The sequence below is a fragment of the Thermobia domestica genome, chromosome 6, assembly GCF_964235325.1.
Source record: "Thermobia domestica chromosome 6, izTheDome1.hap1.1, whole genome shotgun sequence".
NCBI classification, from domain to species: Eukaryota; Metazoa; Arthropoda; class Insecta; order Zygentoma; family Lepismatidae; genus Thermobia; species Thermobia domestica.
In genome coordinates, this window is record NC_137459.1 from 81,517,388 (window position 1) to 81,589,476 (window position 72,089).

General features: G+C 35.3%; 1 protein-coding gene across 1 annotated transcript; it reads left to right on the forward strand.

Moving 5' to 3' along the window:
- Positions 1–26,000: 26,000 nt before the first annotated feature.
- On the forward strand, positions 26,001–56,223 carry LOC145687697 (innexin inx2-like). Its single transcript, XM_081761154.1, has 2 exons — positions 26,001–26,162; positions 54,367–56,223. The coding sequence occupies exon 2, from the start codon at positions 54,384–54,386 to the stop codon at positions 55,551–55,553; it is 1,170 nt and encodes a 389-aa protein (XP_081617280.1). The 5' UTR covers positions 26,001–26,162; positions 54,367–54,383; the 3' UTR covers positions 55,554–56,223.
- Positions 56,224–72,089: the final 15,866 nt, after the last annotated feature.

Sequence of the window (72,089 nt, forward strand, 5' to 3'; positions counted from 1 at the left end):
TAATTTTTCATAACACATTTGGAGAAACAAATAACTAACTATATAACCTATGGAACCCGCAAGTTCAGCGCCGCATTCACAAGTTCTCCATGGACTCCTGTCGTCTATTTTGTATTCCTATCTCTCCGAGATCAATCTTGATATTGTCCTCCCATCTGCGCCTAGGTCTTCCTAATGGTCGTTTTCCGATTGGTCTTCCATTCAAGACTTTGAAAGCGTTTCTACTTTTTTCCATTCTAGCTACATGACCTTCCCCCCCTAAGCCTCCTAGACTTAACGACACTAACAATGTTGGGTAAACCATATAAATTATGTAGTTCTTCGTTATGAAGTTTCCGCCATTCCCCATTCCCGTTCCTCTTGGGTCCAAATATTCGTCTCAGGATCTTGTTCTCGAATACTTTCAGTTTGTGTGTTTTTTTTTCCTCAGAGTAGGCAACCATGTTTCGCGACTATGGTGCGAGTATTGTTTTATATATTTTAAGCTTCAAATTTCGCAATTTTCGAACAGAATTCGCAAGGACGAAAGGTTTTGATTGAATAACAACACGAAATTAATGCTTTTAGTCGACATTTAGTTTCTTTGTGGATATGGTTTTAGTCTATAAACAAATAAATAAAATATTTAAATAAATGTTTCCTTTAAAAGAATTAACAAACTAAATAAAACAAGCCACGCTAAAAAGTAAAAAAATAACGTTTTCAGGACAATTATTATATTTTTCTATTTTTTATTTCTTTATTTTTCTGTTTATGCCTAACTAAAAAGAAAAAAACATGGAGAGTGCTTTTATATACAATAACTTGATTTACAACAAAACTGTCCTCGGATTTTATGAGTGCATTTTGATTATAATGCATATCGTAATCTAATCTAATAATAATAATAATAATAATAATAATAATAATAATAATAATAATAATAATAATAATAATAATAATAATAATAATAATAATAATAATAATATTTTTCACAAGGCAAATCGATTGCAAAGCCCAAAGTGTAAGTGTGTGCTTTAACGTAGTTAATACTTGAATCAATCTGAACTTTTATAATAGAGTTTCCTATCAAGTATCCATCCAAAGGAAATAATATGTATATATAAATATATATTTCAAATATTTTACATAGACCTCTTCATCTCGTGCAAAGAATGGATATTCCAACTGCCTTTTAATAAATGTTATCAATTTATTTTGTTTGAAACCAACAAGTTACTGTTACGTATGTAGAAAATGGAAAGAAATTATAAAGTAGAGTGCAATTGGAAGGGGATGTGGTCTCTCGCCGACATGATTTGATATCTTTCTAAAAGATACACTGAAGAAGAATACATACATAATGATGCCGCTATTTCGGTAGGAAATATATTGGTTAGATGTATACAGTTTCCAGATGATATGGCGCTTGTTGCGGAATGTGAAAAGAAAACTAATAAGATGTTAGTAAACTTGAGGAAGGGTTATAAAAATATATGGAAGAAAAATAAACCTTAGAAAGACAAAACAATGGTGATTGGAATGAAGCTGTCGGTGTCAAATGTAGAAGTAGGAGGGGAGAAAATAGAACAAGTTACTAGTTTTCGTTAGTTACGTAGTATTATTACTGATAACAAGTGAAATAAAAGCAAGTAGAGGAATGACGGAAAAAAGAAATTATAGATATAAAATGTCTATTTTGTGGTAAGGTTGTTTTGTTCAAAACAAAATGTTTAAAACAAGTGATTAAAACTTGTTTTAAACAATTGATTTTGTTTAAAACAAATTTTGTATACGTTTTAAACATTTTGTTTTAAACATATGTACTTGTACAGCGGTGGACACTTCTAAATGGTACACATTAGCCGTAAATCTCCATATGGCTGTACCATTTAGAAGTGTCCACCGCTGTACTTTTTTATTTTATTATATTTTTTTGCAAAAAAAAATCTACGAGAGAAAGAAAATTACCAGAGTGTGTTCCCGTTCAGAAGGCTATTTTCTTCCCGTGTGAATCTTTTGAGTTCTAATGGCTGAAGCAGGTCGATGTGATGATCTACAATGTCGTGCCGTGGAAAATCAGTTCCCGAGGCGACAGTATACGACGGCGCCACCGTACATATGAGTGAAGTCAACGGATCAGCCGCAAAGCGCCACCATGATTGCCGAGAAGCGCAAGAAAATTAAAAAAAAACAAACAAACAAACAAACCCTGCTTTTTCTTGATTTTGGCACTTTTTTACTTTTTTCCTTCCACTTTATATATATGTGCACATGCATTTTCCTAACATGATCCAAAATACTGTCATTGATCTAAAACATTCCAAGTAATTTTTCATCTCATTTTCTTTCCTTTTTTCTTTTTCCTCCCGAATTTTGCACCCCCTTACTTCGGCGCCCGGGGCCGTCGCTACGCTCGCCCCCTTCACGGCACGGCACTGGCGATCTACAATTTATTTTGTCTCTTTTCCCATATTTTTAGCGTTTATTGCGTTGTTTAAATGCTTATCAGTTAACTTGCAAGAAAGTGTCGTAGTCGAAGGTTGGACTACTTGTAGACATGATATTAAACAATAAATAAATGAATTATCTTGGAAACAAGTTTCTGTGTAGTATTCAGAAAACAAGGGGTTCTTTGCAAAATTGTGGTTTTGAAATTAAATATTGCATGCATTCGTTGATACCGTACATGTTGATTATCAGTCTCCGTACAACTTGGAATCGTTTAACAAGAGTTTTACGGCAAGTAAAAAGGACATAATTTCGAGCAAACCGAAGAAGATAATTTTATACGTTTCGAACAAACTTGGGTTGCAGGATAAATTTGGATCCAACTTACGGGTTTTAGAAAAAATATTTTTAGATATGGGCTGTTCAGAGCATGAGGAACTAAGTCCATTTCCAAAAAGGTTCATTTTTGCTCAGCAAACGTAGTATTTTAGTAGCGAAGAGCCCGTAATAAATGAAACAGAAATCATGTGAAAGGGTGTAGTGTGGGCTTGAGTTTAACTGGACACTCGATAGACAAGGGCATTTCTGGAACGGGGGAACAGGATGGGTAATTTCCCCCTCCCTGCTCCTAAATGAAAGATACTAACATTATATTGTGTACGCTGCAGCGTGGGAAAGATTAGCAAGCCAAGCTCCGAATATCATAATCAGTGATACATAATTACGTTAAATAAATGCAGGGTGTCAAAAGGAATACACATACGGGAAACGTCATATCTTTGCAACAACGAATCCCAAACGAAAGAAAAAAACTAAGTGACAAGGTACAGTCTAAAGTTTTATATTATTGCCGCTAGAGAGCTGCGTCCATGTAAAGGTCATCCGCCCTCCTTCCCTGAATTTCAGATTTTGGGGCAGCAATGCAGATTTAGAAACCTTTTGCCGAGCAAAGTCCAACAAAACAAATTTGAAGTTCTTACACCGAATAAATACGGATTTTGATCAGATAAATTCATTTCTATTAACCGCAAGGAGTTATGGGCCTATATTGCTCTTCTGTATTTTGTTCGCTCAAGAATTCCAAAGATGGCTCTACTTTCGAGTTTCGGACCTGCTTAAAATTCTGGAAATTGGGTCTAAGTAACTTTCCAGTTCTGATAATCTGTATTTCCTCCGTATTTATTCGGTGTAGGGCCTCAAACTTGTTCTGTTGGACTTTGCTTATCAAAAGGTTTCTAAATCTGCCCTACTGCCCCCATAATCTGAAATTCAGAGTGCTGGTGGGTGCGGCTGCCCTCCTCCCCGACTGACGTCTCTGTCCAGCAGCTGTCATATGAAACTAACCCGCGCCCTTTAACGTGTTCTTAGTTTCATTTATTTCAGATTCTTGACTGCGAAGATATTACGTTTTGAAATAGAATTCATTTGCTGAGCAAAACTGAACTTTATTGAAAATGGACTTGGATCCACTGTGCTCTGAATGCCCCAAAAATTGCTTTCCTTCAATACAATTATTGATTTAAGCAACAACCAATACATAGGCTGGCAGAAAATATTCTAAGTCTAGCACAACATGAAGTGTGCTTCAAATATTACTTTTCGAAAATTTATTACTTTAAAATAATTTTATTAGAATCAGTGTTCCGAAATAGCAACCAAATTTTGCAACTAAAATTTCGCCCACCTCCAGGTGACCAATTGAGTAAAAAATATTTGCACATGTGTACAATTCCGATGACAATACAGTTATTTGAGCCAAATACCGCAAATAATACCATATTAAATCCAATGGTCATTTGAAAGTACCATTCACATGTCGATATCGTACACCTGAATTAGAAAAAAAAATAGGGAAAACCTCGGATTTTTTTTGAAAATCTAGACAAAATATTTTGAACCTCTGGCCCGGGCCTGAGCTGACAAAGGGATGCGAATTATTTTCTAAAAATACATTCTTACGTACATAATACGTGTGCAAAATTTCAATCTTGTATCTTGAAAACAAAGGGAGGAAAATATTGCTGAAACTCTGCATTTAGGCTCTCTCTATATACAATGTGTTCCACGAATCCTAAGGCCCATCTCCTGAAGAAATCAAGGCAGATAGAAACATGAAACTTCTTGTAACCTTCAAGGGACACAAAAGACAACATTATGCTGAGAAGGAGAATCCCCATGAGCGGGGGCCCAAAGTGTTTATGGAGGTAACTTCAAATTTTTAAAATAGCAAACCCCATCGTGTGGTACACTATGTTCAAAAAATGGCGCGTATACTGTAACTCACGATTTGTCGCGTTTATTCCATTTTCCTTACATTTATGGATAAAATTCTATTATTAGTAAGTGGAGATAATAGAAAGCAATCTATTTATAGAGATTTTTCCAAAATATATAATAAAATAATAAAAATATAAGCAAAAAACAAAATTATGCTCGGTTTTGTGTATCCTGGCGATCATGCTTTCGAGGATTTTTGCAGTAGCAGAGCACGATTGCGAAGGGAAATTGACAATTACCAGTAAAAAAGCTGGAGCAAGGAACTATAAAGCGGAGTAAAATATTGCAGTTATTGGTTTAAACCTAGTGTTAAGATTGTCTTCCAAATATATATTAGCGTCTGTAACCGAGATTTCGTACACAAATATAGAAACAAACAGGAAAACTCCTGTCTTGAGGTTGTAAGTGACACTCTCAAAGGCTATAAAACACCAATCCCATCTCATCCCATCTTTTTTTCTTTTTTTACAATACATTATAGGAAGTGCATAATTTTGATGTTAATAACAACCGAAACAATATAATAAGAAAATAAGTTATTGATATTTTCCTTTAATCGGCGAATTTATTCAGGATTAGAGTACTATTGGTAACAGTCGTTGTTTTCAGTTTATGGCCTTGTATGGTTACTTCTCCCCTCCCCGTTCTTGCATAGCAGATCAACTTCAACAAACTGCAGGTTTTTTGAGTCAGGAACAGAAAAAGAAACAGATTCAACATGTAGCCTTTCCAATCTTAGCACCAAGCATGGCCTACAGCGAATGAAATAGAAAAGCTTGTCGTCATGAAAAAAGGAAAAGCTGATGCCAAATTATTCTTCTGATTTTTACAGTATTGAAAATTATTTAGTTTGGTAAATCATACTCACAAGTGCAAAAAAATGTGATCATACTCATAAGTCCTGTAAGAAAAATAGAATACTTTCTTTGAATAAAAATAAATTATACAGTTCGTGGTGTGGAACATGAATACTTCCAAAGAATAGAATGTATATGATCGATAATCATAACATTCGTCTAAATTATATAGTAGCGTGAACAAATGATATTAAAAGGATACAACAAACAGGCATAAGCTATTTTTTCAAACATGACAACACATTAGACATAACTTATTATTTTTTTTGGAATGACAGAATATTAGCTCACGTGCCTGTGTAGGTTTATTCATGTTTACATTTGGGGCCGCGGTGGCTCAGTGGTAGAGCGTTAACCACTGGTGCATGGAATCCTTGGTTCGATCTTAGATCGTACCTAGTGAACTTTGTGGTGGAGAAAAATTGTATGCTTGGGTTTCGTCGGGATTCTCTCACTTCCTCCCACTTCCTTCATTCCACCTTTTCATTCATTTTTTATCATCACTGTTTCCTTAAGCCTAACCATCATAAACGTGGAACCTAAAACTTAAAGATTTCATTTCATTTCATCTTCACATTCGACAAAGGAAAGAAGAAAGTGTGGTGATAGTGATAAAAGTCGAATTCGAGATTTCAATAAATTTAAGTTTCATGACTGCCAACATATCGGTAAAATGGGTTTTCGATATCTGTTTATCTGTTCATCACGCTTTAACATGCACTCAACTAGAGGCCATGCAAGTCAGCGTATCTGAACCAATTCTAGACATAAGGTTTTTATAATATTCTATCCTTTCAAACGTTCCAAATGCATCTAGAAATAAGGGTAGTTTACAGAAGGGTGAAAAATTAAAATAATTCAATTTTCTCAAAAACAGCTGTAACGAGTTTATTTATTTTTCATAAATAAATATTTTATTAACAACCCTACACCGTAGTATGAATCATCGCTCTGAAAAAATACAAAAGGTGGAATTTACTCTATGTGATGAGTTTTTTTCGCACCATTTTCTCGATCAGATTTCGTAAATAAATATTTCACTAATAACCTATTTTATTATTCATGAGTATCGAAAAATGAAAAATGAAATGAAATCTTTGTTTTACGTCCCACGGTTATGCCTGTGAGGCTAAAGGAGACGGTGATGATGAGAGATGAGTGAAATGGTGGAATGAAGAAAGTGGGAGGAAACAGGAGAACCCCGAGAAAACCCACGAGCACGGTGTTTGTCCACCACAAAGTTCACTTGGCGGGGGCTGGGATCGAACCCGGGACCCTCATGAGTATTGATTTTTGTGAACAGATGTGTGAGGCATTGGCGCATGAGACCATTATGCTGACAAACGTAGTTTCAGCGATGTGAGTAAGTTTAACTTGAATGGCAAAGTCAACAGGCATAACTGCCTGTACTGGTCTGACACATATCCTCATGTACTTCGTGAAGGCAACACGCAACACCCACAGTCGTTGAATGTCTGGGCGGGTATCTTCGGTAATAATATAATCGGGACTCTCTTAATCGATGGAATATTAACAGATGAGAAGTACCTGGCGATGCTGAAAGACTTGATTGTACCGTTGATTGAGGCAGTGGAAGACAATCCGCAAGAATTTGGAGAGATTCCGCCTGTTTTTCAGCATGACGGCTGTCCTGCCCATTTGCACCGCCTTATACGTGACTATTTAGACGATGTGTTTCCGCGATGATGGATTGGTTGTCGCGCCATCATTGAATGACCAGAACGTTTACCAGATGTTGTTCCACCCGACTTTTTGGGGGGATATTTGGAGACTATGATGTTCGGCACACAGCCCATTAGCATTGCGGAGTTGTTCCAGCGCATAGTTGATGCCTGCCATTCCATACCGGTAATGACTTTAATCCGTGTTTGAGAGGAGTTCGTCCGACATTTACATTACTGCCAGCAAGTAGGCCGTGCACACTTCGAGTACCTGCATTAATGTGTTGTGTTTCAAACGGTACCATGTTTCTCTCTGCTTACAGCTTTGCAATGTTTCTTCGACCGTATTTTACGGAAGACCGCCTTGGTGGCCAGTGACATGCAGTTTCCAGAACTGGTCTCTACGCATGATTACATTTCAAACGAGGAACCACACGATGGGGGTTGCTATTTAAATATTTGGAGTTACCCCCGTAATCTTCTTGGCCCCCATCATGATGGATTCTCCTTATCAGCATAATGTCGTCTTTTATATCCTTTGAAGATTACAAGAAGTTTCATGTCTCTATCTGTCTTGGTTTCTTCAGGAGACGGGCCTTAGTGTGATTCGTGGAACTAACTGTACAAACAAATACACACACACACACACACACACACACACACACACATATATATATATATATATATATATATATATATATATATATATATATATATATATATATATAATAAAAATTACTGCGTCATTACTATTTGGCATAGAGTCAGAGTTCAAACGTTATTTTTTCAGTATAACAGGCCATTTCCAACTCACATGTCCGTAACATTTACCTGAATCGGAAAATCAGGAAAAAACGGAATTTTTCTTAAAAAATCACCCCTCGGAACACTTGCGCCCCTCGGGCCCGGGCCCGGTTTCACGTAGGAATTTCAGAAAGATTTGAAAAAATATCCAAAGATACACACATTACGTATGCAAAGTTTCAATCTGATATCTTGAAAACTAAAGGCGTGACAACTTTTGAAATTTGCCTTAAGAAAAATAAAAAACTCACGCTCCTCCGATCCTACATGGAGCCGCGAAGTTTACTATCCGATGACAAAACACTTTGAGGTGTTCTTTGGTTCATCCTTGACTTGACTAATAAAAAAAAACCGGCATAAATACCTGTTTTAGAATCTAAATAAGCGGTCAAAGACGATACTATGCCATGGTAACGAAAGTTACCAAAAATCCTGAAAGCGTTAAACATATACACAGAATTAAATGCATAAAGAGTACTCGATTTTGACCAAAAGAAATAGTGCATAATTTATTTAGAGAATTTCTTTGATCCTCATAGGTTTGGGTTAAAATCTGTCAAGAATGAAAGAATGAGTTTACCTTATTTCCATTTATAAAATATGCACTGTAATTTTGTTTAAAAGATAAATGTTTTGATGCAACATTGCATATATTTTCTTCAGGTTTCCGAATCATCTCTTTATGGAGCTAAAATTGGTGAAGAATTGAGGTGATTTGCTCCCCTTCCCCAGTTAATAAAAATAATCCACTCTAGCTTTCGTAAAAACACAGAAATCTTAGGGTTGTCCCAAAGTAGGTATACACCCCTGCATTAATCAAGTATAAGATTTTAGTTTATGGGTTTATTAGCTTCGGCTCTTCCAAGCTTAAGATGTAAGTAAAAACACATTAAGAACAAATAATAAAGAAACTAAGTCTTCCGGATGGATAACAATAAGAAATGCAATAAGCTGATCAGTACGGTACTGTATACCTATTTTTGGGCCACCCTGTATAATTTTTTTGAGGCTTCACAGCGTTCTCAGTACTTCAGATTACAGTCATAAATGAGCTATGAATTTAGCCCCATAACGTAAGGTGGATACACTCTCCATCCCTCAGTTTTAAAAAAGTGGAGATAACTTTCGTCAAATAAAAAAAATGATGCAATGTTGCGCATATTTTTTGAGGTTTCAATTTTTTGAAGTTTAGCGTCCCTTTTCATCAACGAGGCTATATAACACGAAGACCTACAGTTTCAGTGATGGACTGGATCATTGGTCATCGGGTCACTTGGGTCTTGACTTTTGTCCGGGTCATTCAGGTTCACTCTTCTCAGAATAGGACAGACCCTGTGTTCCAGTCAGACTCTGTAAACCAGACATATCCGGTGACTCAGATATCTGGAGACTCAGACAGACCCGGAAACTCAGAAGCAATCAAAAATACGAGTTTGCAGCATTACTGGAGAATTTTATACTTGAATAATGATGCTCACTGCTTGAGCACGAATGCGTATTTGTTTCTCGTTGTGACATCTCTTAATCATAATACCATGTTTGGATTATTTCAAATACAATTTCGTAGTTATTCGTCTTGAAATACATGATTTCTGAACGTGATATACATGAAACGTGAACCTATACGAAAAGAATTAGCAAAACACGGTTTGCGATTAACAGTATATTTTATATTCTAAACGACAAGCTTTGCAAATCGATTAAATCTTGACAACCCCTCATAAGATAAACATGTAGCTTATCTTTTATGTAATTCTGGGACATTTGTATTCTGATAAACTTTGTAGTTATCTTTCAGTAGAATGTTTAACATACAAAGATGCAATCAACAAGCGAGAAGGAAAGGTATTGAAAAGTTAATGGGAGAAAAGAGAACTGTGTTTGTTAAGATTGCATTATTAGACCCACACACACTCTCTATCCGGATCACTCCGGGTGATGATGGATCTATTCGGGTCACACCAGGTCCGTCTTGGTCAGTGAATCACTCCAGGTAACACTGGATCTGTTTTATCATGAAGTCACTCCGGATCTGAGATTTTTCGAGTCAGACCGAGTCACGGGTCTGTCCGGATCACCGGGTCTGATTTTTGGTTTTCCAGGTCACAGATAACAACGATATTGACCCATTTCATCACTCTACAGTTTAAGGTTGTATTCGAACCACCGTATATGTTAATGTTATCCTGATGGTAACCGAACTTAAGACTAAGGTGCACACGTTAGCTAACAGACGATCCGAAACGGCAAAGTTTTCGAGGTTTTACAATCATATCTACTACTTGGATTTAAAATCAACTGAGTGGCCCCGAGTAGCGTAATCTTTAACGCTCTCATCTTCCGTGTGAGCGATCCCGGGTTCGATTCCCAGTGGGGCACTCAGTCGAAGAAGTGTAAAAAGCTTTTTCAGGCCAGAAATTCTGAATGAGATTTTCCTGAGATTTCCTCATTCACACCAGACAAATACCGGGATGGTACCTCACTTATAGGTCCCAGGCTGCTTCCTTCCTTCCTTTTCCCGGGATAGTGTGCTCGCCGAGGGACGTCATTACTCATAAGTGACGGGCTAAATGGCCATAGATGCCGAAAACCCAGAAATCTAAATCCTAATTCCCTCAAATCAATTGAGAAGGAGAGAGTGAACTCCCTCTCTCTTTCCCTGTAATAAGTGTGTTAGACGATTATCTACGTAAAAATATTTCATTTTGCTCAATGTGGTGCGCCTGTTTATTGAAGCCCTAACACAATTCCCAATGCTTGGAGTTGAAATAAAATGAAATTAAAACTTCCAGTCTTCCGTGCCACAGTTATGCCGTATAGGCTAAAGGAGATGGTAATGATGAGAATAAATAAAATTATGGAATAAAAAATGGAAGGAAACGGGAGAACATCAAGGAAACCCACGTACGTGGTGTTAGTCCACCAGAAAGCCACTTGGTGCGAGCTGTCATCGAACCAGGGTCCAGATGCACCAGAGATGAGCGCTCTACCAGTTAGCCCCCGAGAGTTAAAGTCGATCAAAAATGAAAAGTCACTTTACCCCTACACATACATACATACACTACAATTTAAAGAAATGAGTTTCAAAATAGCTTTTGTAAAATAAAATCATTTTATTTTGGTGAAATGTGTCATAAATATTTTTGAGGTTTCCCAATCGTTTTTACTGCTAGGATTTGAAATGACTTTGCAATTAGAGGTGAATTCCCACAATTGTATATAAGATTAGAAATTAGAAACAAATCGTATAATTTACGGTTGAAATTAGTGAGAGGAAAGATAAAGGGTAGCTTGCTTCTAATGCGCACTAGCCAAATTTAATTTATATATCAAGTATTTTGTACCTGTATGTCCAAGTGTTGTCAGAGAACAACCAATAACATTAATATTTCCCAATCCTAGGTTTGAGTTGAGACTATAAAAAGAAAATCGAGGTCCTGAAAACTCATCCAAGACGTAATATCTCAAGTTAGTGAAATCCCTAAAATAGACTTCAGATAATAATAGAGTGTACAAAGTAATTATTAAGATTTATTTTAATTTTTTTTTTGATAATAAGATATTTTCCTACCATTAGACCGCGTCCCATTGTGTTGAGAATATACGGACAAAACATCGCCACTAACAGGGAATACCGCCCATTCGAAACATAGCGGGACAAATTCTCGCCTGGTCAAAGCATCGCAGCTCAAATCTCGTCAAGATAAAACCTCGTCATAACAATTCACTCAAAGGCAAAATATTCAATATGAAACACTATTTTTAAATATGATTGGAGGGATTCACACCCTAATTCCCGAAATTTTTTAACGCCACTTAGTGGGGTTAATTGGGAAATATCAAAGAAAATATGTAGAATATTGGATTAAAATCGAAAGTAATATTTATTAAAAACACCCTATGGCATATTTTGAAAAATAGGATGGGGTGGGACTATTTCATACTTTTGTTCTTCACGAAAATGCTATATCTAGTTTTAAGCCCCATGTTCACGCCCTTTAAGCTTAAAAGACGGATGTTAAATAAAGTGAATGACTAGGATCACTTGCAGAAGAAGAGAGCTCTACAACTAAGCCTTGCTGTTCCTTTATTTTTCATGAATTTCAAGTCTTTAAAGGGGGCCCTAATGGCAAGCCTGAAAAAATGTACGCCATATTATGTCAAAATCGAATATTTAAAAAAAAAAATCGTGTTCTTTAAATGTGTAAATTCTGAATTTTTAGGAAGTTTCCCTTTTTATGCACTTAGCCCCGTATCTGCAGAGGCGGACTGGGCCGCCCGGATACCTGGAAATTTCCGGGTAGGCCCTGCCCTCTGCTAAATCACTTAAAATATTGCTCGATTAGTTATAACTAATTCAAAACTCCGTTCTCGTTCATAGTAACCAGTGGCGTAGTGCTAGCGAAGAAAGGGCACTAGAGAAAGGGGCCCCTGCCCAACCTGTAGCCTTATTTGTTGAAAAACCAATAAGACAATAAAAAAGTCTCACAAATACGTGTAAGTTATTAGCTCGAAAATGCAATCTCGTCTATCAGTGCATTTTTTAAGAAATCGCTACTGGGTATCCAGCCACAAAAGGGCCCTTGACACACATAGCAGAGTTTTTAATGTGTCTTTTTGTATAATGTACACTTTTGAAACAATGACATACAAAATGATGCATTTATCAGACTTCTGCTAACCGTTTCATTTTCCATTCAACACATCGCCATCAATACAGGAACATTGTATGTAACCCTGCTTTTCCTATGAAAATAGAATGCATGCGGTGTATTGGAGATTTCGGCATTAGCTACTATTAGGACAGTCCATTTATTATGTAACGCTACAGAGCATGAGAAAGGTTTACAATTTGTTACGCTTTGTGGCATAAGGGATTCTTTTTAACAATTTAACCGTCACATACGTTCAATCATTTTGTAGCATCTCACTGATCGCAAAATCACCAAAGAAAAGGAAACATTTCTGGCAATATTTAAGAAAACTCGCGCTGAAGAAAAAAACGTAAAAATGGACAGTGACTATAATCTGAATATTAGAGATTCTAATATCTGAGTATAACGGAAAACAGGGGGATGGGCACAGATTTACCCAGCCACAAATTTAGAAAAATATTTTAGTAGGGGCTTCTCTTTAGGAATACTTTGTGTTTAGAAATTTTAAATTTTAAGGGGAGGGGCTTGAAGGTTATGAGGAACATTTGATTCGTTTTCTATAGAAATCCTAAAATTTTGGAGGAGCTCAGCCCTTCTTCCCGGCGTAAATCCTCCACTGAAGGTAACTGTGCAACAAATTGGGTTTAAAAATGTTAAAAATAGCGCTTTGTATTTAATGAACAGTCCCTTACTTTCTTACAAGTTTGTGCCATCTGTTAATTGCGTCAGAAAAATTGCGTGAACAAATATCAATTACCGATATTGCCCATAACAGACATGAAATGTTTGATCGCCAGGAAATGTTAGGCCAGGATAAAACAGATTAGGTTAAAGCAGGGATGCAAATAACCACTCGCCCACTCGCCCGGGGCGAGGGTTCATTGGTGCGGGCGAATATTTAATATCATACTGAAGGTAAGTATATTATTTCTATTGTGGGATGTGCGCTAGTAGCTTTTCTCTTGGGCGAGTAAAATTTTCTTATTTTCCTTTCCTGGGTTAAAGAGAACAATCTTTGAGAAGACTGGAATTAGACGATAATGAGAATTGGGAATGCAAAAGCGTAGCTCAGGAATAGCTGAAAGTTAGCCTCAACAGGCTTCTAAAATAACAACTTCAAAAATATGTGTGTACTCAATATTACCCAACCTAAGAAAAAAAATCAAAATTGCTTTATCAAAGTTTATAACCTAATATGCGTCGCATCAAATGAATATCAACAATATAGTGCAAAGTAGATCGGTGTGATGGTCAAGGGCGCCGATTTCTCTGTAAATTTGGAAGGGGGCATTCACATGCAGAAGGTATATATATATATATATATATATATATATATATATATATATATATATATATATATATATATATATATATATATATATATATATATATATATATATATATATATATATTAGGATTTAAAAAAAAATGCATTCAAATTATGCCTAATATTGTATACTCATAAATACAATAGGGGCCTACATGAGCTTTGGGGGGCCCGGCCCCCAGGATCGGCGCCCTTGGTGATGGTAGGATGTGTGAAACAACCACGTTATGGTAAAGAATAAAAGACAATCTGACCTTAAAGGAAAAGTCGTCTGTGATCGCCTCTTCTCAATAAAACGGAAATAGATGCTAGGAAACCCGATATTCAATTGTCTGCAGAAAGCACACAACAAGCAAAGCAAAACAAACATGGCAAGCCTAACTAATTCTGTCGCTCTACTTCCTCCCTCCTCTTCAATACTTGACAATAACCTCTTCTTCAATAGGCAGGTTAGCTTACCCTCAAATATGTTGTAAATGGTGGGCCTACCTTATAGATGACAGACGACAATCTTGGATTTGACTTCACGTAGCTACATTAATCATTTGGCATGAGAGACTTTCACTAAAAAGCCATCGGCGTCGGCACTGAATCAGCAGCTCCTTCTTGCTCTACATATTGCCGATTAAAGTAAGTGGCTATCGTCGCAACGCAAAGTGTTCTCCAAAAGTGTTGTAAATGTTCTATTCTCAATATTTTATCAGAAATAATGTCTTAATTGTAACGAACAAAAAGAGTATTGTAAGCTAAGGATAAGTAAAAATTCAATTTCATAAAAATTAAATATCCAAATAGTAAGCTGTTTTGTTCTCTTATTTGCTCTCAAAAGTGTATAATCCAAACGTCATTTGGATCGTTACTGATGTAAGACTTCGGCTTCAACCTTTCTATCTCTTTAATCAGTCCATTAACTTTCTCTGTATTAGAGTAGAATGAAAGTGCTAGCATCTAGAGGTGCACAAATGAGTACGCGAAACGAAAGTAAGAGGAATAGCTGAAATTTCAAGAATGAAGCTCTCCAATTTTTTACCTATCCACAGAATACAAGCTAAAACATGTAGTCACAAAACTAAAGTATATTGAATTAATTTTAAATTTACAGTAATTCAAGTAATTTATTGTTCAAGTACTTTTCCAGTAATTTAAAGATTTATGAAATGTACTGGGTATCCAACCGGCTTGGCCTGGGTACCCAAGTGCTGGGCCCGGGTATCCTTTTGAAAAATGCCCTGTCGTCCATAATTTATGTATGCAATAATATGATGTGCAATCGATAACATATAAAGAGCATGGAGCTGATTCTCCTACGGTAAGGAAACCGTGTTAGACATGGAGTTATTGGACGCGAGTGGTGACGATAAATAATGGTCCTCTGAGACAGCAGTGATGTCAGAAAACAGGCCCGAAGCCCCAGAAATCAGGCCCCGAAATTTCAAGCTTGGATCCCTTCTATTCACCAATGAAATATGTAATTCTTGGAAATGGGAGGTGGCAATAGAAAAGCCGTGGTTCCCTAACCACAGTAGTGATGTCACAAGTCGAGCCCGGGGCCTGATGTCCCCCGATATCTTGCCCAGAAAGTATAGGGACGGCTCCCTTCTTTTTAGTAATGAAGCATGGAGTTTTTGGACGTGGGTGGTTGCGTTGGAAAGGGTCGGTTTCCCCTGAACACACCGATGATGTCGTAAATCTGACCAGGGGCCCGAAGCCCAAGAAATCGGGCCCCAAAGGATGTTCATGCCATATTCTCAATGCTGTTTGCTCAGAAAAGTAAGTTTCCTTACTATCCTGAATGAATGTTATTCAACCGAACATTACAAAACAAAACTGTGATGCTGCGTGTCAGTAAGGGACAGGGCAATATATTCGATATCGAATAAAAGGGACCTGAGCCCAAACACGTGGGGCCCGAATTCTTGGGTTTTGGTCCACGGAACCGATTTCTAACATTATAACCGCTGTGCTCGGGGGGACACGGTTCTTTCCGACGAAACGACTCGCGTTTGCAACTCCATGTCTAACACGGTTTCCTAACTGTAGGAGGATTTTCATAGAATATTCTCCATGTTCTTATTCAAGAGTAACAAAGATATTACAAAGCTGTGGGAATTAACAAGGCATTAGATCGGGAAAATTTATTTTTATCGTATATATAAAGTACACTGGAAATAGTAAACCCCAATGGAAACGCCCCACTCCTTTCTTGAAAATCTTTATTTTTTAAATTATGATTTTTATTTATTTCTTTACTTGTTTCCAAAACTCGGGTTGAAGGAGGTCTCCATTGCTGATGCAATCATAGTTTTTTTTTTAAAAAAAAAAAAAAGTTCGAGTCGATAAAGAAGAAAGGATAACAAGATGGGGTTTCTAATTCGGTATACCTAACAATAGTGCACAAATATTGACGGGGGCCTATTTGCGAATATTTCGGGGGACAAGGGTTACGCGATTTTAGTTACGCTACCAATAGTAACATTAAAAGTAATATAATTTGAATTGTATTTGTGCATATGTTTTGTGGAATAATTCATCCTAAGGAAATATTGTATATAGATTACACAGGTCATACGGGTCTTTAATACGAAGGGGTTCCCAAAACAAACAGGTCACGGAAGGATATTACAATTAATCATTGTCGTAACTTGGAACCCGATTAAAGATGAACTTTCTGGTATTTTCTTAACACTTCATTTCACAGCGATTAGCAATAAAGCATCTCACCCTTTCCAATCTCTAGAAAATAAATTTTACAATCGTAAAATCACACCGGTTGTTTACACTACGGTATCATCTAAATTTTGAAAATTTAAAATCTGAATTGTTGAATTTTGCAAAAACTTTTGAAAAACTACAGAAAACTCTGCCAGACTACTGTGATAAAGCAAATAATAAAGACTGTACTGACATACAACCCGACGCAGAATGCGACAGTTCTACTGAGTGTATTGCCTCGGAGGGCGAAAATTAACCTGAGGAATGCATTGTTTTTTTTTTTTTTTTTTTTTTTAGATGGCCAGTCTTATGAGATGTGCGACGAAAATCATCCGTGTAAGCAGTATTACTTGTGTTCCTACAGGTTGCTACTAAGATATAACATGCATGTTTTCATTTTCCAAACACTGTTTACTGTATACAAATATTGGATAACTCTTTCAGTTACTCAAGTATCGTGTTACTCAGCATTCAGTTATAATCATATTCTGGAATCATTTTATGCTTGAAAGGATTGTTCTGCACAAAATCCCTAATGATGAAATTATCGATGAAATTAGGAAATCTTCTTCTGTCTTTAGAAAAATGCTGCTGTAAAAGTTGGTTTGATAAATGAACTTCATTACTCACGTGCGAATTTTTACATCAAAAGTTCATGGTGTTCGTTCCGTTTTTCTTTCTTGATTTTGAGAGAGTGGTTCCTAGCTGCCGTTGGTAGAAAAAAAAAAAACTAAAATGCTAATATATTGTAGAATGTTCCAAGTTAATAATTACTGTAAGTCAACAAGAAATCATTTCTTATCAAACTCAGCACGCTTTATCAGGAATGTTTTAAAACCGTTTCTCTAAACTTTTCTGTGGTTTCAGAATATTACTTTCCTTTTTCTCACTTCCATAATTGGATGGTTACTGAATGTTCTTCATTATATATCATGCAAACAAATCTACAAAAATAGACTTATTTTACGCAATAAATTTAGGTTTATTATATTTTTGCCTCATTTGCATGTACCATTCATGAAAATTAAATTTCTCATAATTTTGAAGATGGAATCGTATCATATTCAGATCTTTTTCAATATAAACAGTCGCTGCTTTGTAGGCACATGTACGATTCATTACAAAAATTTTCACACTGTAGAAAAAAAGAAAGCGAAATAATATTTGGCTATAGATACGCATACACAACTTTACATTTCGTGGGGGCGGGGGTTTAGCTATCTAAGTCTACAGCTAAGTGTTCATTCCTAAAAGGGCAGTCCAGACTCCAGAACAACTAGGTATTCATCAAGGCCCTTAAGCATCGTTCTCCGGGTAGGCCCTTGTACTCCCAGTCCGCCTCTGCTTATCTCTAACCAATTTCAACCCCAAGAAACGGATATGACAGTGAAGATCCATATATAAACTAACTTTTGGCCAGCTGGGGGCCCTGCCTCCAGACTCCGTGTTTGATCGGCCTACAACCTCGCATCAGCCTTTCCGTCAAGAGTGAATTTCGTACATTTGCTCTTAATGTTTTCTGAAGTTGACCAGCTGGGGTCTTCGGCCCTAGACTCCCGTGTTTACTTGGCCTAAGGCTTCCTATTTCTAACCCCTACAACTCTACCGAATTCTTTCTTTTCCTGTTTTAACTACCTAAAAAGATAAAATGTTGTATCCCAAGAGAACGGCTATTTAAATAACATGGGAGATTTCTATATCTGCCCTTTAGACCCCCTAAAAATTAAAAATATTCACTTTTGCCAATTTTCGTGTGGGCTAGTCCCGGAAGGCTACAATCATGAAAAATTTCATCATCCTAATCCTGGCCAAAGTACCTAAACATTTTTGGGTGTAGAAGATGTCCCATATAAATAACATGGTAAAGATTTTTTAGTTCCCCATAAAACCACTCTACTCTGTAAAAAATCGTTGTGTTATTTTAACAACATACCTATGTGTTAACACGATTGTGTTAAAATATAACACAAACAAGTGATTAGAACAACTCATTCTCCATTTGGAGTTGTGTGTCAAATGATGGTAGTTGAAATTACACACAGCCTGTGTGTTAAATTAACACAAGTGTAGAATCTTTGGTGTTGTTTTCTGCGTGATTGCCAAATATGTTGGGCATCTAATTATAAAGGCTTATGAATTGAAGCTGCAGACAAACACAATAGAAAGAAATACGTACTTAAACAAATCCAGGTATACGCAAAATTTCAACATGCAAACCGCGCGATGCGTTTTCAATTGCTTTACATAATGTTTCTGAAGAAATATGTCAACAGCGAGAAACAACATCGTATTACTGTGTCACTTCTACACTGCACTAGAACTCACCAGTCAACACCGGAGACTGCTTCAAAAATAGCGGAAAACAAGTAGAATCATGATTAAGAGGCAAACATATTATAAGGATATAACAGGTAAGAGTTTTCTATCATTCTTGTAGGATAGGTAAAGGTTGTGTTTCGCACCATCAAGAAATACTTCACAATAAATGTTGGGGAGGACGACATAAACTTTTATGAAGATTTTCTAAATGAAGTGTTCTGTAGTTTACTATTCTTATTTTAAAATTAGAATCTTCTGTAAGCGTAAGCATGCACACCACAAGCTTTTCCAACACAAAAAAATAGTTACATCAACACCACACACGGAGTTATTTCAAAACCGAAATAGGTGTCATAGTAACACAGAAGAGGAGTTGAACTAACACCAAAAACGGTGTTAATCTGGTGGTTTGATCTTTAATTTAGCACAGGGAGTGTTCAATTAACACCAAAACGGTGTTACTTGCAAGGCTTTGACCTTGAATTATGACACAGATTGTGAGTTGAAATAATAAGAAAATGATGTTGAAGTAACACAGGAACTATGTTAAATTGATACTTGACATGATATAATATTAACACAAGATAATTAACACACTACACACTGTGTTACTTTCTTCGTGTTGGTGCAACACCGCCACAAGTAACACTCAACACTTTTCTACACACTACCGACCCTGACATGGTGTCGAATCAACACCGAAAATACTAACACAGATCGAATTTAACACCGCCCAACACCGGTTGTGTGTTAAATACGCAATACACCCCCTGTGTTAAATGCCAACACCGCGCGGTCTGTGTTGAACTAACACCGCATAGTGGTAGTCACGCTGGAACCACTGCTCTGTATTAAAATTGAATTGAATTAACACAACCATTTTTTACTGTGTACATTTGGAAATTTTTACTTTTAGCGATTTTGTTAAATAATCCTATAGAAAACGTTCAAGTATACCGACTTTCAAGTTTTTGTTCCAATTCCAAGTACCTAAAATATGACATTATAGGTCCAAAATAGGCCCATTAATTAACATGGGGAATTTTCTCATCATTCTTTAGCCCCATAAAAATTAAAAATATTCACTTTTGTGCATTTTTTATAGGGGTTTGTCTCGAAAAGCTACAATCCTGCCAAATTTCACCTTTCCACATCAACCTGAAAGTATTTTATATCACACAGTAAAAAATGGTTGTGTTAATTCAACTCAAATTTAACACAGGTCAGTAGTTCCAGCGTGACTGCCACTATGCGGTGTTAATTCAACAGAGACCACGCGGTGTTAGCGTTTAACACAAGCGGTGTGGTACGTTTTTAGCACGCAACCGGTGTTGAGCGGTGTTAAATTCGGATCTGTGTTAGTATTTTCGGTGTTAATTCGAAACCATGTCAGGGTCGGTAGTGTGGAGAAAAGTGTTCGGTGTTACTTGTGACGATGTTGCACCTACACGAAGAAAGTAACACAGTGTGTAGAGTGTTAATTATTTCGTGTTAATATTACACCATGTCAAGTTTTAATATAACACAGTCTCTGTGTCACTTCAAAATCACTTTCTTATTATTTTAACACACAATCTATGTCATAATTCAAGGTCAAAGCCGTGTAAATTACACCGTTTTGGTGTTAAATCAACACCCTCTGTGTTAAAATTCAAGGTCAGATTACCAGATTAACACCGTTTTTGGTGTTAGTTCGACTCCAGTTCTGTGTTACTACGACACCTATTTCGGTGTTGGAATAACTCCGTGTGCGGTGTTGATGGAACCATTGTTTTTGTGTTGGAAAAGCTTGTGGTGTTCATGCTTACGATTAGCGAAGATTCTACTTTTAAAATAAGAATAGTAAACTACAGAACACTTCATTTAGAGAACCTTCATAAAAGTTTTTGTCACTCTCCCCAATACTTATTGTGAAGTATTTCTTGATGGTTCGAAACACAACGTTCACCAACAACTTGTTCAAAAATGATAGGAAACTCTTACCTATATCCTTATAATATGTTTGCCTCTTAATCGTGATTCAACTTGTTTTCCGCCATTTTTGAAGCAGTCTCCGGTGTTGACTGGTGAGCTCTAGTACAGTGTAAAATGACACAGTAATACGATGTTGTTTCTCGCTGTTGACATATTTCTTCAGAAACATTATGTAAAGCAATTGAAAACACATCGCACGGTTTGCATGTTGAAATTTTGTGTATACCTGGATTTGTTTAAGTATATCTTCTACTGTGTTTGTCTGTAGCTTCAATTCATAAGCGTTTATAATTAGATGCCCAACATATTTGGCAATCACGCAGAAAACAACACCAAAGATTCTACACTTGTGTTAATTTAACACACAGGCTGTGTGCAATTTCAACTACCATCCTTTGACACACAACATCAAATGGAGAGTGAGTTGTTCTAACCACTTGTTTGTGTTATATTTTAACACAATCGTGTTAACACATAGGTATGTCGTTCAAATAACACAACGATTTTTTATAGTGCAGTGAGTGAGTTCATGTAGTTATATATATAGTTAATATATACCTATATTGTACAAAAATTGAATATTATTTAACTTCTTACAGGTAAAAATTGTAAAGTTATTACAATGTGTATATTTGCAAACTAGCAGCATGGGTTCGATTGCCCGCCTTCTACCACGTTATTCTTGACGGATTTCAACTACAAACTTATTTCCTAAGATTGGAGGAAAGTACGTACCAAGTTTTAAGGAAAACGAATACTTCGTAACTATTATTATTATTATTATTATTATTATTATTATTATTATTATTATTATTATTATTATTATTATTATTATTATTATTATTATTATTAATTTAAATTAGAATTTGATGTACAGTGTCAAGCTAGATTTTGGCTAGGACAGATTTTGGCCCAAGAGGTTTTAGGGACCAAAGTTTCGACCGGGAGGTTTTGTATACAAATCTGGGTTGAGTTTTCAAATATTCAATATGATATAAATCATTTTTAACTGATCATATGTCATAATAAGAAAAACTTATAAACAAGAAACGCGATGTACAAGATTGAGATTTCTCAATCAGGATTGTAAAACCATACCAAGTTTTCAAGTATGAGTAATATAGTGTGATCGCATAAATGTCACAGCAAAAGGATCTTCGTCAATGTCTAAATACAGGGTGCTTTTCCTTAACTTAAATCATTCCCCTTACTTGGTGTTCAACATGATGAAAGATAAGAATATATATGTATGTACAGTGGCTCAATAAAGAAGTCGGACGTATACATACTTACACATTCCAAGACGAATAAACATTCCAAGAGTATTCTACAGAGAACAAAAAGTATATTTTAATTACTCTATATTATTTACTTATGAAAAATAGAAACATCAATGACAAAACTCAATTTCATGACTATAAAAATCACAAAAAGTGAAAACATGGCGTAAATCCATGTCAAAAAAGAACTCGGACACTTAATTTGTAGCAAAATTTTAGAATGTTGTTAGACATTTTTTAATATTTTGTAGTCAATTCTTTATTTTTCATGATCGCTTTCAATCTTTCTGGCATGAATTTTACAAGTTTTTTTGCAGAAGGAAGGATCACCTTTTGCCTATTCAGTCTGAAGTGCTGATTCCAAGTCTTCCTTTGTTCTAATAGTATGATATTTTAACTGGTTTTCCAAATAAGCCCATAAATGCTCAATACCATTAATATCAGGAGATTGCGGAGGTGTTTCCAGCACATGCGGACAATTATACAGGAGCCACAAACGCACACTGAGTGCTTTGTGCTTGGGATCGTTATCCTGGTAGTACTAGAAGTTCTCTATTATTTCCCAATATTTCAGCACTTTGTACCAAATTTTGCTTCAAAATGTTTAAATACTTTGTTTGGTCCATAATGCCATCGATTGCACAAAGTTTACCTGGACCAGCAGAGGACATACAGCCCCAAATCATTACCGAGACACCTCTATGCTTCACAGTGGATTGTAGATTACTCGCTCTGAGTTCTGCATTAGGTTTTCGCCAGATGTAACATTGATAATTTGAGCAGAACAAATTAAATTTGCTTTCGTCCGCGAATAACACAGTACTCCTAAACGAAAAAATCTTTATTTTTATAAGCTTTTGCAAAACTAAGTCTCTTTTGTCTATTGCACTTGCTTACGAACGGTATTTTACGGGCTACTCTTCCATGTAACTTGCTTCTTTTAAAACAAATCTTATCGTTTCGGAACGCAAACTTCTATTAAGATGTTCTGATACTTCCTTAGCCAGTTTAAGACACTTATTTTGGAGTTTTTATTAACATATAGTACAATCCATCGCTCGTCTGACTTTGAAAACACTCTAGATCTACCACTTTTTGGTGTATTTTCCACTGATTTTGTTGATTTAAAACGTCTAATAATATCATGAACTGTGGAGAGTGATTTATCTACTATTTCCACAGTACCACGAACTGATTTAACCTCTTTATAATGTTTTTGAAAAAAGTTCTCTCACTGCTTACGTTGACTCCCCATTTTAACTTTTAAACACACAGTTTCATCCACGTAAAAACAATATGGCTTCAACTCGCTTCATTTAGACACCTAAAACAGTCAAGTACAGAAACTCTTGGAAATTCCCCTATTAAGCCCAAAAAGAAACAGAGTGGTGCTACCTGTCCGAGTTCTTTTTTGACATGGATTTTAGCTATATTTTCATTTTTTGTATTTTTTGTAGTCATGAAATTGAGTTTTGTCATTGATGTTTCTATTTTCCATAAGTAAATAATATAGAGTACTTAAAATAATCATTTTGTTATTTGAAGCGTACTCTTGGAAAGTCTATTTTCTCTTGAATGTGTGAATATGTATATGTCCGACTTCTTTATTGAGCCACTGTATATAAGAAAAGAAATCAAAAAGTTCCAGGAATTCTGTTGTAGCTCTTTATTACCACATTGTAAGTGCAGATGTACTTAATCCTGCGAGTACTGGAAACACTGGCTAAAGTCCTCTTTTGGTATCTTCCCAAGTTCAGCCGCCGCGTTGGTTTGTATCGCTTCTACGGTGGCGAAATGACTACTTTTGAGGCCCATTTTAAGCTTTAGAAAGAGCCAAACATCCGATGGTGCTACACAGTTTTTTTAGGCTATCGAAGTGTCTGAAGCAGACTTTCCCCTCCCCCTCCCGCCCTATTTGCACGGTTGCTCGATCCGTGAAGTTACTCCAATTGATCGCCCCACACTCTTCCGTTCAGCTACACTACTCGTACACTGCCTGTTGTGGTCTTTTCACACTTGTCAAATTCATAATTAGACAGCCTAAGAACTGTAATGTATATACAAGATCTATTGTGATTTCATGACAAATGCCAAAACTACAACAACTTTCCGGGCACTTTTTGATTGTTCCTCATATATCCCACTTTGAGTTTATTTAGGCTGATTGTCGTAGTCTCTAACGCTCTCACTTTGGTGCAAGCGGTCCCGGGTTCGATTCCCGGTGGAGCCACTCGGTCGAAAAAGTGTAACAGCTTGTTTAGTCCAGCCATCCTGATTGGAGTTTTCCCTGGGTTTTCCTCATTTACACTAGGTAATGTCGGGATGGTACCTAACATACAGTAATAGTCCCAGGCCACTTCCTTCCTTCCCCATTCCTTTTTTCCTCTCCAATTCGCCCCGCAGTGTGATCACAAGGGACGTTATCCCTTATATGTGTGACATTCTAACATGACCATAGACGCCGAAAGCCTAGAAATCTAATCCTTAATCTCCTAACGAATTTATTTCCGCAATGTGATCGTAAACTGAACAATAAGATAAAATACAATCCCTACGAATTTAAGAAAAATCATAATTGCATTTTGTTTAACATAATTAGTGAAATAATGAGTGGATTGCAAAAAAAAAAAAAAAAAAAAAAGGTTGAAACGATTTAACACAAAGGAGAGACATAAAGACACAATGATATCCGGTACAAACTGATACAGATTGCATTGGATTAGAAGTCCTTTTTGGAAGAGAAGAGTGCTCAATACTAGTAAGCCAGTATTTCACTCAACTGTTTTAGAATTAATATCGATATCGAGGTCAGTACGTGCAAATTCCTAGTGTAAATACGTTGACAATTGTTTGAGAAAAAATTCAAATCTAAAATATTTGTTCTTAGACTGAGAGTAATGAAACATTAAACTGAACCTACTCGTATTTTTTTTAATGGTACGTCTTTTCACCATAATTTGTAATTTTTATAACATTGAGAGACAAAGTCACATTTACTGTTCATAACTTTACGGTAAATTCTTTAAATATACACTAAATGAAGCAGTAATCAAAGCCAGTAAAGAATAATTATGATAAGTTTTTTTTTTTCAGTGTAGGTCTCAGATTAGGATATATTTTCCGTGCTTCAAAAAAAAAAAAGACATATTTATTACAGAGCACACAGATACTTCTTGAGTAAAATTTGTAGAACGTAGAAAAGAGGAATAATAAAAGAAAGGAAAAGAAAAAGAAAAGATATTGGAAGTTTAAAACAACTTCTTATAGTTTTTTTTTTTTTTTTTACTTTTCGTATAGTAGTTATTTCAGGTGAAATTATTTGATAACATAGGAAGTTGGAAACCCTGATATAACAACTAGGATCAAATGAAACACTTTCTTTTCCTACATTCGCGCCAAATTCATTCCATTCATTTTCTTTACATAGCGATATTTTTTTTTTCAGAAGATAACATATGTCACTTTATTCCAATTATTTTTATAGTAAACTCTGAAAATATTACTTTATTTAACTATCAAAAAAATAATATTTCGAAATTAGATTTAATAATATTTCTATATTAAAATTAACTTGATGCAGAGAAAAAAATTATGATTTACCATTCTCGGAGCATGCGCTAGGCTTCAGCACCGTATATAAGTCACAGCGCATGAAAGCTCCTCGTGTTATTAGTGTGGTGCGATATTGGTGGTAGTCAGATTTGTATACCTAGGTAAATTGCGAAGTTCTTTCTACAGGTGTCCCTCTAGTGCACTGAGGTGTCGACAAGGAGGTGGCCGGACATTTCACTAGGGGATTTCTCAAAGACCTTTGAGGAGAAAAGTTTTCAAAACAGACGCAAGAGGTAAGTTACTAAGTTATTAACTGATAGTTTTATAGCATGCTTTTTTTACGCAATATAACTAACTTTGAACATTACTTCTAGACAGTGCTCGAAGTGGGGAGCATACGGGGGTATGACATACCTTCCACCTCAGAAGAATTATGATCAGTGTACCTCTACTTCTGAATGCTGATTTAAAAGAGAAATCATTTGATGCCTCTGAATTATACTGAAACAAAATACTTTCTCGAATTTTTCACTCCCAGCGCTGCTTCTACACTATTATTTTCTACTCTCTCTCTTTCTCTTTCTCTTTCTCTTTCTCTCTCTCCTTCTCCCCCTCTCTCTCTCTCTCTCACACACACACACATACCACACACAGACACTTTCTCTCTGTCATGTTCTGTACTTCTGTATACGAATATTTTCTAATTTTCTTAACAAAATTCCAAATTTAAAACTTTTTGAAAATTGCTTACTAAAGGGTTATTCAAAAAGCGCGCCGGTTTCGGATCTTCTGGCAAATTTCTGTTTCTTGGTTGCCGACATTGCTTTGAATTGTCGCTCTACCCACAAACATTCCGATTGTCGCCTTTAGTCTGAATTTCTCGCATTTTTTCAGTCTGTATCTAGCCATGAAGCAGTTTACTATAGCGCAACGTGTGCTAATTTTGAAAACTTTTTTTTTTTTTTTTATCAGAACGGAGAAAGTTATGCAGCAACTGTCAGACATCTTGAATCAACAGTTCACAGACTTATGAAAAAGATCTTAGTGTTGAACAGTGAACACTAAAAGTTCTGGTCGTCGTCGTATTTTATTTATTTATTTATTTATTTATTTATTATTTAAAATGGCGGAGTTAAGGCATAACCTTTTCTTCCACTCAACCATTTACATTTTTCTTGTACAGTCGGATCTCATAATAGAGTTTTTTTTCTACGAGAATAAAAAGGATATACACTTAGGTACGTTAAAGAGTTACCGACATACAAAACAATACAGAAAATAAAACTTGAAAAGTGAAAATGAAACTTATTACATATAAAATAAACACTAAAATAAACAAGCGGCAATGCTGAAGACATGTACTGGTCGTTGTGAGCAAAACATTGTGGTGGTTCGTGACAGAGTGGTTGTTAGTCATGCAGTCATAGCGAATTTCACGAACAGAGTTATTGCATGCCAACGCAGTAGAGGAGGTCATATCCCCGACGTCGTTCACTATACCTGAAATCGGAATGTTTATGAATTTTGTTAGTGTGTTTTGAAAAAATAAAGTTAATAATTTGATGTAACAAAATCGGCGCGCTTTCTGAATAACTCTATATTTCCTACTAGTGCTACTGCTACTGCTACTACTACTACTACTACTACTACTACTACTACTACTACTACTACTACTACTAATAATAATAATAATAATAATAATAATAATAATAATAATAATAATATTAATAATAATAATAATAATAATAATAGTTATAGTGTTGTTGCAGTAATAACTCTTTCACAGGTTGGTCAAAATGTTTAATATAAAAAATGTGTACTTTTCTAAGGCATATAATTTAGTACTGGGAACTCATTTCTGTACAGCTAGTGCAAGTGTTCTGTTTTTTTTTTCAGTAAAAGGTAAAATTATGAAGAAAAAAAAATAAGATTCTGTGAACTTGTTTACATCAGCTCGAGTTCATTGAACTTCCGGAACTTCTCCTCTCCATTCGAAGATGCTCCCTAATCCAATGGTTAATGAAATGATTAAAGCGCTGTTCCCAATAATAAAATTCCCCATTTTTTTTACATTCTACAAAGTGAATTTCCTCATTTTAATGCAAGTGAATTATTTTATTATATTTATTTAAAAATAATAAATAAAGAAGAATTGTGAAAATTAATGTGAAATTTAATTTTTAAAATTAACGCCATATAAAAATTAATTGATTATTTTTGAATAAATAAAGAAGGAGTAAACTTTGTATATGGGGAGTTGATGTCCATGGCTCACGAAGAAAACTAATAGGCTTTATAGGTTCTCCGTAACAGTAGAGAACGGAACCGATGGCGTGGTACAGTAATCCGGCTCTTTTGGAAGTGAGAGAGTGTTCTGGGAAACAGGCTACATTATGAGAGTTAATCTTATATGATGATCTCTGCAACTGACCACTGCACCTCATGATACGAAGCCTGCTTTAATACCTAGGTAGGTTCCGTCCATCATAACCTCCGTGTTGCATAACGACACACACACACACACACACAAATAAAACACCATTCCTTCCCGAAGTAAGACTTCCAAAATTCGTGCATGTGACTATGATGTTTAATTGACTTTTGCTTTACCTCTTTGTTCAATACCAAGGCCATGAAGGATATTACCTACTACTTGCGCTTCGACTTGATCCCGGTGCAGTTGCTGCAGTGGCATTAGAAAAGGAGGGGACTGGTCCAGCTGAAGCCCCCCCCAAAAAAAATTAGTAAAGTGAAATTAAAAATACATTCTGCTTATATACAGTACAAAGGTATATTCCATTTGTGATCACAATGTTAAGGTGTTTTGTAATCTATCACAAAGAAATAAAATTAAAAAATAAGTATTGTTTGGACATGTTGTCTACGCAATATTTCAGAAACTAGTTATACATTGTATTGTTGATCTTTTCTTGAAAACGAGTATTACTAACCCCCTGCTTATTTACAGTTACCGCACACAACTTCGGTGTAAGTCATCGCTGGAAGTAACATAGCCATAAAATCGTCATGAAGGGTGAATAATGATTGTTACGTGAAAGAAGCATAGACATCACACACATATATATGCACACGGATACGGATACGGATACGGATTCGGATACTAAACATTGTGTTGCATCACTGGTACATATAACGACATGAGTATGTCAGAATTCTGGTGCTGGAAACCATCACGGCTGAAATGTGGCTATGCAATCGGCTAGAGTGCTTTATGAGCTCTTACGATACGATGTTTGCTATTTTATTTCAGTACACAAAAATGAGGGAAATTGTAACAGAGACAGATAATGAACGTCATATTCTTTTAAGTTTTCTTTTGTTAAATACTGATGAAACTAGCTGACAAATAGAAAGAAGAAGTACTAAACTAAACTCTCTAGCACTACAGCTAACGAAGACCTATGGCCGGCCAGAAAGCGCATGCTAAATTGCATCATCCATTGCTAGCGTATCAGCTTTGAGGCACCATTGTTTCTGGCTTTCTGAGGTGTGGATTATTAACTCTTAATTTAGGTACCTCTCCAATTACCCCACGAAGCTGGGCCAACACTGGAAAATTTTAGTAATCCCATTGAAAACAGAACCTGTGACCACGCCCACCGAAGTCAAGCGCAGTAACAATTTCACAACGCACGAATATAAAAGTTTAACATTTATTTTATTTTTTAATGATTTCTCTCTTTGCACTTACAGGTGGTATTTTTTTATGCATATTGTAACGAAAAGAGCTCAATAAGGATGAAGAATACAGTTAATTAGTTAGATGGAATCTTGTGCAGTGTTATGTATTGTTATAAATTCGGAAAATGAGCTTAATATTTGGACCATAAATTGAACATACTGCATGTAAGCAGAATCCATTTTCGATATCAGTACATTGAGGGAGAGATTGAGATGGGTTAGGCCTCTATCTAAGCCATGATTCGGTGTTTCTATTCCCGGTGGGAGAACTAACATTTCCCAGCGTTCACCTAGCATCATGAGGGACTCGGGAATCTACCTGAGCAAAGAGGTAATGTACTCCAGGTAAAAAGAAATAATAGCACCTGAGAGCCAACGCCCTTACCAAGCATTACCCGGTTGGTTATGCACCGTCTGGCAAGCCATAGTCCTTCATAAACTGTAGAACTAGGGAGTTCTGTTTAACACTTTCTTCTATTAGGTAATTTCATCAGTATTTCAATTACATGTAACTAAACAAAATTGAAAGTAAAGTGTTCTTTGTTGTGTCTTCCCTTCAATTCGCCTCATCTCTGTGTACTGAAATAACAGGGGTGCTTACAAGTCGCAGGTTGAGCCCATGGTATTATTGGGGTAGATAGACTTTTTCATCCAAAATGGTACAATCAAACTGGAGAATGGTAAATTTGCTTGGCAGGGAAGGTAAATTTGTAATCAGAATGGTAAATTGGATAGAAAGAATGGTAATTTACTTCATGTATTAACTTTTGTGTACAAGAACTCGTATATTAGGAAACCTTTCTTGCCTTAGCTTGAGCAAAATTCTTTATAAAATTTTTGCCAATGTGACTTTCCTCAAGAGCCGCCACCGGTCTCTAGGGTGTCGAAAGTAGCATGTAGTAATAACGAAAAGCCTTTTCAATCTTTTAGCCAATCTTCAGAATGAAGCAAATTTGAGTCTAGTTTCTGCGCCCAACGGTTTCGGGGAGCTCTAAAGAGCTTGGGAAATAAGTAATATGTATTTGTTTAAAATTGCTTCAGGCGTTCCAGAGTTATGCTGGAACACCCTCTTATATAAATCGCATAATCTTATTCTTACTTCCTAGGGGGCACGGTGGCTCAGTGATAAAGCGTATACTTCTGGTGTGTGGGCTCTCTTGTTCGATTCCTGGCCAAGTAAGTTTGTGATGAACAATATCGTGTCCATGGGTTTTCTCCGGGGTATTTCCGTTTCCACTTTCTCATTCCACGAATTCTTTCATTATCATTCACTTGCCTTAATCATCGTCTCCCTTAGCCTAATGGGCATAATTGTGGGACGTTAAACTGAAATGTTTCAGTTTATTCTTACTTCCTCTTATCTCACACGGCATATGTGAGAGTGAGATTCTTAGCCATAGTTAAGGATGAAATACAAGAAAGTGAAGAAAAGATAGGGTTAAGATATTAATTGAAATATTGAAAATAGCGTATTTGACAAAAAACAATATCCTAGAGGAGATTATTAAAAGCTTGTATGAATACATACAACAGGGGAATGGCATGAGAGTTATTTAACAGATCATGATAATCCCACTCGAAAACAAACTAAAGTTACCACTCCGATGGCATGGGGAAATTTGCACCCACCTTGTCTTCGTTTATAGTGTCCAATATACCTGCACAGGCTCATAGAGCATGACGGTATTTGTTGTCCCGTTTACTTTAACATTAAATGGGACACGACTATCCACGTATATACAAGAGCGATATATTGAATATTCTACTCTGTACAATAAAGAAATAGCTACGGCGAGGGGTTTTCCTATCGAGATTTCGTTCTGCAAGATTTTCGTTAACGATGTTTTAGACAGGCGAGAATTTTGTCAACGAGGATTATCTTTGAATCTAACCAACATTGTTGTTGATTTAATGCAATTCAGCATATTTTTTTTCTTTAAGAGTTCCAATTATCCCCATTACTTGCGGTTGAAATTTGTGAATGAGAAGTGTGTAAAATGAGGTAAAACAGTGAATTTCCTTATTTGAATAATATAACACAATAATCTTCTTCAATAACTTTCGACAAAACTATTTGAGTTTGAAGCAATATGGAGTATATTTTATTTTACGCTTCTCAATCACCCCCAGTGCTTGGGCTGAAATCTTGAAATGATAAATTATTTCCTGTTAATTAAAGAAATGCTCTTTGATAAATTGTCGTAATAAAAACATACTAAATCTATGTTGATGCAACACTCCGCATATTTAGTTTGAGACTTTCCGGTAATCCTCAGTTTGTTACGCTTATCCAATTCTCTACGAACTTCTCGAGCAGACTCCAGCTCTACCATGTTACGCTTATTCGCCACGCGTCCATCTTCTTGCTATTCATGAACGTGAATAGGATACCCATCTCTCAATGATACTATCAATAAATGATGAATGCTCATGGCTCTAGAGAAGGCGTTACATTCTACGACCCGCCCATTTTCTGATGGGAATGAAATTGCACATTAAAAAAACTTTCGTAAATAAAATTCGATTTTGGTATAATATTGCGTTTTCTTTCTCTTAATTCTTCCCAAGATCCCCTCTGGTTGGGGAAACTCGGCACGTAAACTCTTCCCTATAACTTAGGAAACATGTTTTTCAGTAGTTTAAAAATTATGCTTCTTTAGGTGGGGAGGTGGAACATTTTTAAGATATCTAAATTTTCCTTTCATTAATCAGAAAGTGTCTAATGTAAGGATTCTCTTAAGAACTGAAATTTGGTATTGAGAATTTTAATTAAAATGTGGAAAGACGTATTTCAGTATTTTAGAAAATTTCACTTCTAATATTGAAATTTCTTTTATTTATTCAGAAAGTGCAGAATGTGGGGACTCACGTCAGAAAATAGTAGTTACACTATGTTGAAATGAAATGAAATGAAATTTTGAGTTTTACGTCCCACGGTTATGCCGGTTAGGCTAAAGGAGACGGTGATAATGAGTAATGAATGAAATGGTGGAATGAAGAAAGTGGGAGGAAACGGGAGAACCCCGAGAAACCCACGCACACGGTGTTTGTCCACCACAAAATTCACTTGGCGGGAGCAGGGTTTGAACCCGAGACCCCTAGCACCAGAGGTGAACAGTTACACTATGTTATACATAAGTATTTTTATATTTAGATTGCTAGCTTTGTAAATATTATTTTCTTGAGACTAATAGATGGTATGATAGAAAGCTTTTTTTTTTTAACAATGGCCATATCTAGGCCTCTCGACTGTTGATGTTCCTTCATACACGAGAAAGAGACGAAAGGTTAAGATGTCCTTGTGTAATGAATATAATATTGTTGGCACAGATGAATTTCATACATACTCTTACAAGGAAAGTTATCCAACTCCTCGACGAGTGTCGCATTGAAACTTGCACAAGTGCAAGAACATATTGAAAGATGGAAATATACTTACAATTACGATTCGCAACATTGTTGAACCGAAAGTAGAATGATTGTTCTCCCATAGCCCCTGAAAGTTATGTACTCTGGTCATACATGCCAGAATGTGATACACCGGAACCTGTTTTCTCACGAAGACAAATATTGCAAACTCAAGATGATAACAGTCGGTGGTGATTGGGATCTCTAGTACGACTTTGATACGAACCGATGTCAAATGGAACACGATACGATACACCGATCGTAAGTTCCAAACGAACACGTTTACCCACTGGAAAAAAAAGACAGGCTGAAAACAACACAAAATGGCTTTCTATGATTATTTTTATTGTTATTAGTATGAATATTATTATTATTATTATTAGTAGTAGTAGTAGTAGTAGTAGTAGTAATAGTAGTAGTAGTAGTATGATTAGTATTAGTAATATGAGCGGTATGATGAGTAAAGATAATAATAATGAGAAGAAGAAACCAAGAAATGTATTGTTTGGCCCGTTCAGTAACGAAGGACTTCGGCCCGTCTTGAGTATCCTCTAGCATTGCTATAAAAGTTTCAGAATCCAGAGACAACCATACCCCAGCCGAGATTCGAACTCAGGACCCTTGAGTCGCTGGCTTGATGCCTCAATCCTCACGAACACGAGTTCTGCAAGAAGACGAAATAGCATAGGACAAAGTTTATCAACCTGGGGGTTCCGAAGATAAGCGAAAGAGATAAATATAATTAGAATCTAATACCGGAAAATATTTTTAAATAATTATTATTTTGATTTTTTTTCTGATAGACAATTTTTATTTGTATACATACTGTCAAGAACAACAAAAAATTGGTCTACTAAACATTTTCAACATGCAGAGTTGGTTAAAAATCAACTTAAATGAAAGAGGTACCACATGAAACTAATGAAAACAGCATATTGAAATACCAGAAGAATGTAATTGCATTTTATTTTTTCTTTCATCATATGACCCAAAATTGAGGGAGTTATGAAGTTTTTAAATTTTCAAACGGCCTCCATTTTGAAATAGTATGAAGATCGGATTCGATTTTTGTAATATGAATGAACGGACCAAATTTGGTTTTAATTCATTCACTTTTAGGGAAATTACTGTATCCACTGCATACAAGAAATAGATTCTACTATTTTGAAATAGATGCATCGTGAGATCTCTACAATAGGTGTATTAAAAATTCGACACAAGCTTATTACAAAAAAAAAAAAATATATATAAGATGGTCGCCGGCAAGAGGATATGATAATATGGGGGTCCTGATCATAATTAGGTTAAGAACACTGGTATAGGATTATTATTATTATTATTATTATTATTATTATTATTATTATTATTATTATTATTATTATTATTATTATTATTATTATTATTATTATTTCTTGGTCGTCTTCTTGTTATTATTGCCGACCTTATGTTCGTGTTGGTTGAGCAGTCAAGGCAGCGTTCAAGAGTCCCGACTTCGAATTACGGCTAGGTTATGATTGTTTGTGGATTTTAAAACCTTTATAGCAATGCTAGAGGACACTCAAGAAAGGCTGAAGTCCTTCGTTACTGAACGGGCCAAACAATACATTTGTTGTCTTCTTCTTCTCATTATTATTATCTTTACTCATCATACCGCTCATATTACTAATACTAATCATACTACTACTACTACTACCACTACCACTACTACTACTACTACTACTATTATTATTATTATTATTATTATTATTATTATTATTATTATTATTATTATTAATAATAATAATAATAATAATAATCATAGAAAGCCATTTTGTGTTGTGTTTTCAGCCTGTCCCTTTTCTCCAGTGGGTAAACGTGTTCGTTTGAAACTTACTATCAGTGTATCGTATCGTGCTCCATTTGACATAGGTTCGCATCAACGAGGCACTACAGACCCCAATCATCACTGACTGTTATCATCTTGAGTTTTCAATATTTGTCTTCGTGAGAAAACAGGTTCCAGTGTATCACATTCTTGCATGTATGACCAGAGTACATAACTTTCAGAGGCTATGGGAGAACGATCATTCTACTTCCGGTTCGACGACGTTGCGAATCGTAAGAGTAAGCACATTTCCATATTTTAATATGTTCTTCCACTTGTGCAAGTTTCAACGCGATACTCGTCGAGGAGTTTGATAGCTTTCCTTGTTAGAGGAACAGGCGGATATCCGAATCCAATGGCCTTGCCTTTCACTTACAGCTCGTTGTTTCCAAATTGCTCCAGACTTTTAAATAAGACCGTTTTATACTTTTTTAATAGGTAAAGCTTAAATAGTCGTTTACAGACTATAAGCAATAAACATCCAAGTGTTCGGGCGCGTGAGTGACTCAAACAATAAATAAAAATCGGGAAATACCAAACAAGAAATTGGATAATTCAACTTCCCCTACACGTATGCAACCCGGACACTTTTAATGTTATCAGGGTTGCAGTCAATCAAACGAATGAAACTAGGCTTCTCCTACTGAAGACGGAGTAAAAAACATCGTCTTGAGACTCTGATGTAGGGACCGAAACAGGTTGGAGCAATTCGACACATTCAGCATTGCTTCAAGCTATGGATTGATATGCTCTCTTGCAACAAGACACTACTCAGATGGGGAGTCTCCAACAAGACCGATAAAACCGGGTTTCAACTCAAATAATACCGATAAATTATGGCTTTGATTTATTTACTTATTTATTTATTTTGTTGTATATACATCTCTAATTGTAGTCAAAGAACTACGATTTAAAACGATTTAAAACAATTCTTTTAAGGATCTCCAAGACCTATAAACAACAAACTCGCTTTTAGTTAGGAATATCACCTCTTCTAAACTCTATTGATCCATGCATTTTACAATTAATTCTCTGCCTCCACTAACTTTATTTCTGCAATATCTCCCTAAAATCTCACACTTTTTCTTCTTAATTTTTGCTCATCTTCCTTCCTCTATTTTTATACATTTTTGTTTCTGCCACTGGGATTATCTTGCTTTAAACATACTCTAACACTCACCAAGAATTACATATAGCTTACACTACCAACAAATCTAGATCTTCAACTTAGCTACCAAGAATCAAAATAGCATTATTTATATTAAACTTATTTAACCATTACAACGAATTTTCATAGTAAATTCACAAATCAAATAATCTTAGTCACTAGCATTATCTTCCGAAACATTTCTATAAATTCGTAATGAACATGCCAATATATATATATATATATATATATATATATATATATATATATATATATATATATATATATATGAAAAAAATGAAATCTTTGAGTTTTACGTCCCACGGTTATGCCGGTTAGGCTAAAGGAGACGGTGATTATGAGAAATGAATGAAATGGTGGAATGAAGAAAGTGGGAGGAAACGGGAGAACCCCGAGAAAACCCACGCACACGGTGTTTGTCCACCACAAAGTTCACTTGGCGGAGGCTGGGATCGAACCCGGGACCCCAAGCACCAGAGGTGAACGCCCAGGATCTAAGAAATGAAGACCACCACATTTGGCGGTCAGGATAGACTTGGTCAGGCTCGGATCAGTTTGTATGTGGTGCTGTGTTTCTTGGTAACTACTGGCTGGATCTAAACCAAATTTAATGGACAAGTAGCCCATTATTTAATAAATAAAGATCTTTATATTTGGCAGCTAAGGGCGGAGGGGGCAGGCTCAGATTGTATGTGGTACTGTATTTCTTGGCAACTACCAGTCGGATCTAAACCAAATTCAGTGGAAAGTAACCAATCGTCCAAGGAATAAAGGTCGATATGCTTGATGGCCAAGCTCGACCAGGGACAGGCTCGGCTTGACTTGTATGTGGCTTTATATTTCTTGATAACTACTTACCAGATCTAAATCGCATTTAGTGAGCAAGTAGTCCATTGTCCAGGAAATAAAGATTTGGTCAGCAAGCAGGCTCGGCTCGACTTGTGTATAGTACTTTATTTCTCGGTAACTCTTCGCCGGATCGAAACCAGATTTACTGAGAAAGTAGCCCATCGTCCATAAAATAAAGGTTGCTATTTTTGGGGCCAACACGTCCATTGACAGGCTCTGCTTAGTTCGTCACATATGTGGTAGCTTATTCCTTAGTAAGTACTGGCAAGATCTAAACTAAATTTGGTGCGCTCGTAACCCATTGTCCAGAAAATGAAAGTCGCTATACTTGGTGGCCGAGCTTGGTCAGGGAAAGATCGGGTCAGTAACATTGGCTAAGTTACACAGCTTTTCATATCAGTAGCATCTGACTGGCTTATCAACTGAGTTCTACTTGACGTTTCATTCGCTTTGTAAGCTACCTTGTTCAAAAATGTGGCAACTTTCACCTTTACGGCTTAGATTTTGGTATCTGATTGTGATAGGTATATCCAAAAGTTGTAAGCCTGTCCAATTTTGTTTAGCTAGGTTACCGCTGCAGGAACTCTGGTTTTGATCTCAAGTAGGAGCTCATTTGGTTCTGACTCTGTGTTAAAGTTTAGGTCGCCTCTAGTCTAGTGTAAGTGCTGAAGAAGGACGCTAAACTTTAAGTAATGTATATTAGGTTACTCGTGCTTATCGTGCTTATATGTATCTCTGAGTTTCTCTTGCAAATTAGGTCACATTACATTTGTAAATTAACATGATGCTTTTTCGGGTCAAAAATAATAGATATCAAATGAATGAGTAAAAAAACAGTCAGTGAAATGAAAATAGCGGAAGCGGGAGAAAGCTGAGATATTCTAAAGGAAACTATATTTCAGCAGAAGACAGTTTGGAACGGATGATACAGTTTTAATCCTTGGCGGGAACGCAAGAGATTCAGGTTCCGCACAAAATCACATATTCAGAATCTCATTTTACATCTATACTGGAGTAAACGCACAGATGTAAAAGAACAAAATTATATGAAATACAAGAGAGCAAGAGCCTTTTCGCACCATAAGTGTATGCTCTACTATTAAGCTACAGAGTAGGTCCGTAGTTAGGGATGGTGCTCCCCTAAATTATATTTTGCTTCTTTTTAAACAGAACGTTGTACAGAATGTTTATATTGATTGGAAACTTGATCTAAAATTCTTACAATTTTATTTCGTAACTTAAATTCGGTTTAGCGTATTTTACTCATTTCTGCGTACAACAATATATCTCCTGCTAGATGCACCAAATCTTCTCTTAACCACATATAAAACTACATAAACTGACATAAATTAAAGGGGTTCTTCCGGTTGACGTGAAAAGTTTAAAATTGTTATAATTGTAGCTTTTTGGAGTTAACCGACAGTAAAATTGCCAAAAGTGAATATTTTTTAATTCTTAGGGAGTCAAAAGAGAGGATGAAGAATTTCTCCATGTTATTTAAATGGGCCTTTCTTTGGACATATAATCTCATGTTTTGAATACTTGGAATTGGAATAAAAACATCAAATTCGGTATGCTTGTACATTTTTATTAGCATTGTCTAAGTAAATCAGCAAAAATAAAAATTTCCAACGTTAGAGTGGTTTTATAGGGAACTGAAAAATCTTTCCCATGTTATTTATATAGATCACCTTTTACAACCCCAAATTATTGAGCACTTCCTATAAGGCTACAATGATAAAATTTCACATGATTGAAGCTTTTCCGAACAAACCCACAGGAAAATTACCAAAAGTGAATATTGTTAATTTTTAGGATGTCTAAAGGGGAGGTGAAGAAATTTCCCATGTTTTTCAAATGGGCCTTTTTTGGACCTATAACCTTGTTTTAGGTACTTGGAATAGAAACTTGAAATTCGGTATGCTTGTACGTTTTCGTTAGCCTTATCTAAGTAAATCAATAAAAATAAAAATTTCCAACCTTAGAGTGGCTTTCTGGGGAACTAAAAAATCTTTCCGATGTTATTTATATGGGACGTCTTCTATACCCCAAAATGTTTAGGTACTTCCGGCAGGATTAGAATGATGAAATTTGGCATGATTCTAGCCTTCTATGACTAACTGACAAAAAATGCCAAAAATGAATATTTTTAATTTTTAAGGGGTCTAAAGGGGATGAAGAAAGTCCCATGCTATTTAAACGGGCGTTTTCTTGGGAGACAAAATCTTATCTTTTAGGTAGTTAAAATAGGAAAAGAAACGGTAGAATTGTGAGTTTAAGAGGTGCGAGGCCGTAGGTTGAGCAGAGGTAGGAGTGTGGGAGCGTAGCTCCGAGCTGGGCAAATTCAGGAAACATGAAGAGCAGGTTCACGAAATTCATTGTTGATGCAAATTCTGATGCGTAAAAGATGTGAGACCGCAGACCGAGCAAACTTGGGGTTCTGGGGGCAGAGCCCCCAGCTATCCAAAGCTAGTCTGTATTAAAAATTGAAAGTGACTATGTGACTCTTAATTTCTTGAACCGCCCAACCGAACTCGACAAAATTTGTGATGGAGATGCGACTCTGGACTGGGAGTGTTTTTAGCTATTCACTTTGACGGTAGAACGTAGGGGAGCGGGAGCGGAGGAGGATACATATATATATATATATATATATATATATATATATATATATATATATATATATATATATATATATATATATATATATATATATGTATATGTATATATTTTCAACATAGATGAGATTCGGACCTGAGACGATTTTGTCATTTTACTTTGACTGCACAATATAGAGGAGGGGGAGGGGGGATATATATGTAAAAAAATAAAAATGAAAATGACTGTCTTTGTGACTTCATCACTCTTTAACTACCCGCAAAGAAAACGCAAAGAAAAAACTATGCAATTGAATCACCAACATTAATATATTAAACCATACTTGTTTTCTTTTAGTGTATGTTAATGATAAACTTTCGTAGTATTGGATATGTGTATCTTAAAATTTGTCAGTGTAGCATATCCTTTGTAAAAGGAGCTACAACTCAGTTACGGATTCCATAAATAATAAACAAATTAACAGTTTTGAGCCTCCCGTCTTGCAGGTAAGTCCTATAAGCTCAATGATACTTTAAATGAACGAGTATTACGTTATTAATTAAAGGAGAAAGTGGGAGGAAATTAAAGGATTTCACAAGAAATCAGTAGTTTCGAGAAACTTTTCAAATAACAAATCTTACTCCAAATTGCTAACAAAAAATATATGGTGTGGACAAAACGTATTACCATCTCTCGCTCCAATTTCTTAAAATGTATCATGTCATACTATAATTATTATGGAAATATGACATGGAATATGATACAAATAGACGTTTACGGAAAACGTTCCAAAAGAAACTCAGCTTCAAGAGTAACTTAAATTACCCCTTCCATTACCTTCCATTAGAAATTACTTGTTCTACATTGTATGGTTGTTGATGAGACGTTCATTTATGAAATATCAACAAAATCGTCTGAATAGCTTTTGAAAAATAAATAGTTTGAAAAATGAACTCATTCTAAGGATATATATATATATATAAGTGACATATCCAAGAACCACTTTTTGTTATGTAGGGGCAATGAAATGTGTAAATCAATTGAAACCTCCCACGAATTCGATATTAATACAATCACTATACTTCCTCCTCTTCCATCACAGTTCAAAAGTAAATATAAGCGGAATCGACCCTTTCTTGAAGCAAAGAGTGAAAACTTAATTGCAATTTTTGTGTATTTCCTTTTTAAAAAAGTGGCCATGACAATTGGTAAAATATAAATAAGGTGACTCGTCTGATACTTTATATTTAGATACAAAAACATAAGCAACAGCGATGTTTATCATGCTACAAGTTTCATTTATTAGGAAAAAATTACAACTTAAGCAAAAAAATACAATGATACAATAAATAAGTACGAAATTCTATGATTCTGACTCATCATTGTTTATACTTCAAAACATACGTACAATCGTGTGTATTCCTTCAGTGTAACGTCATTAAACAAAAAATGTAAGAGTTTTCAAAATGATTCACTTTAGTAAGCATATATATATTTTTCATACGGATTTAACCTATTTAGAAAAAAAATCAACAAAATTCAGTCGTTGCAGTGCAGTTATTTTCTGAATAATATACTATTAGGACAAATTAAACGAATTCATGTTGACTAATTAGAAACACTACCTACAAGTGTTTATATTTTACAATTCTTTACAAAGTGGTTCAGTAGTAGAATGCTCATCTCTGGTTCGACAAAATCTTGGTTCAATCCCAGATTAAGAATCCAAGAATCTTCCCGCATTCTTACGTCATCAATTCTTTCATATCAATTTATCATTTATCTCCTTTAGCCTAATGGGCATAACCTTGAGAGGTAATACCAAATACACAACTTCATTTCAGTTCAATTCTCTGCAAAGAATTTATATGTGCCTGTAAAGGATAATAAATAAATAACAAACCTGGAATCTTTATTATACTTCATTTTCAATATTTTAAATTCATTTCATGTCATCACACAAGGGAAACTGTTTCTATAAAGAAATGTAAAATTCGATATTTCAACGGATTCACGCATTTAAATAGCATCCACATCTTGTAAAAGCCAGTTTCAGATGCACGCCCGATGATGTGTAGAGATATCTAGCTAACATACAGTTCAGGAAGTTCAAACTAAATTTTAGAATTTCCCAACATATCACACAGTGTGATTATTGGGCAACCTTTTGATGTTCTACAAATACATACTTGTCCCGGAACATTCAGAATCACGGTAGGCGTTTTAAGGATAATAAAATAGCCTCAAGGTTTCCACTGGAATTTAATGTGTTGTGCCTATCGCGTGACAATACTTGAATATCCGAATGTTGTCTTGTGATTATCCCTCAAATAACCTAGAAATTTTCCACAAGAAGTCCCATTTTCGAGACATACGTGGATATAAGGATTTCCACACAATGTCCACGGACTGTGCGTTAGCAAAAATTAATACCTCCATGAACGTTCAAGAGACAACTCTACGATATGCACTCTTAGCTTTCTTTCAATTCCTCTTTTCACTCCGGCAGTACTGATGATCGAAAATCAAAAAATGCAATTATATAGAAGATCATTCAAACAATTTTGTTTCCATGAATAATGATTTTTTTAAATATCTATTTCGCTGCTGAATTTTTTGTTTATTATTAGTTAGAAAACATAACAATGATAGACTGAAATGCATGTTCGAAAGTCTAACAGCTAAAGCTAAGATTGAACAAACTTTATACTTAGAAATCTCGTTACTAATATCCTGGAAGCTATTTATTTTCCAATGCAGAATAGTTTGCTGATTTAAAATAAATAAAAAAAAATTCTTATTCAACAAAGCTTAAATGTTTTGTTCGTATCAATGTATTGTTAATGATTATGTAATTTGTGATTAATTTCAATTAGAAAATTCGAGAAAGTGCGTTTTCATTTGTAGCCATAATACAGAGGACATGAATATTGTTTGCAGCTGAGTTGAATCTGAAAACCAGCTCGAAAGTCTATGTAAGTTCTTTTCTCTGGAAATCATAGTGTTTCTCGATCAACTTAGAAAGTTGTATCTACTTACACACGGGCTCTGTTATGAACAACGTTAAACTCTTGGAAACTTTTAGGCAATCTTTCTTCTGAAGTTTCAAACAAAACAAAGTTGACCATAGGCATATACGCACATATTTTTTTTTTCTTTTTAGATAGTTACAGTAATTATGTAGATCCCTATTTAATACAACACGCAACTTTCGCTGCTATGCATTAAGGGTAACTTGACCCAGTGACTGCTACATCAGGTAAGTTGCAAAGGACTGATAGACTGTTCCTTCAAACATCTCTAGATAACATATTTCAGCTGGACAATGCTTGACTACATGTATCACGAAATGTCCAAATGTTGTTCGAAGAACGACAAACAAACTGACTCAGTGACAGCTACGTAAGGGAAGTTTTAGAGAACAGACATACCCTTCCTTCAAATATTTCCAGACAACATATTTCTGCTGGAGATTATTTCACCACGTGTATCACGAAATTTGCAAACGTTATTCGAGTAACGAAGAGCAATGCTACTTCTTGGCTTGCATAGCCTCATTTTTTTTTTTTTTTTTTTTTACATCTTGTATTTAAGCAGCTGTGAAAGTAGAATTGATGCGTGCTGATTTCTATTATTGCGTCCAGTTGTTTTGTTGTCATAATACATAAACAAAAATAAATTATTGTAAATGATTCCAAGGTTTACTAGTAAAGAACGTATGTTTTGGACATTCTGCTATCGCTTTGGTTCCACAGATCTTTATTCGCATTTATTATTCACTTGAAAACTATCAATACTTCTAGGTAATGGTATTTCTGATGCATCAATAATTGGTATTGAATAACATGTTACTCAACACAAACTGTTAATAACATTACAGTGGGTTGAATTGCAACCAATGTTTTAATCATCATTTGCTTAAAATATTTTAAATTTAGTGTAAATGGAAAAGAATTGAGATTTTGTGATGTAATACAGCATATACGTATATCGCAATTACTTTTGGGTTTACTGGACTCAATTGTGATAACACATACACAAGAGAGAATAGGATATCATTGTAGGTAAAAACTAATCCAAATTTTGTAGAATCTTCTTACAGGGGTTTGATGTTACGTCCTTTGCAGACGCGGCAATTGCAACAGTGCTATCAATGGAGAGAACGAGTGTTGTTACGTAGCAACGCTGAACACTATTCTTATTCTACAATACCTTGACATAATTTTACCTGTAGCCATTTGTCTCTTTCTGTTGTGTCTTTTCTCTATCGTATTCGGAAACCCAAGAAGAAATCTATGCATTGTGATATAAACAACGTCGAACTGGCACTTTCACGGGCCCTCGTGTACCATCTGCCATGGGCTCCTTTCAAGAGAAACCTTTGTGTCAAGGTATCCGTCAACACTAATGTTTATGACAAACAATGTTCATATGAGTAATACTACCTGCAATCTCCGTTCTTTGCACGCAGAGAACAAGTTTATAAACTATGTATTTGAATTCCCTTCAATCTTTAGGATATACCCGTTAGTGAATGTGACATGATAAAAACCTTGAGGCAGTAACTATGTTACAAGATTCATTTCAAACGGGTAAGCCGCTTTTCGTAATGCAATCACAAACAACAAACAGTGTTTATTCCAATATGGCGAAGAAATATAAAAACTTACCTTCCTTCCAAAAAACCAGAATTCTTGAAAATGCTGGGTCACATGCCACGTTATTTGTAGTGAGATTTTTATCTTCCTAACTTGAGGGACTCATGAGATATTCTTTATTCATTTATTTATTTATTTTGAATCCTATAATCTTTTAAGATATGCCCTTTAATCAAAGTGGTGATTGACATTTAGCTCGAGATAAATATTAAAGTATGTTCCAAAAGATGTTCTGCCTAATTACCATTCTTCCTGAAAGCCCTCCAGCACTTTGTAGAAAATATTTTCAATCTTCTTATCTTTAAGCACAACGAGAATTCCCGTTCTGCCTAATCTTTCGAAACGGGGAATCCAGTGCAGAGAGGGATTTTTTCAAGAGAAATTTTCTTTAGTAATTGTAAGAGATTCTGTAAGAAAAATAACTATTTTTTTAAGTTTCATCATAAATTTTAGAAGTTTTTCTCGGAAATATGACTAGGGTACAGTTCTGTTATTAGCAGTGTTGCTCACATCTACTTTAGTAAAGATGAATATAATTTCCGTTTTTTTTTCTTCTTAATTTACCTGTAGGAAAATGAAAATTGATTGACTCAGTTGCAAGAAAGTCGTTTGACATTGTAACTGAAACGAACATAGAACAAACTTACTTCGGTCTAATACCAAGTCATATCACAACAAAATTTTATTCAGTTTTGCAGTAGTTCATTTCCAACATGCTAAGGTTCGCAGTACGTAAAAGGTACCACAGTTCACATTCTCAAGACATACTTGGCCATATATTAAACAAATAATGCAAGAGTATCCATAAGACTGCCCTTTTAAAAAAGAGTCTCTCTCTTCTACATCTCAACTAATTTTCCGACATTACATGATCAGGTGATTTGTCTTCTATACATGTTTCTATACTACATGCAATATGTCATATTTACGTTAGAGACCTGCACGGGCCGAATGTTTCGGCCCGAGCCCAATCCATCCTGAATGTACCTAGGCCTGGCCCAATAAGTTTTTTTTTAATTTTTGGCCCAAGCCCGGCCCGGGCCCGATAAATTTTAAGTTTCATTTGTAACATTTTTCACGGGCACACTTCTTCAACGTTTGCCTTTATTCTAATGATCGTTTAACGAAAGTCAATAATTATTAAAGAATTGCAATTCATCGGCCCAAGCGCGGCCCGGCCTAAAGAAACAGCAGAGTCGGTCGGTCCAAGCCCGGCCCGTGCAGATCTCTAATTTACGTATATTGTCGATGTAAATACTAGCAATATTACACTGAGTGTTGACTGAATTGCGACCACCTACCTAATGTTTTGTTCGTCCATTTTTTGCTTAGATGACGGCCTGGATAGAGTGTGGCATGGATTATTGTAGTTTCTGATATGTTTCCACGGGGATCTGACACTATATATTCCTTATGGCATCCCACAATGAGCTCGCAGACGTCGGTGCAGGAGTCATGGTGCAAATAGCTCGTTTAACTACATCCCATAAATGTTTTATAGGATTAAGATTCGGTGTGTTAGGGGGCCGATTCACATGCTGCAGCTCCGTGGAATGTTCCTTAAGACAAACCAGTACACTCCTGGCTTGGTGGCACCGTGCATTGTCGTCCTAGAAAATGCGGCTAGAAGTTTCTGTTGTAGGGTGTACGTGATCCTCTAACACCTGCAGATACATAGTGAATGTCACATTGTGATCCATGCACAGTAACTGTTCCAGTTCATGCCAACAGACGCATCCCCGATCCATACAGACGCCCATCCTGCCTGTACAGTACGCATCATGTGCTCGATCCATAGTTTCGTGCTGTTGGCGCCACACATGCACACGCCTGTCCGAAAGGATAGCACAAACCGTGATTTATCGGACCAATACCTTTTACAATCATCCACGGTCCAGTTACCTTGCTCCTATCCCCAAGCGAGACGGAGTCGACGGTTACGAGTCGTGAGCAGTGGGTGACTAGTGGGTCGTTTGCTGTGGAATTTCATGCATGCAAGCGTACGCCGTATAATTGCGTGAGATATGGCTATTGTGCATCCACCATTGTTTTGATCACATAATTCTCGGACACTGATGACTCGTTTGGTTTTCACGAGCTTTTTGAGGCAACGCTCGCCCCACGTTTTGAACTTCCGTATACACCTACAGCTCCGTCTCTTGGAGACTGTTACCCCATTTTCTTCCCACTCCTTGTACACCTTCACTATACAGAAGCGGACGTGTCCGAGAAGTAGTGCTGTCTGAGTTATTGACGCGCCTATTTTTCAGGTACCCACAATCATGCCCTATCGGAATGCGAATAAATCCTGCACACCTCTCATTATAACAGTGTGCTGTCTGCCAACATGTAACCTCCAGTATGTTCTTCTTCTTTAATACTACAGGTCGGGGTCGTCATGAAATCAGCTCGGCTGCTGGCCACACTTTTTTTCTATGGAGGGGTGATCGCAATTCAGTGAGCACTTACTGTCAGTGTAAATACCACATATTATCGTCAATATAGCCAATACAATTTGAAACAAGATGTCATAATCACCGTTCTATGTAAACTGCTACAACCGCATCTACGTAAGCTACCACGTCTATTACATGTATTTCCAGCCTTCTTCTCAATGATGTGATTTTTGATTCCTTCAGCTTCTTTCCTACCCACAACATTAACTTACCGGTAGAAGCTTCATTTTCACTTCGTTCTTGTTGTAAAAGTTGCACAAATGTATAAATATTTGGATGTTCTTTTCTCAGTTTTACGTTTTATTTAGATTGCCACCCCTTTGATGTGCCGAAAAAGGAGTTGTTATGTAGAAGATTAAGACTTTTCAAGTATCCTGTTGCATTGTTTACTTAATATATGGCCATGGCCAAGCGTGTCTTGAGGATGTGAACTGTGGCAAATTTTGCGTATTGCGAGCCTTAGCATGTTGAAGATGAACTACTGGAAAACTGAATGACATTTTGTTGTAAAATAACTTGATATTAGACCGAAGTAAGTTCGTTCTCTTTAGCTACAATGGTAAACGGCTTTCTCGCAACTGAGTCAATCAATTTTCCATTTCTCTGCAACTAATTTTAAAAATTCAGAAATTACATTCATTTTTACTAAAGTAGATGCGAATAACACATCTAATAACAGTACTATATCCTAGTCATTTTTCCAAGAAGAACAAGTAGAATAAGATCTAAAATTTATGATGAAATTTGAAGAAATAGTTATTCTTCTTACAGAATCTGTTACAATTCTAAGCAGATTATTACGAATGCGGGAGAAAATCCAAGAGAACAAAACCAAAGGAAAAATCTGACAAAACGGTTAAAATTCAAGAGACAGAATCATAGTTGCAGCCTAATAAAAAGGATGTTTATTTGTTTTCTTCAACTGCTATGCATCTATAACGTTATTTGTAATTGTTCACTCTATTGAAATAACATTTTTTAAATACTGAAAATCCAATAAAACATGTAAGACTGTTATAATAAGTATATATATATCACATTTTAATTTTTGTTTTAAAAAAATCTTGATCAGTATCTCAGAATAAATATTCTGAATCAGTATTTTAGAGTAAATTAGTATTTATACATCACTCAAAACAAAAGGTTGCTATATGCTGCCCCATAAGGATGATTTAAAAAAATCAAATAACATCACAGTTACTTTTCGTAATTAAACACGTTAGGAGTCAAGAATTGTGGGGCTGCATTTCCCTAAAAAAAAAAAAAAAAAAAAAAAAATACCTCCCCGCATAAAATTCCCTGTATCCAAAGGTTAGGCAGAACGGGGATGAATCATTCCAAAGTTCATTTCAAAGTTTTCAGCCATTTTCTTGTCGTGCGGTCTTAAATAACAGGCAATTTCGCTTTCAATGCCTCTTTCCTCTTAAAATCTGTTTATTTTTGGTGAGGAGTTCATATACATAGTTTCATCTTCCTAACTACAGGGATTTATTTGGTACTCCATTCTGGGCAATACATTTGAATATCCTTTTATCTCCCCTAGTATAAGTGCTCAAATATTTTCTTTTTATTCATTGTTCTTGTAACAAAAGAAGATTTCTACACTGCAAAAAAATAATACATCCTTTAATGACATTAAGAACAGTTTAGAGGGAAAAAATATAAAATAGTGTTTAGAAAGTGTGTTTCGCGTGTCCAAATCCCACGTTTCTATATGTTAATAGGGCCTGTATTTTCAGTGAATCCCTTTCACTGTTTCCTATAATCGTACATATATATATATATATATATATATATATATATATATATATATATATATATATATATATATATATATATATATATATATATATATATATATATATACAGGGCCGGATCCAGAGGGGGGTGCACAAATAACTACAAAATAACCGACCACACTGAAACTTCAAAGTGACAAGTGACAATATTCTTTTCTTTGTCTCTGACAAAGCTGATGCATAGAACAGAGGAAAGTATTTGAAAGAGAGTCGCAAGTCGTATGCAGGAAAAATGTTTTTCTCTCCTCATGACTTCTATTTTCTTCTCTACTTGAGAAACGTTATACTGATTCGCTTGGTGAATTCTTTTCCTTTAACCTTCAAAAAATCGACTTAAACTATTGCTTTTGCAAAAGTCTGCTTTCTCTCAAGCCGCAAATGGATACACGATGACAGAAAATGTCGGAAAGTGTTGCTATTTTCACCGATATCTTCTCACTTTAGATAGTGTACATTTACAACGAAGGGGGTGTATATATATCCTCACATCCGACAATTTGTAAACAAATAAAAGAAAATTTGAATATGATTGAAATTACCCTATTCTTAGTATTTGCTGCAGAATTATCAGAAACGCTGAAATACCTACTTCTTTATATATTGAATTTAACATTTCCAACTTAAGCGACCTCTTGTGCTTGGAATCCATAATTCAATTCTCGGCCAAATAAGCTTCTGGTGGACAACATCGTGTCCGTGGTGGGTACTTCCGTTTCCACCAATAATCTCATTCTATGATTTGTTTTCATCATCGTTCACTTGCCTTGATCATTCGTCTCACTTATCATAATTGTGAGAGGTTAAACTGAGATATTTAATTTCATTTCATTTTCCAATTTAAGCGGATCCTCACATTCGACATTTTTTTTGATTAAGCAAAGAGAAATTTGAATGTTTTTAAATGCCCCTCTTTCTCATCTTTGGAGACAAATTTTTGAAAACGTTCGATCACGTTTTTCCTTATTTTTATTGAAGAGTTTATTTGCCAAGTGTCATCTCTCTACTGCCAAAGATTCGTCAGATACGCTACCCTTGAGGGAAATTTTGAAACCCCCTTTGCTCCTTTCAGAATGGGTGTTTTGAAAAATCATTCCTTCTCCCTTACTTTTGTGATATAGTGAGTATTTCCTCCGAATTTTACGTTTCTACTTATAGTAGTATGGGCTGGGCGATGATGAATCATCCACTTCTACTCTTTTCGAGTGTATATCTAGTACTAATCTAGATCGCATTGACTCTGCGTTAAACTTTTTTCTTGCCATAATTAGATTTAGAATTCCCGATTTACGCAATTATTCGAAATATGAAGACCTTAACGAATTTTTCTTCCCCTGACAAATGACGCCGCAGAACTGATTTACTTTATCTATATAAGAGCATCAATGGCAAAATTGATTCTGAATGCTTACTATTAATTTTCGTGTTTCTCAGAGACGAACTCGCTCTCTTAATTTGCTAACTTATGAGACATCTAGGTTATCAATTGTTAAGCGCTCCTTGTTTTACAGACTAGCGCACGATTACACTACATTGTCAATAGAATGTAATAATTTTACCTCTGAGAGAAACTTTAGAACTCAATTGATGAGAACTTTATATATTGAGAGATGAACCTTTTTCTCTGTATTTTATCCCTTTTGTGTCTTTCTTTGTTTTATGTTATAGAGTTACAGCTAAATGGCCTAGTAATGTATGAAAATTTGTAAATAAATATATGACAAAACTACACAGTTTAAGAAAACTGCTCGTGTAACTAAAGAAATGAAGGTGAAAATAATTGAACAATTTGAAACATAATGCTTTTATATATAAATGTGAAATCACTTTTAGTCCCCGATGAAACTATAGTCTTTAATTACCACAATACAAATTTATTACATTGTATCAGTTGCAATATAAGAAAACTAACACTTTTTGCAATTCCCGTTGACTTTAATTCATATTCAGATAGCCAACGATCAGTACGCAGGAATTTATTGCGGGAGGGGTCCAAACTCAACATAAGGGTATCTACATATTAAAATGCTACAATAGCAATTGAAAGCGCCTGAGCTCCAACCTATAAGTTTGGCTTTCAAATCATTCATTTACGGTTATGCATGCTTCCACGTTCAACAGAGACAAACATTTTGAGTATTTGCACTTTAAATAGTCTAAATTAGTTAACTATTTAAAATTATTGTTCAAAGCCTTTGTATTTTAATAAGCCTTCTCTAAAATCAATGCATGTGAATTGTGCTTCCATCTTCCGAGTTCTTTTAAACTATGTTTATATGTTTATGGCCAATCCTTTCGACAGTGAGATCTCGGAAACTACGGGCTCTAGAAAGATGATGTTTTCAGTGATCGATTGCAAATTTTGCGTAGATTGTCCAGTTCTAATTGAATATTTAAAAAACATGGACACTATTTCTTTATTACATTTTTACGGGTACATTGGAAGTGTTGAAATTAAAAAAAAAGCTAAAGCATCACATCCTACGCATTATACATTCCAACACCACATTGTTGTACATTGAGGTTGTATATGTCTCAGGCGTTTGTTTCATGGCCAAATAATAATGGAAAAGGAAGGATAACCATTTATCCAGTCTAAGATGAACCTTTATTTTTGGAGTGTTTTGCCCAATGAACACCATATATAACTGACATCATATTATATGCCCAATGAACACCATATAATAATCTGACAAAGCAATTTCATTGATAACATCATTCTTATCGATATTCAAAAACAAGTCTCGTTCCTTATTCATTAATATTAACAGAAGAAGTATTTTTTTTAATCTGTTTTAATTATTTTAAGTTTAGATTTTTTTAAAAAAAAGATAACAAACCACTTTCATGCGTGGAACGGTCATTACAAATTTGAACACAGTCAATAAATTAGTGATAAGTCCAGACTGAGATGAAAGTTTATATAGAACAGAAAATGCAGAAGATAAACTCTGTGAATACTCTCTGTTAATATCACTGTGGAATTCACTCTTTATCGTTTTATCTCTTATGTCTCGTTTGATTTCAGGACGTTGCCACAAATCACCATCTTTGACTTTTCATAGATCTTTCTCTTCTCCATTTCCATAGATTAATAAAATTCTTACGCTGATTGCAAATCCCTTTACTTCTACCGATACGCCACTTCTATCGCTATTCGATAGACAATAAATATTATGCAAGACGTTACTCAAAAAAATCCACCTTGATTCTTGCTATTTGATCGTTTTTGTTTGTCTGTTTCTTTGTTTGTTTGTTTCTTGATCCAACCAAAAACAACCAATCGATGAACTTTCGTTTAGAGCAAACCTCTCTTAAATACAGTACTTTTGCTTTCACAATCGATAATAGAATATCTTAAGATATAATATTATACAGATAGATACAAATACACTGTGTAATATAAGATAGATAATAGAATAGGATATCTTAAACTACTAAAATAGTGAATCCGCTTTAGCTTAATCACTACATTTATCCCCAAACATTTTTAATTGAAATTCGTTTTTCTGAGAAGTCAACTTCAATGTTAATTCCTCACCTTATGAAAAATGCATTAACACCTTCTAAAATTTGACATTTTTGACATAATCTTTGAAAATTATTTTAATTTTTCTCGAGTTTGATTTAGTACTGTATACAAAAAATCCCATACTTTGTGAAATCTATAGTTTTATTCTGGAGAAGAATGGGAACAGGGGTAACGATTGAGATAATATCTAGAATGACTGTATCCTAAGTATCTTTTTTTTAAATTTACAAGGTTATCCAATTAAAGAACGTGCAAGAGATTTAGTTTTGTAATCGAAGCTTCTCTTTGTCACATCCAACAACACTGATAAAAAGTTAACACATAGATTTCAGGAAATAATTTAATCGTAATCGAATCTACATAGGATGACAGAGTTTTGTGCTCATTCTACCATGGAACTGCGAAATTTTCTTTAATCTGTACCGCGTAGAATGACTACAGTAAATTATTTTTGTTTATTTTCTTATAGAGCCATATTTTTATGAGAATTGCTCGAAAAACAGGCAGATTTCTCTACTAGTCGAAATAGGTGTTCTGCTTGAATACAGTTTACTGTAAAATCGGCCACATTAAATCAAGGGCAAGCCTCACACATTGACTGTATATGAGATTCGGATTATCTTTTTTTTTCTTTCTTTTTAATGGATTTGAAAGCCATTGTAGCACCCCTTCATATTACTACTTCCATCGAGGAGCAATGTTATCATATTTGAAAGAGAAAGGTCAAATTGCTCTAATATTGATTTGAATTTTTCAAACAGAACTATACCGCTAGAGTCTTGAGCTATCGTCAAGTCAAAAGGTATCTTGTCACGACAAAATAACGAACACAAATGGCAAGTTGATCTATTATAAAATGTGATTGAATTGATTTGTTTTCTTCTAATACTCTCCTTTCTCTTTATTTCTCTCCTTTTTGATTGCACCACTTAATTCCTTATTCATTTTGTAGAACAAGTGAGTTTCATTTTACAGTGTGAAACTACGATAGACTTGTATTAGTTTCCAAACTATATGAATTCAACAATCAAACTTCAAGTAGTACGTCCAGAACTACTGGTTGTAATGGATTAATAAACTATAGAACATGTTTCTTGGATGCTGAATACAAATCAAAAAAAAACATTACTCGCTACTCTTACTGCTTTTGTTCTATGCCGATAAATCCTACATTTGGGATGTTGAATATGTGCAAAAAACCACATCTTGACATCTCTACAGATATTAGTAATGAAACCAGAAGTGCCAATAAGTTTCAACCACTTCTGGTTTCGGTAGTGTTGCGGGTCGTCACGGTATGCTCTCTTGAGACACTGAAACGATTGCAGTAAACCGCTTACCGTCATTTACTACCATTTTTATTCTATGGTATATGTGTTGGAACCGGAAATAGTTAATTTGAACCACTTCTGGTTTGAATAGAGAGTTAATGAAGAGGACGAATCTCATACTTGGGACAATGAATCTATTGCATGAGACCACATTTAGATATCTCTTGTCATTTTTGCTGTTTGGAAATCAGTATTAAAACCGATTAAATTTGAACCATTTCTGGTTTTGGTAGAGTGTTCGTAATAGTCATTGTACGTTTTCTTCAGACACTAAATCGTTTACAAAAACGTTTCTCGCTATTTGTTACCGTTTTCGTTCTGTGGCGATATACATTAAAACTAGAAATGACTAGTTTGAACCACTTCCGGTTTTAATAGAGATTTAACAGAGGAAATGGAGCATAATGTTGAGATACTGAATTTTTTACCGTTTTTCCTTTGATACCTGTCGACAAACGGACAGACGAACAGACTAAGTCGTTTTATAAGACTTCCCACTCTCGTGCATAGCATAGTTTGGAATTTTAATAATAATAACTACATTTTCAACACTCACAGCTTGACGTTGAACAACCGACTGACTATATTATATTGTCCTGTATTTTTTTAAAAACTCTTACGCTTTCCAACAGCAAGCACGAATCATGAATCATGTGAATATCTTCGCTGCGCCGTAGTAAGTAGAACGGCAAATATAACAAGCACAAAGACCGACACTGTTAACTATTATATATATGAAAGTCTCGTTGAATCAAAACTAACTATTTGTACCTAAATAATCCCGCATTTAGATTTTGAATAGATAATTTTCATTTTTTAAAATTTCAATACCCTGCAAAATAGAACAATTATAATTTTCACCATTTAGTTAATTTATGTTTTATTCTGTCTCTTAGTCTGAGAGTAACTCCCTTTCAGCCTTCGGGACCAAGGGCCCTCGGCAATTGCCGACTAGTCGACTTTGCTACTCCGACTCTAGATATAAGCAAATGAAATGAGTGTCCAAGCCCATATTCTTTGTTTTAGCTTGTATGTCAAATACTGTTCCACGCATATAAATACATATATGTGTTCTACTACTTTCTATTCTAATCAATAATTAATATTCTATTTATTATTATTATTATTATTACAGATTGGATACGGCTGAACATGAGGAGGGTAAAAGCTGTTTTCAAACTTGAGACGAACATTGATAATTATGTTTTTCGGATGTACTCTTTCACCCGGAAGCTTTTATTCATCCTTGCTATGCTGTCCGTTGCCTACATCTACTTTGGAAATCCAATTCTTTGCTTCGGAATTGACGGCTATCCATATGAGATAGTTGATGAAACTTGCAGGCTGGAAGCATTTTGTAATTTCTCGTTCCCGAGAAATCCAATCAACGACATCAATGCAGAGATAACTAGCGTCTTTGATGGTGTTGGGAAGAAGCCTTCCTTCGAAAACTACTTTAAATGGATGCCATACGTTTTCATGGTTCAGGCTTTACTCTTCTACATACCCAATTTAGTGTGGAAATTCTGGGACGCTAACATGGTTAAAATGCTTGTATACTGCGTAAGAAATATTCCATTATCCGAGGTTTATTTAAATGAGGTGGTAGATCTAATTGCTACAAGCATTCATGATTTCAAATACTATGGAATTGTCTCTTTCTTTTGTCACAGTATGAACCTTATATTTGCTCTGATTAGTACGACCCTGGCGTATACACTAACAGGAAATAATTTTTGGGGAAATGATTTGGATAACAGCCAGTGCATCACTGATGGTTTTCATTGTAATTCACATTTTATTTCAAATTTCTTCCCGATCGAGGTTTCTTGCTTCGTAACTCATGGAAATATGACAAGGCCAACAATATGTGTTGTACCCTTGAACGGAATGTACAAGAATGTATTTACTGTTGGACTGTTTTACTCTCTTGGTCTCGTTGCAATCAATACCTATTATTTGATAACAAGTATTTCACTATATTGTATAATCAAAGCTCGAGCAGTGTATTTAGGTAAACTCTCCGATTGGTACGACTGTCATGCTGTATACAAACTGTCCGCTTTATTATCATATGATGAGTTTTTTGCACTGGCTTTGCTCTGTGAAAACATGGAAAGCACAGTTCGTGGGCAATTCATTTCGAAATTCTCAGCTGTTCTGTCTAACATCCGTGAACCTTATCACTATGGCGAAATTAGAGAATACATAGAAGAAATTACTAATTACTGGGATTATTATGAAAATAATGTAGATGACGATGATTTTATAGTTGGCCAACTGCAGTATGACCCAGATAATCAACGTATTCTCCTGCTATAACATATACATTGTATCCTAACGAACAGAGTTGTCCATAAACTTGAAAGAAGGGACAACACAAAGATATAGATACGCGTATATTACATATGCTACTGTATGGTACTAAACTTGCTTAATTTAGAATGATCCTAAGCTTCCATTTGCTACTAATTTAAAGTCCATACACATTTTGTATTGTAAAACATTTAGATCATTTTCTTGAATCAAAAGTAGTAGAATTTCTTAGAATAAGACAGCAATTAGCAAAACATATTGGAAATCACATAATTTGTTCGTACGCTATTTGATTTCCCAGTTTGGAAATGCGTTTTGAATTTTGTTAAAGACAAAAACTTTTTTTGTTAAATTTTGTGCATGAGTTTTTTTTTTCTAGTAGAAAATTTAGTATTGAAAGTAAACGTAATTGATTGTATTCAGTATTGTCCTTGATTTAGTAAAATGTTTTACTAGTGACTGCTACAAAACCTTAAATTATGGCTCAAAACTTTTTAACACAGTTACATTGTACGCCATTTGATCGTATATACACACAGTGATACAAGAGGATATGAAGTTAAGAGGGTATAGGAAATGTTTAAAAAAAAAACAAAGTGTATGGTGTTATTTTTTCTGTAAAAAAATCATATGTTCTGTAATTCCCATAAATAAATGTGAATAAATTGTATACAATGGAACATGTATTTTTTTCAATTGTGTTTTATCTCTGTATGTAATAAAAAGATAGAATTTTCAAATAAGATGGGGACACATTTTGTGCAGGGTCAATGACTGATGTTTATCCTGCTCATAATATTACTTCACTTTTTTCAATATTTCGTCAGTGGTACATTTTAACAATTCGTACAATACCTAGACATTTCAGTTAAGACATAATAAATGTGATATTTTATGATGTTATGATGTTTCTATATATGCCTCCATAGAAAAACAAGAGTTCGTCTCAACTTACTGAACGTGATCTTAACACAACACTATGTGTTAGCCTCCTGACACCCCGCGTAGAGCCGGCTCTACCAAAAAAGGCCGACATTTGCCTGTTCGTTCCTGCGGATATCTCGAACTTTGCTGAGTTGAAACCTTTTGAAGGGTAATTTCCACACTTCAAATTTACTTCCGTCAGACAAAGAATAGCAGAAGCCCGCTATGGTGTGCAATTGGACAGCAGTTAAGATTCTCCGTGCTTCATGTTGCGATTTCCTCTGGGCGTAAGGAGGTTAGAAGAAAAGCTTTGAAATGATTAATCGATATACTCAGTAAACAGTAAGCCGAAACTGTTTTTAAAAAACATGTATAAAAGTGGCTTGGGAAAACAATGATACGTAATATTTTCTAACTTTGACTAAGCTGAAAAAGAAGATTCAACATTACCATTCAATTCAATGCAATGATACATACTCAAAAATCTTTTCCTCCCAACTGCAGCTACATTTCCAAAATTAAACTACCTACATTTTTTTTCTGTGGTTCGATCCCAATATTCCAACATATACGAGGTAAGTCGAAAGTCCTTGAACACCCCTATAATTTGAAGCCGGAAGGGAATAGTGAAAAGAGAGTATATCAACTGAGATTGGGTGAGGGGAAGCAACTTTTGATGTGTGTTGATCATGGCCGCCACCTTGAAAGTGACCATCTTGGATTCAAGTCATTTTTAAATGGAAAGAGAGCCGTGTGGCATATTAAATAACACAAGCTCGAGCTTACAAATGCAGTGATTTTTTTTGTCAATGTTGGAGTGTTTGGGAGTTGTGAAGACCCAAACTTGGCAAACTACATCTCAAGTGCATGCTACAACACAGGTTCTATGTTATGTCCATACCGTGCATAGTACAGGGTGGTCCAAAAGTAGGTATATAGAGCAGCATCGATCAAGTATGTCATTATAGTTTATTACGATAATGAATTTATTTGCTTTGGTTTGTTTCGAGCTTAAGGTATGAGTGAAAATAAATTAAGAACAGATAAGGAAGAAACTAAGTCAATACCTGTATGGATAACAAGAAGTAAATGATGTAAAATGTCATGACCGATCAGTACGAGACTGTATACCTACTTTTGGGCCACTTTGTATAACTGTAGTCGCAGCAACTACTCTGACTGCACTCTGTAATTTATACCGTTTACGGAACATTGTTAAGAACATCAAATCTAGGAAGCTCAGATGGGCAGGCCATGTAGTCAGAATGGAAGTAAATAGGAACGCTTTTAAAGTTATAGCTGGAAGTCTAATCGGTAAACGACCATTAGGGAGACCTAGGCGCAGATGGGAGGACATTATTAAGATGGATATCGCAGAAACAAGAATACATAGTACAAACTAGATCCAATTGGCTCAGGATAGAAATGGGGAGATTTTGTGAACGCGGCATTGAACCTCCAAGTTCCATAAGCCATAGAATTAGTTAGTGAGTTAGAGGTAGTAGTTGTCTTTTCCTCAGGAGTATTGTCTCATATAAGTTAGCAACGAAGTGAATTATGAGTAAAAATAATTTCAGAAGCTTAGCCAATATTCAAGACGAAACCGAGACTTTCGAGACCAGATCTGATCTCTAGAATTACAAGAATAATGTATCGGTTTCGGCATCATCTTGAGTAGTTCTTGAATTATTGAATCTTGGTCTCATCTGGGAATTGGTATAATCCCTAACAAATGGTTATCACAATGATAGAAAGCACTAAGAAACTACAATTTCTATGATTGATACGCTATGGAATAACCTCTGGCCTGCAGAACAGCTTTAATTTATGGTGATACTGAAGGAGGTAAGTCATAAATTGTTACCAGAAGAAAGCTGTACTATTTCCCCTGCATTAAGTACTTAGTTACATCACCAAAAATGAAGGAGGATATCTGATATCTGAAGTCAAAGTTCCAAAGCTAACTTCAGATGTTCTGTGCTAGGGGATGAGTTAAAGTTCATCTAGATTTGTGAGTATATGTGTATGCGCAGCGGCGCAATTCTGTCTTCAACATTAGGGGGGGGGGACTGGTAAGACCGTTCCCATAATATTTTTTAAGCGATGTTCAAACTATTTATGAAGTTGGAAAACAATGTTGTGGAGGATCATGGGAGCAGAGTTGGGAGGCGGGGAGATTTGAGGCTTATTCTGGGGGGGGGCATCAATTTCATCTCACTTTCCTTTGTGACAATCGGACACAAATCATCACATTTCTAACCAAAAAAAAAAACATTTCAAATCGGATTTTTGGGGAGATAGTCCCCAGTTCCAAGATTTGAGTCCCATGTCCCACTCATCCCTTCCGCGATTGGCGCCAGTGTGAATGTGTAATCAAGGAAAATGTGTGTATTTACTAAACAGTTGTATTGCCTTTCATCTTATTGCGCGCTTCTTCTTGTTTGAAGCGCCACAAACGCGACGCAAAAACATTGTAACTATCTTGTACAAGACTTGTCATTTTTTAAATAAAAAGTAATAAACACATGAAAAAGTAATAGAAAATGTACAACGTAATAATTATGATAAGGTAAAAGAACGTGAAAAGTAAATGTCACGATCAGGAAAAAAAATCGGAAAAGAAGTTCAGACAATGAAATACGTCTAAATACCCATTTAGACAGGGCTAAATAGGTGGGGAAAAGGGAGAAATGTATAATGAAGAAGGGAAAACAAAAGCTTAAAAGAAAGAAATGAATGTAAGAAGAAGTAAATGTACAAAGAAGATACATGTAAGTGTAGTGTATGTGTGAAAAATGTCTCACTTAACTCCCTTTTTCTACACAGCACCACGAAAATACGATCTGCACTCGAAGACTGTCACTGACGAACTCCTTGCGTGTTATTTGTACTAGTTTCTGAAGCAAAAATGGCATTTAGGAAATCAGCTGAAATCTGGTAAAAGAATTTCAACTACTACACTCTGTAAAGGAAAAATAGCGACACTCGCTCGGATATAGTTTTCACAACATACATTAATGAATATGAGTTTTTACATGAATTGCTGATAATATTTCAATGCATATTATTAATGAGCAGTTCATTCTTAATACTTGCTCCACAGTTTCAGGTTTTTTATATGCATATAATGAATTTATATGCATATATTAGTAGCTATGTGTGTTTTCAGCAAAAACGGCTGTGGGAAGAATTATACATAAAAGTATGAAAAATCAACAATAATAGCACAAAGCAAAAAACGTAATTTCTTAAAGAGTAAGACATATTGTGTACAAACATAGAGAGGTACAATACATCAAACTAGATTTCGTATGTGGACCATGGGCTATAGGACTTGCGGGGGAATCGTAGAGGCATTTTCGTGACAAGGCTATTGCAAAATGCAACCTTGATTTCATGGAATCACTCCCGGATTATCTGTTCCGTTAGTTCCATTCTATCCGAGATAGTTGTCTATTGAGTCTTCTGCTCATATCGACCCAAACTTTACAATTGGATTCATATCAGGTGAGTTTGGAGCCCACATGAGTCTTTGAATAGTCATATTCTTGCACCACGTTTTAACGATTTTCGTTCATTGACATGAAGCATTTACGTCCTGGAAAATGAAGTAGTCCATATCTTCTTCAGGAAAGTTATCTTTAGCTGTTTGAAGAATTTTACGTACCAGAATTTGAAGACATTTTTGTACATCAAATTACTCTTCACATATATCCATTGTTCTGATGTCTTTGACAGTGAAGAAAGCCCATACCATCACTCAGTAACTGAATATTTGCATCTCTTAAACAAAATCCGTATCAAATTTCTCGCTCATTTGTATCCACAACTTCACACCACTATCGTTTCCAACTATTCTAAACCTTTTTCAACGGAGAAAACAACATGCTTCAAGTTGTCATAAGTCCAAAGTAGCATATGGCCTCACAAACGTATGCGTTGAAGTCTTCAGTGTTTTTGCTAGTTTCGACTTTCCAGGCGGTTTTTTCTTCGTAATATGCTAATCATACAGTTAAGACAATACAGTCGTACGACTGACTGCAGTTCCAAGATCGAAACGATTTTTGGGGAAGTCATTACTTAATTCTGCCGTGGCATTGATTTTATTTGGCGATCAGCTCTGGGTGATGCTTTCTTTTTTCTATTACACTGTTGACGAAGGGATGATTTCTTATACTATTTTTACTTGTGAATTACTCTTTCTGCCGTCGAATGGTAAATTTTGAGTATTCCAGCCATATCCCTTAGAGATGTAACTTAGATGTGCAAAGTAAGAAGTATATCTTGTTCACGTGACGACAAGTCACATTTCTTACCAATCATACTTGTTTACAGTTCACATGTAGCAACAATTCCATACAAAAACAACACTGCACAACAACAATATTGCCACTTGACACTGTTCAAACAATTACAAAGCATAGAACAATCACAAAATGCTAATTACCTGGGCTTACACATCACAAATACAACGCAGAATTCTCACCCCAATAATTTACGAGACGCTCTCAGGTGCCATCTGGAGAGAATATTACTGATACATAAATAATTAGTAAGCGCCAAAACACCATAGGTGTCACAGATAATAGAAATGAATTATCACACTCATAATTTCCTTCTATTCCTCTTCTAGCCGGCTGCAACTATGGTTTTCTGTGTAAGTTACCTTGAGAATTGAGGTGTCGCTATTTTTTCTTTACAGAGTGTAATAGCAATTCACATCTTCTAGATATTTAGATGACCTAGGTAACATCCAGTATTGACTACAATGATTAATAACCTTTCTCTCAAAAAGAGAACCACGAAAATTACAATTAACTTAGAGAGTTTTGGGCTTAGTTGATAATATTCTTATATTTGTTTATTCTGTATCATCATGATATAATCTGTGTTCTGCCAACATTAGCAGATAGCTTCAGGTAAATTGAGAAGATTTAACCTTGTTGCTTTGACGGAAGAATGTCCATGCAGTTTCAGTATTGTAACCGACCAATCGTAAACTGTTTATTCATATTGTATTTTACTTTCAAATTTAATTTCCTTTGGCAAGAATAAAGTGAAGGAAAAGAAAAAGATTACTACACATAATTTAATGTAAGAAAATTTATTGTAGAATGTTACGAATTATTATATAATCCCGTCTGTGAATTGTCTTTATGTGCCGAATGAAGTTTTACTTAAATAATGAGCTTCGTCATTACGTAAAGCTTGAATTGACAGATTTCTATCGTCTGATCAACTTCCAATTTGTTCATGAATCCGGATATCTGGGTCTAGCTTTTGAGTACGCGACGATACGTTATAACCACGTCCACTTTAGGTAACATCCTCAGTAAAAGTAATAGTATAAATCCTTATGACGCTTCCGAGATGATATTATGTGTAACTGTAAGCTATATCAAACATTTTCTCCATGTAACTCTGAGACTGGAATTACATCTTTACTTAAAACTTCAAACATCACCGTCAATGACAATCTATGAACATCTTATAAAGTTCGAAAAAGTGTAAATTTATATAAGCAAGCAGCCATCTTTGTAGATCCTAACTAAGGTATTATCTAAAGACTATTGTGTTGAAATTGTGCTTTAAGTTACCAGGTTATAAGATATTCACTTCAATTTGAAATCATCAAGTATGTGCTTAATTGTGATCTGTCACCTGTCATGCACAGTATGTCACAACACATAAGCACTTTACAGATACCAAATATAACAGATAATTAAAATAATAAAATCAGTCACAAACTAAAGCTTGTGTCTCTTCATTCCTATTCAAAATTATCTTGTTTTAGATCATGTTCTATAAGCTTCACTATCAGAAGTATAGTAGATAATTTGGTTATGAAAAACGTTTTTCTAAACACCCCCAAATAAGATTTCATAGATAAACCACTAAGATAACCGCATGGTAGAAGACGCAGTTGGCTTACGCCTTTATAGTTATGCCAGGTTAAAACGAGAGTTTAAAAAAGTGAATTTAATTTAATGAAATTAGAGTAAAATTTGTAAGTTAATTTTCAAGTAATCGAATGTTAATAATATCATGTGGTATGAGCTATTGATTCGTATTTTAGATACACAGGGACAGGGATGCAGATTCGTGTTTTCTATAATTTAGTAAGATAAATGATATGTTTTTTTTAAGACAAGTGTTAAGAAAACAAAATGAAACAATGTATGAATTAGATTGTATGTTATATCAGATAATTCAATTTGTTACATATCCTAGATAAAGAAAGCAGGGAAAACAAAAATACATAGAGTAAAATCGGGTAGTGTGGAATACTGCATTTATTTTCAATGATACAAAATACATGAATGAACTTACAATAATAAGTTTTATGCTAAAATATGCTGTGAAGTAGCTCTTTAAGAAAACAATACTGCAGAAGCTACACACATTACATTCTCTGAGTTTGACAAGCATTTTCAGAAAAATGACAGAATTTGTGGTCATGCAAAAATGAAGGATAATGTGGAATAATATTCCACATTAACATCCACTTGCTCCAAACAACTGTTGACATTATAATCTTTATTTTCATGACTACTGAAATAGAAAATCGACAAAGAAAGTATGAAACGTAAACTGCTACGTTTGTTGAATTTAAGGAGTACATATGAATATGCAATTTAAAAGCTGAGCTTGAAAAGAAAATAAGCAAGTAATACCCAAACAATAAACGAATTGTGAAGAAGAACACAACACTGCATGGTGTGTGAAATTTACAAGCAGTCATCAAAAATTAAGTCCACTCGGTATTCTCCAGCGCACTCAGTATGACACCATTGATTACACGAAAGACACTGAATCCATTGCTCACCTGAACTGTCTTCGGAAAATTTCCCATAGTAGTAGGTACAATTAGCATCATCATTTTTAGCATAAGTTACCAGGCCACACAATTGTGTCGGTGCCGAATTGATAAACTATCAATAAAGAAAACACAAATTCATGGATTTCAGTTTATTTACTTTAAAAAACAATTAAATAAATCATGTACACAATTAAAATACCAAAACATTCTTTCCAGACGCTGAAAGGGATAATTAACAGGTAATGTGGAATACTATTCCACATTATCTCCCTATAAGTATTCAACTATACCCGCCCTTGGCCATATTGGTATTTCAACCCCTCACTTTCAACTGATTGGCAGAATCCACATCAAATATTATTTGTTTCTTACGTTATACTTTCCTTACTTAGCACCACAATTATGACGTCCACTCATGCAAAAGAGGTTACATTACATAAATGAAATATGCATACCTTCAAATGTTTAGTGTTTCTGACAAATTAGACTTTCTTCTCGCACTACGACGCTTACAACAACAGGAAGCTCATATTTTCATGGCAGTCCACATTGTCCTTGGCAGCCCACATGACACTTCTGCAAGATATCATCCACTACCACCGCTGCTACACCGGTATTTCACATTACTCGAGGTATGCCACAATACCCGATTTTCCTCTATATATTCAGTTAGTTTTCTGATTAGGATTTAGATTTCTGGGCTTTCGGTATCTATTTCCATGTTAGGCCGTCACGTATGAGGGATGGCGTCCCTCGGCAATCACATTATTTAAGAAAAGGATTGGGGAAGGAAAGAAGCAGCCTGGGACCTATATGATAAGGTACCATTCTGGCATTTTCCTGGTGTGAATGAGGAAAACGTCGCTCAGGATAGCAGGCCTGAAAAAGCTTTTTACACTTTTTAGACCGAGTGTTCCCACCGGAAATTGAATCCGAGACCGCTCGTTCTGATAAGAGATAAAAGTTTAGAAGTGCTAACAATTCATGTAGAAATAGTATTATTAATCGAGGATAATCGAACATAGAAGCGAATTCAGTAACAGTAAACATACAAACAAATTTTTGCAGACTATCGCGATTTGATATAAAGCCCGGAAATGACATAGTGAATTCTTTGTAGAATTTTACAACGCATGTCAAATCAATGGATATGACAATAATAAGAAGAAAACGTTATTGCCACCTGTATTGAATGGTCAGTATAGGCAGTGGATAAAAATATTTTAGAGAGAAAGAATGTAGACAATTCACAATATAATGACTAGAAATATGAACTAATTGAGGAAGTTTGAAAATCCAATTTTCCATGGTTCCATTCCAATATTCACAAAAATATATATAGATATATATTAAATATAGATATAGATATAGATATAGATATAGATATAGATATAGATATAGATATAGATATAGATATAGATATAGATATAGATATACATGAAGTTGAGCTAAGCTAATCGTATTAATGCCTCATAAAATTATCATCGAAATAATTTTATATTAGGCATTAATTTCTTCGTACAACATAAAAAAGATTTTTTTTTAGATAATAGTAATTATTTTCTGCTTTTTCACGCTTTTATTATTTTTGCCTTTAAATGTCTTTCTTAAGCCTGTTATTTATCTGTTAGAAAGTTGTATACCTGTCTATGTATTATTATTATTATTATTATTATTATTATTATTATTATTATTATTATTATTATTATTATTATTATTATTATTATTATTATTATTATTATTTATAATCTTCCTCAGCACTTTCAGGCGTGCACAGAGTGATCAGCGCCTACACTTGTATCAATATCAAATTATTCTTTTCTCTTAGGTCTTACCATCACAATTTTACCCTCACTTTCTACTTATCGGCGCTAACTGAAAATTACTCATTCGTCAATGTAACTTCCTCACTGAGTGATACATTCTTTGCTTCTCAACTCTCCACTACATTTTCACTTTATAAATCTTTACCGAACCCAGATTATGTTTGTTTCATTTTGACATTTTCTCATTTTCCTCCCTGCAACATGGTACTACTTTCTACGTCTTTATTCTAATTATTTTACTCTTGGCAGCAGTGGTTCTGTGGTAGGGTTGCCAGCTGGCCAGCTTTTCACCTGCCTGGACGGAAATATTGCTGCTATTTTGATTAAAGCCGTTGACCGGTACAAACTTCTTACCAACTCCTTTATGACCTTTTTTTAATTTGTATAGTTCGAAGAAATTTCATCTAGTTCGAAGTACAGATTTAAAAAGTAACGTTGATTCTATAAATTCCAAAACTGTCACCTTATGAGCGAAAATATTTAGTTCATGTTTAGATAATTTTAAAGAGATGACAGGGACTGTGGGAAAATTTTAAAATTCACTTATGAGGAATTTTATACATTTATTGAGAGTGAAAAAGAAATTTTTAAAGCAATATTCTGTAGTTGAAGTGTAAGTTTAAAGAATAAATTTCATTTTCTAAATCCAAAATTGTCACGTAAAGATTTATATACTTTTGTTCATTTGTTTCGATCATTTTAAAGAAGTGGCAGTTATTGGTAAATACAATAAAATGATCAATGCCGATTTCAGTTTCTCATTCTTAGCACAAGGTATCTATTAATCTTTTTAGTGAATGTACTAAGGATATGCAGAATACAGGTGCTAATGTACTTTTACCCACGTTAGTACATTTCCTTCCCATGGATGGATCCGAACAGAGATACTTCACACTTATATCATAGGGAATTTTGAGGGGTGCCGGGTTTTGATTTTATCCTAAGTTGACAACCCTACTCTGTGGTAAAGCACTAACCTCTGATGAATGGACTCTCTGTTTCGATCAAAGGTCTCATCAAGTGGGGTTTGCGGTGTACAAATACCGTGTATGGGGGTTTCCTCGGAGTTTTCAAGTTTTATCCCATTTTCTGCATTCTATCACGTCATTCTTTCCCACCATCAACGTCTCCCTTATCTACAGTGCATAATCGTGCCACACGAAACCTCAAAATTCATTCCATTTTCATTTTCTAATCGTCTGTTTTAACTATTCTTTTCCCCTAGAGATATGCTTTACATATTATTGTCCTCCCGGTGAAAAGTCTTTTCTAGGACATTCTGTCCCTTGTCGGAATATTGAAGACAACAATTTTTTACTCGAAAAAATAAAAGAAAACACTAAAAACTACAGCAAATAGCATTGTTATGTTTTAGTGTTATTTATTGCATTATTTGTTTCGTACTATAATTAAAATTGAACTCACGGATTATTAAGACTCTGGTATGAAGCGTGGCGCTTTACAGATCACAGACGTGGATAGTGAGAAAAGCTGAAATATCCAAGATGGAAGCATTTGAAATGTGTTGTTGGTGCAGAATGCTGCACATATCATGGACCGAAAAGAAAAGGAATTTAGACGTACTAAAGAAAGCTAATGAAGGACAACAGATCAAGAAGATATTAGTTAAAAGAAGAAACAGTATGCTTGGCCATCTTATTCGGCACTCCGATTGGATCACCGTGTTGATAGAGGAAAAATCAGAAGGAAAACCAGGAAGAGGAAGACCAAGGATAGAATTTCGAGATGCAGTTGCGAAAAAGAGAGACCTTATCAGAGTATAAAACAGCTTTCCCAAGGAAGAGAAAAGTTTTAAAATTTCTATGTTGCTCACCAACCTATGGTTGAGGTGAGAAAGAAGACTCACAGATTGAAGTGTTGTATATTCGGTGAATAAAGCTACAGAATGTAAGATATATACATATATATATATTTCTACTTTCATAGAGACATAATTTAATCTTTCTACGAATGAGGTTTTGAGGGGGCACGGTGGCTCAGTGGTAGAAAGCTTACCTCTGGTGCTTGGGGATCCTTGGTTCAATCCCCGGCTAAATAAGTTTGTGGTGGACAAAATCGTGTCCATAAGTTTTTTCGGGGTGCCCTTCCCACAATTTCATTCCAACAATTTTTCCATCATAATTATTTGCCTCAATCATCCGTCTCCCTAAGCGTAAACGTGGAATGTCAAACTGAACGATGAGTTTTCAGTAATTTTTCCAACAACCTTATTCCTGTCTATTTCAATATTACAGTATATTCTTAATGAGAAGTCGCAGACCATTTATAAGGTGTCCTCTTTCTTGTACCAAGCTCCGTAGTTGGATATATGGATTTGGTCTTGATGCACAAACATATGTCAACCAAAGATAATGGGAAACTTATACGCATTTCTCAGTCAAGCAGCCTATCTATGAATTGTGTCATGATTCTATTTGGTAACATATCTCTTTGCTCAAGAACATCTACTTTATTCTAAATTTCCCATGACGTAGTGATGTGTCTAAAATCCAAGTAATAATTCAACATGTATTTATGAACTGGAAAGTTTCACTGAAATATTTCCAGCTCAAAAATTATTGAAACACAAAGATGTGCTTACAAATACCATGTGGAAGGAGTATATGTATGAACGATAGGAAGAGAGAAACAACTGTATCTTTGCTGCATATACAGTACTTAATTAAATATCAGTTTCTTCTAGGAAAACATAAAATGTCAATTTTACTGAGAACAAACAACAAACATTTTAGCGCCGCAGAATTTTTTTTATTTCCTCGAAAACTACACATAAGAATTCAGCCTCATGTCTGTTATTTTTGTTAGGTTTGATGTGTTCTTTCGACTCATATGTCTTAACTTTGGACAGTATTTTAGTCAAACATAAATTAATATTTATGAAATAATGACGAATCTAGCCAACGTCTAATTAACAGTACCATGTACTCTCATATTGCTTATGTCACAATAAAGAGCTTAATGAAAGCATGCATCAGTATTAGTTTCGTTACAAAAAGTGGCATGGTTCTAGTGCAGCATGAATTTTTAGGTTTACAGATTAATTGATTTCTTCATTTTCTCGAAAACCACGCATGAGGTTTTATTCTCAAGCATATAATTTTGTTCAGGTCAATAAGATCTGTCGATTGTTATATGACACATTTTCTAACACTTTCCTCTTCGTTAAAGGGTAATAATATTGTAGAACCTTAGAGATATGAAAACATTCTGTTACGTTGGAGTAAAGGTACAGGGGAAGAACGTGCAAAGTCCAGTTTTTTTTTGTTTTTTTTTTTTCATTAAGAGAGCCCTGAAACAGTTTTGAGTGATTACTTCACTACGTAGAAAAATGTGTAAATATTAGGGATGGCCAAAATTTTCCGGAATCCGGATTCCGGAAATTTTGTTTTCCGGAATCGGAAAATTTACTTTCCGGAATTCGAAAAAAATCCGGATTTCGGAAAAAATCCGGAATTCGGAAAAATTCCGGATTTCGGAAAAATTCCGGAATTCAGAAAAAATCAGGAATTCGGAAAAATCCGGAATTCGGAAAAATTCCGGAATTCAGAAAAAATCCGGAATTCGGAAAAAATCCGGAATTCAGATAAATTCCGACATTCGGAAACAATCCGGAATTTAGAAAAAAATCGGAGTTTTTCCGATTTTACTTTCCGGATTCCGTAAAGTAAAAATACTGGAATTGGCCATCCCTAGCTAGTAGCTGTTAAAAGAGAAACAATAATGAATATATATACTGTATTAGTTTCTTGTAGTTGGATATGTCTTTATCACTTACGTAGACAATTGCTACTGCAGTTATTTACTGCTTTATGAGGAAGGTCTTATTTTCACACACAAAAAAGTCGCCGGTATGTCTCAAACATTATTGCGTTCCCACCTGCAGCTGCTCCAAAGCACTGCAAATTACTTTTTAACCAGGCGAATCGCAGTGAAGGAAAAGAAATTTCAACAAATATTCTAATAACATTCGCTTATTGTCAACATACCTACAGTGAGCGCAGAAAGTGTTCGTACACCGTGCATACTTTATATTGGAAACAGCTAGCATGAGAACGGGAGGTGGAAAATATATATATAACCAGAATTAAGACTACACATTCATACATTTTATTTCTATATACAAGAGAAAGGGCAAACAAAGACAATCACTGTTTTGTTCAGAAGAAAAGGGAGAATTCCTTTTTTGTAAACGCAAAAAGTCACCGTACACTTATGATTGAATTAATGCTTATAAAGTATATTACGTTATTTAATATTTTGTGGGATTATCCTGTGCGTTAATGATTGTCTGTAGTCTTCGTGGCATTGATTTCACCTGTAGTAGTTCGTAGTTCTGTAGCTTCGGGACTGATTATGTCCCATTCTTCTTGAATAGCTTTTCTCAGGCCTTCTTTAGTAGAGAAGCTGTGTCTTCTGATTCTTGTCTCCAGAACAGACCATAGATGTTCTATGGGGTTCATGTCTGGGGATTGGGGAGGTGTGCGAAGCTGTTTCAAGGTATTATAGAGTAGCCACAATCGAGTATTTTCCGCTGTATGTTTGGAGTTGTTGCCTTGTTGAACAATAAATTGTTTTCTGCGCACTAGTATGGAGATTTTCCTTTAATATGTTAATATACACTTTGTGGATCATCACTCCATCGATAAAGTGGAGACGACCCACTCCTGAGGCACTCATACAACCCCAGACGAGCACGGACCCTCCTCCGTGTCTTACTTTAGGGACGAGATTTTGAGGATTCATCAATGTATTCACCTTGCGCCATACCATACGCCTTCCATTGGATTCGATAATATTAAATTTACTTTCGTCCGAAAATATGATCCTATTCCAGAAAGAAGCCTGATCCCTTATCTTTATACTCTTTTTCAAACTTTAGTCTCTTTATACGATTTGTCTTGTTCACCCATAACATTTTCCTGGCTATCCGACCATGATACCCTGCAAATATTCCGCACTGTACTGGCTGATACTTTAACACCGCGTGTTTCCAGATCCGTTGCCAATTGCACAGCACTACTTTTCGGAACCTTTTTTCTTTCCCTAATAATGTAACGTTTATCTTGTTCACTCAACACTCTTGGTCTTCCCGTTTTTTTTTTTTTTCGCACAGTGATAGAAACATTATACATCGCAATTATTGTTTGTACTCTTGAATGAGGCCTGTCTGCAAGGTTTGCTATCTTTCTCAAAGACTTACCTTTCTTATGCAATTTAATAATTACTTTTCTTGTCTCCTCATTTGTTTCTGTTCGGTTGGTTCCCATTTTGACAGCCCACCGTGCATTTTTTTCACTCCTATTCACAACTAAACTCATTCTGTTATTCGTCATACTATACAGAGGTGTATACTCAGGTGAATACTAGTGAACCCCAGTTGTGGTATCTTTGTTTCGTATTCGTACGTCAGGTGTACGATCTCTTTTTGCGTCTACTCTATACACTTTCTACGGAATTTATTTACTTTCTGACCATTAAACTTGTCTTTGTGGTTCTTTATTGATATATTCATAAAGCTTAGTTTTCATTATTCATATTGTGTGTGTTATTACACTTCTTAAATTTTCTGTTTCTTTTTCGCAGGCATTCTCGTTTCAATAGCATAGGTGTACGAACACTTTCTGCGCTCACTGTATGTACAGTAAATACAAATTTATAATTTTTGACTTTGCGAAGTATACAATGTAATTGTTCAATAATTAACATAAGCAGACATTCATTAATTTATATTAATATAATAATTAATAAAACTAATAAGCGGGTGATTGATGACTCAGTGGTAGAGTTTTCATCTATGGTATTCTAACCCAGGACATGTGGGTTTTCGATGGCTAATTTTGTGTTCGAAATTTTTCCGATGGTAGGCCTACTCTTGATTCCCTTTCTTATATTTGTTCCATCATCACTCATTAACGAATTTAGTTTATCAAAACTCTATAGCCATATATTCATTCTGTCCGTCAGTGAAACAAACAGTCTCAAGAACTATCTGATGGATTACCATCAATTTTGGCCACGATGTACAGAGTCAATAGTTAAGAATCGAGTTCCCTGATGAATGTAATATTCAAACCGGAAGCGGTACAAATCAACCATTTCCGGTTTAACGTTAATCATTATATAGTAAATATGGTAATAGATAGCGAGAAGCGGTTTCCAGTAATCGACATATATATAACATTCATGTAGATAGAATGTTACCCAATTTGTGCATCTGCTGAAAATAATGAGCTTAGATATTTAGAGAGCATTTTCCGCTTTAGAAAATGTGTGCTTGGTAAAGAATGTAGAGAATTAGCTGAGTCAGGCACGTAGCTAGAATATGGTAATAGGAAGGGGGGGGGGGTCTGTCACGAAATACTGTGGTTATTTCCAGGGGCTCAATCATTCTAAACTATTTTATTGGCAACATATATTGGTTCGTTTAGCCAAGATTTCTAATGGAGGGATGATATGAAATACTATGGTTACACACCAGAGGCTCGATCAATCTAAATATTTTACTGACAACATACCCATATTGATTGGTTAGGACAATAAAATGAGGATATATTAGTAAGTATTTTAATAAGAAGCTATGAAGAAATCTCGAGTAAAAAAATATAAAAAAAGTATTGAAAAAGATATAGTCTTCCGAGGTCATTCGAACGGTGTCGAGAATTTTGCATCTGGGAAATTTGCGCCCTACCTCAAGAACAGGGAAAATTGCGCCTGCGATGTACCTCCACCGGGAAGTTTGAGCCCTGCGAAATAAAAGAACCTATTGGAGCTTACGCATGTGCTCGGAGGGGCTGACATTACAGCATAAACAATCCTCCCCCCACAACCATGCCATTTGTGATTTATTTTCATTGTGGCTATATAAGGGGAGAATAAACTTCAATATAAGCCAAAAGAACACAACGGATCAACGCAATCACTGCTTCTTCCAGAGATGATTTTGGGGGAACA

Excerpts from the sequence above, each read along its gene's own strand:
- LOC145687697 (XM_081761154.1), top strand. The coding sequence starts at position 54,384 with ATGAGGAGGGTAAAAGCTGTTTTCAAACTTGAGACGAACATTGATAAT.